At 41.8% G+C, this 72,089-nt stretch overlaps 6 protein-coding genes across 6 annotated transcripts in view; 2 read left to right on the top strand and 4 right to left on the bottom strand.

The window, feature by feature from the left end:
- ptprsb (protein tyrosine phosphatase receptor type Sb) overlaps positions 1–15,120 on the bottom strand; it is a 70,729-nt gene extending 55,609 nt beyond the window's left edge. The window contains exons 1-2 of the mRNA XM_079285081.1: positions 14,865–15,120; positions 1,121–1,337 (exon numbers count right to left, since the gene is read on the bottom strand). Of these exons, the coding sequence (XP_079141207.1) occupies positions 1,121–1,268 (148 nt within the window). The 5' untranslated portion in view covers positions 1,269–1,337; positions 14,865–15,120. The remainder of the gene's footprint in view (positions 1–1,120; positions 1,338–14,864) is intronic.
- A 2,656-nt stretch (positions 15,121–17,776) lies between these two features.
- Positions 17,777–21,289, bottom strand: fem1a (fem-1 homolog a). Its single transcript, XM_079285459.1, has one exon. It carries the CDS (start codon positions 21,165–21,167, stop codon positions 19,314–19,316), a length of 1,854 nt encoding a protein of 617 aa, XP_079141585.1. The 5' UTR covers positions 21,168–21,289; the 3' UTR covers positions 17,777–19,313.
- Positions 21,290–21,946: 657 nt separating this feature from the next.
- Positions 21,947–30,285, bottom strand: LOC306788889 (uncharacterized protein). The gene is made up of 11 exons (XM_079284572.1): positions 30,028–30,285; positions 28,546–28,634; positions 28,157–28,306; positions 27,737–27,870; positions 27,424–27,560; positions 27,172–27,265; positions 26,467–26,584; positions 25,992–26,215; positions 25,675–25,846; positions 25,436–25,563; positions 21,947–25,281 (listed from the first exon to the last, which is right to left on the bottom strand). The coding sequence occupies exons 2-11, from the start codon at positions 28,631–28,633 to the stop codon at positions 24,964–24,966; spliced, it is 1,563 nt and encodes a 520-aa protein (XP_079140698.1). The 5' UTR covers position 28,634; positions 30,028–30,285; the 3' UTR covers positions 21,947–24,963.
- A 3,069-nt stretch (positions 30,286–33,354) lies between these two features.
- Positions 33,355–34,779, bottom strand: LOC306789678 (C2 calcium-dependent domain-containing protein 4C-like; the record flags this gene model as incomplete). Its single annotated transcript, XM_079285752.1, is given in 3 exon segments — positions 33,355–33,906; positions 34,038–34,572; positions 34,574–34,779. Coding segments are annotated over 3 exon segments (1,293 nt in total).
- A 17,410-nt stretch (positions 34,780–52,189) lies between these two features.
- On the top strand, positions 52,190–55,960 carry LOC306789510 (phospholipid hydroperoxide glutathione peroxidase-like). The gene is made up of 7 exons (XM_079285485.1): positions 52,190–52,271; positions 53,130–53,224; positions 53,408–53,552; positions 53,646–53,797; positions 54,888–54,912; positions 55,043–55,102; positions 55,374–55,960. The coding sequence occupies exons 1-7, from the start codon at positions 52,206–52,208 to the stop codon at positions 55,404–55,406; spliced, it is 576 nt and encodes a 191-aa protein (XP_079141611.1). The 5' UTR covers positions 52,190–52,205; the 3' UTR covers positions 55,407–55,960.
- Positions 55,961–56,897: 937 nt separating this feature from the next.
- On the top strand, positions 56,898–70,059 carry LOC306789452 (phosphatidylinositol 4-phosphate 5-kinase type-1 gamma-like). Its single transcript, XM_079285407.1, has 17 exons — positions 56,898–57,030; positions 59,790–59,818; positions 59,996–60,085; positions 60,244–60,374; positions 60,485–60,602; positions 61,858–62,010; positions 62,508–62,807; positions 63,031–63,239; positions 63,330–63,413; positions 64,515–64,563; positions 64,753–64,837; positions 65,001–65,174; positions 65,898–66,054; positions 66,178–66,246; positions 66,335–66,836; positions 68,476–68,562; positions 68,711–70,059. The coding sequence occupies exons 1-17, from the start codon at positions 56,937–56,939 to the stop codon at positions 68,711–68,713; spliced, it is 2,334 nt and encodes a 777-aa protein (XP_079141533.1). The 5' UTR covers positions 56,898–56,936; the 3' UTR covers positions 68,714–70,059.
- The last annotated feature ends 2,030 nt before the right edge of the window (positions 70,060–72,089 follow it).

Raw genomic sequence — 72,089 nt, 5'->3', positions numbered from 1 at the left:
AAACAGTATATCATTTCTGTAATGAATTCATTAATTTTCAAAAAGGCGGCAGAGATTTTGAGCCATCTAGTCTAAGGAGATATAAATCTCACCTTTCAGGACTACGGTACTGTCTGTTTTCCTTAAGGAGGCCCTATTGGGTGGAAACAATAATTCAGAAAAGATAAGAAAAGTTGTGATACCTTTGGGTAATTTTGTTCCGTCTCAGTGTGACTTTACAGTCAACACAGCCTAACAGTGTAGTTTATTGTACACCTGTGAACGAGGATGTTCCCGTTCTGTGTGTGCAAAATCATAAAAAATGTGATAAACTTTGCAGGAGAAACAGTAAAGAATAGTGAAGATTTGCGAAACAAATTGCTGATGGAAGAAAAAAAAACATGTTTATTTAAATTTTTATTTATTAGAGAACGCTAGGGAGATATGGGAGAGAGCTTTTTTACAGCACTATCCGTTCTGCAGAGACACACTGTCTGTAGGTGGTCCAAAGGCAGAGATCTTCAACTGAAAGTTATTTGTTGTGTCATCCTACCTCTTCACTGAATATAAAAATATTTGCGATATTACGTCGGTCTTCTCAAAAGATCATGGCCTCAGATTGCTTACACGAATGGAAAATGAAAAATAGATCCCCATTCCTAACAGCGAGAAGTGCTGTCCCCATCTTTAGCCTGCATCCTCTTCCTGAGTGTGTGTGTGTGTGTGTGTGTGTGTGTGTGGGTGTATGTGTGTGGACTACCGAGGCAGGTAATCTGTGTAAATGTTGCAATCAACGAGATGATGAGGAACATGCTCATGTGACCTACAGGGTTATCAAAGCATATTAACAACGCCACAGACCAGAGCTGATGGCCTGGCAGGCTTGGTTTCACTCCTTTGACACACGCACAGGAGGTGCGACACGTTCACATGTCTTCACACCTTTTGTTCATCGCATTTACTGCTGACAATATACCAGCTGCCATTCAGCTACGAAAGAGAAAGAAAGGTTGCCTACAGCTAGCAAGGTAATGTGTTATCACTGCAAATTACTGACATAGCTAACTAGACAGACAGACAGACAGACAGACAGACAGACAGACAGACAGACAGACAGACAGATAGATAAAGGTAGTCATACCTGGTGCTCCACACACACTGCTCAAAGGGCTGGTTAACAGGATAATCAAGGGCAGCAGCAGACCCCTCAGGAGAGAGGGGCAAATGCGGAGCCCCAGGTTAGGCCTCCTGGTCTGGACTAGAACTCCACCCGTCCCGGACGGAGGCATGGCACCACCGTGGGTTGGTTGGAGATGACGGAGATACAGGTTGGGCTTCACTCAACAAGGGTGGGCACTCTGCAGACACATGCAAAAAAAAACAACAACAACAACATGAAGGTCAGCTGAAACCAATGAAAGGCATGTCTCCTCCACCTCTGATTCATCGTGCCGCCTTTGGAGCGGCAGCTGAAATGTCAGCGCATCATGAGGGGAGAGGGAAAGCATCCAATAATTCATGAGAAGAGAGAACATCCTCATGAAGAAAATTAAAGACAAATTCATGCTAATGCAGGATTAGGTCTTTTGATTTAGCCAGAGCACTTGATTTGGGATTAACAGCTCAAGCAGGCCAAGCTCTGACTGAACTAATACCAGAACAATGGAGGCACTGCTCAGCAACTAAGACAAGAAACAGACTCAAATAGTTCTCTGCATACTGCCTCTGTATTAATAAGAATCCCTTTTCTAGTGAGCCGTGAAATGAGCCGCAATGGTACATTTTTAAGAGGGTTTTTTTGTCCTCAGATGTCCTAATAATTTCATTTAACTTTAGCTTTGGCCTAATTCCTTTTTAGCGTTCAGTATTTTACTGTTCTGGTGGCATGTAAAAGAGTTAATGCAATAATAATACATCTACAGACCAAGAAGGCAAAGCACTTAAACAGAGAGGATTGAGGGGTCGGTAGGAATGCGGCAAAATTCAATGAAACCAAATGTATCAGAAAGTGCTGGTTTAATAGATGTTGCCCCTCTTGTTAAGCCCCTAGCCTTGGGGGGGGGGGGGGGGATCTCTGTGAGTATTTTGCTCTCTTTCCTCACATAACACATACAATGACGCACATTTGGAAGTCTGAACATAATTCAGCTCTGTCTGCGTACAGAGATTTAGACAAGCTATGCAGAAGCTCCCTGTCTGGGATTCAATAACTCCTTAGTCCGATCGAGCTCTGCCGACCCCCACCCCTCTGCCCGATGTGTCAGAACGCAGGTGGGGAAGCCAAATCAGAAGGGAGCCTTTGTTAACCTGTCAAATATCTACACAAATTCACGTCTCCCCTCAAGTACAGAGCACAGGATAACATATATGCTCTCGGGGGAGACACAATATGTAGTCACAGGTGACAGGCCACATTGTGATCGGCACATAAATATGTGCAAACACCCGTGAGCGCACTTTCACCCTGACATCCCGATACAGGGGCAGAAATGGAGTAGTAGTGGCGATGGGGCCGACCCTTCCTTTACGACACCCTTTACTAAATGAAAGAGGCATATCTGGTGAGATACATATTCAAAGACTCCTTCTAGCCACTTATTGAGCTAATGACCTGCTCAAACACATTACTGTCTGCCGGCTCCGACACTAAAAATAGCTCATCTGAAAACATGGCCGCCTATCTGATAGGGGCTCGTTTTCGCACCGCTTTGCCCTCGTCTTATCAAGCGCCTCGTAATAGACGTTGAATAGAAAAGCTTTCAGCGTCCCCTTTTTTTCAATTGAACAATCTGATTAGAAAAATCAGATCAGGGCTCATTCAAGCACCATTGGCAGCATGTTAAGTAAATTCTCCTCTTACGGAAACTCAATTTGCCGCTTTTAATCTAACTAGGAGGACTGCTCAGCGTGGGGCAGCTGAAACGTTAGGTACGCCTCGTATGTTGCTCGTGTGTCTGCTTCCTTTGTCCTGTGTGCTGGATTTGCTGGGGCCTTCATACGTCTGTGAACTCAGTCTAACCCCATCATTCTCAGTTCATCCACCCCTCCCCGTTGTCTATCACCTGCTGACAAAGCCCTCTCTACTCTACCTCTACCATAGACGCTCACCCGATACGTAATCCTTAATCTTACCCTCCCGCATTAGTCGCCATATTCCTAAAATCTCCTCTTCTCCCATCTACTTTCATCCGCTTCCTCCCCTCTCCTCTCCTCTCTCCTCCTCGACTCCCTCGTTGGTAACCTCTTCTGTCTGGATGCCATCTCCTCCCTGGCACCTTGTCATTCGTCTTCTCTTTCTATACACACTCTAACCCCCTGCTTGTATCCAAATCCTCTTCCTTTCCCCGAGCTGCCCCATAGCCGGCTGCTCCAGCTGTTGTTGGTCCATTGACACAACAAAAGGGCTTCGAGCATCCCACAGCTGTGAATGTTGAAGGAGCGAGCCAAAAGAGATACAGACGCAGCAGCAGACCAGGCCGGTCTGGGCACGTCTGCGCTTGTGCTAATGGTATTTAACGCTTTCCGGCCACGGTCCACCGCTCCGCAAATGTAAATAGACAACGGCCTTGCCCTCTTGCTTGTCGCAGAAGTAGAATTAAAAGGCGTAACCATTGTGAGCATGAATATTCTCATGACTCAGACCTACCTACTGCCTCTACAGCCCCCTCACGGATATGACAACCTGCTCTCCCCGATCATCTGGCTCAGCATCCGAAGGCAGCAGGCGTTGGTCTTATTGCCTTTTCAGCGTGACAACACAGATGGTCAGCCAGACAGAGAGATTGATGGGGGTACGTGTGCTATTTATTGCGGGGAGGCTGATAATGACACCATAGCTCAGGTGGTGAAATGTACACCGGTTATTGTGCTCCATCAGGCTGATGAAATAACAATGTTTAGGTGGCATCCAACCTGCCCCTGCTCCGCTGGGTCCCTTGGAAGATGACATGTTTTGTTTTTCTCACCTCTCCCAACCCCCCTCCCCCCTTTACCCACGATGCCTTTCACCACAAGTGGGTTGAGATGGTCTCACAGGGCCTGTCTCCATGACGACGAGTTACGATGGAAAGACCAGATCTGTTTCCTGCTATCAGTGAGAGTACACCTGATAGGAGGCTTGTGTTCTTTTTATGTCTTTAAGCTTTAATACTGATCCAGTGCTGTGAGCAAATGTGTGTTACGGTGCTTGGGGGACCCGGCAGAAGAAAAAGAGTTCGGAAAACATTTTTTATTTATATTTAAAGGAAACACAATGGGAGGAAAAACTGAATCCAGCCTATGGCTGTGCAGTGCACCACAGAGGTGTTTAGGGTTTGACCAATACAATTACATCCACTGTGATTTGTCCTCTTTCCTCTTTTTACCAATGATTCTGAACTTCTAGCATACACATATATATTTTTGTATTCAATTATGTCTGGCTTTGTGAGCCAGCTTGGAGAGGAAAAAGTTTGTTGTAGGGGCCGTAGATTGCAAGAGGACACAAGGAAGGGCTGGGACTGATATTACCTCACGTTTCCTATGACCCTGGAACCTGTAGGCACACTACTCTCACAAAAAGCATGCACACCCACACACACACACACACACACACACACACACACACACACACACACAAACATGGCAGATGGCAAAGCATCGTGGGGGAGATTGGCACTCACTCTCTCACAAGTCCCTTCTCACTCTCTTAAACACACAGCCCACAGACACACAAATATACACACACACACACACACACGTTGAGGATCAGAGGCACAGGATGGAGCACGGCTTACTGCAGGCATGAGCTGCACCGCCCCGGTTACATTTTTAGCAGTGGAAATGAACTATTTGAGGCTCCTCTCTAACAAGAAAACACACCTGTCACTCAAATACTGCGATTCTTTGCCCAGAATATAAATGAATCAGGAGACTTGGGCGCTTGAACTAAATCTATATCAGTCATAATGCTGCAGGATGCTGAAATTAAACGATGGTCCCCGACACAGTAAACATCCAAACAATGTTATCACAGGAAGCATCGACAAATAGCAATACGATTCCCAAGCGGAGGCAACATCACGGATCTGAAGCTATAATCAAGGTTGCTGCTGGATTTTCACACTGCTGAGAGCAAATATGACTTAAACAGCAATCTCACAGCAATCCTGCAGGTACGAAAAGAAAGCCCATCTATTTCATTGTTATGCGTTTCATGATCAAGCAGTATACCGCTAACACAATTTCTCATTCATCAATTATTCTAGCAATGTATTCATTCAAGGATATGTATCCTCATCATCAGTAATTATTTCGTTTGACTGATTGATTTCTGGATTCTTTTTCAGTTCATGTCACTTTAAATGTAATCATTTGGGGGGTTTGACTGTTGGTCAAAAAGGCCATTTTAAGACATTACTCTGAACTGTGGTGAATTGAGATTTGCAATTCTCCTCACTGCATTATTAATTACTGAACTAAATTATGAATAAAATGACTAATTACACACTAAATCATTAGCTAACACAAAAAATAATAGCTTCGTTGATTACAAAAATGAATAGTAAAGTTGACATACCAAGTAATACCAATAATAAATTCCGTTCTCAGGTGTGTTTGCTTTTAGCTGACTCTTGTGTTATTTGTTTTTAGTACTGTTTAATCTACTGCTTGATTTTGCGTTGTATTTTGATGCTGCGGTCTCGGCCAGGTCTCTCTTGCAAAACAGGTTTCCAACCTCAATGAGACTTATTAATTAAAGGTTAAATCAATGAATACATAAAGAAGAAGAATATTTGTTTTATCTATTTATCTAACAAAATATGTTTTTATTTTCATGTTTGAAATAGAGGGAAAATACTTTATGGGTTTGATGACATCATATTCATTTATTCATTTGTATTCATTATTTCTTTCAGTCATAGATCGAAGTATGAGGTAAATAAGTATGAGGTAAGAGTACAGACTTACTTTCGGCCTACTTGTGTGGGTTATTTGTATAAATGAAGGTTTTAAAATCCCTTTTCTTTGAGGAGCTGTGCATTTTCCATTTCCTTTCTTTGATGAAAGTGTATGTAGATATTCAGGTATCGTGGAGTGTGTGTGTCTCTGTTTCAGAGCTTTCAAATCTCTCTCATATGTCCCCTGTGTCTTCAGTGGGACGTTTGTTTTCATACTTTATGATGTGATCTTCAGACAACCAGCATGATTTTCTTATTATCATGAAATAATGATATCCGAGTGATGAAAATAGCTTTCCTGGAATAATGTGAAAACAGAATTGAAATATTGTATCCACCCACGTCCTCTCTCTGGCTTTCTGTGGCAGGGAGCATGAGTTTTGCTTAAGGCCAATATTTAATTAACTGACCGCCTGCTGCTAACAGGGTATAGAGGATACGACACTAGAATGGCCCATTACTGCTGATGTAAGATGTCAAATTTTCTTAACTCTAAACTTTGATTTTCTTCATTTTGGCCACATTTACAGCAACATCCTCGCTGTCTGACCCTTCTGTCTAATCCTACCAAGAAGTAAAGGAGCTATTAGCCTTTCACACTGCACACCAATAGCATCACACACCAGCGATACCAGTATTTCTGACCATTTCTGCGGTTAGATCGCTCAAAGCCCCTAAAACCTTCTGGATGTGCTTCAGTTTTTGTTAATCACAACCCCATTTCACAGCCAAGAAAACATGGATTTGTGATTGACGAACAAAGGGACGGCTGGTGAGACAAGCGTGACTGAAATCGTCCCCCTCCCCAATCCTAATGTGCAAAAAAAGAACCAAACTAAGTTTCTCTTTGACTTCAATCTCTGCATGTCTAGGACATCGCAAAGCTGCCGCAGCCCAACAATAGTGCTGCAAATGTGCACCCACGCATCTTAAAGGGGCTCCACGGTCAAATAAACCAACGCAGCTAGCAAGAGGCATCCAGTAATGGATGCATTGGCCTCGTGTGAGCCCAGCAACAGATGGACTGGCTCCCGCGAAGCAGGAAATGTATTACCCAAATGGTATAAAAGTACATATAGGGCAGATTATCAAAGGGGATGAGACCAGAGGGAATCTAGTGAAAGTGTTTATGGGCGTGAAGTGAAGTGAAAGTCACAGTTAATGTTGATGAAGAGTCAGCTTCAGTAAATCTTTATATTTCCTTTAAATTTGATATTGTAATATCATTAAATATGGCCATATTATTATTAGAACATATTGTACTATGTTGGCTTAAGTTACATTAATTTACAGTACATTATTCTCCAACCATTGTTGCAACAACGAATGGTCCTTTAATTAATCTCCAATGTAACGCCACCTGTTTTTTGAGGTGTTACTTTCACGTACCAACCGCTTCTGCGTACTTTAGAAACATTTGAACTAAATGTAAAAACAATTTTGAAAAGGGATAAGAAAAGCATATTATATATTGCTATAAATACTTTCAAATCTTAAAGAGATTGCTTTGAAAACACAAGCTAAATCTGCCTGGTACTCAGTTCCAAAAACAGCTGAATGTTGTTTATAATATTTATATTTCTTTAACAAAGGTGAGAAAGGTATGAAGTTATGTAGCAGTCAGTGTGAATGTGCCCACAATCTATATGTCCCAAATTTGGTTCAAACGGGAGCTATGCGTCACACTGCTGGGTGAAATCCTCACAGCTTCTGTTACGACAATTTTCATGCTTTGAAATAAGTTGAAGGATTACTTTCTCCTCCGTGAGCTGAGTCAATTTTTCAACCCCTTAAGCTCATAAACCTCTTTCAAACCCGCTTGAGGTAATGCCAAAAATGCAATGTCATCCAGCGAAGACATGGCTGGGTTTGTTTTGTTCCTTACAAAGAATCGACAATTTGCAGATACAGTTTCACCCGACAGGTGAAGGTTTCCCCCTGACAACAGCGGCATCGCCACATATAAACACCTACGCAACGTTCACACCAACTGAAACAACGACTCAGAGCTCCCAAACACCCAAACATATTTGGAAATTTCTTCTCTCTCTCTCCCTGTTGCTTGCTCCTCGGAGGCAGCCGATCTCTTGTGCAGCGACTCATTACGCAGGCTGATGGTTGAGTCCTTGTCAACTCACCGTCCAATTAGCATATCTAAGGCTGGCACAGACTCTTATCCTGGCGGGAGAGAGAACTGTATTTACATACTGATGTCCACATAGTTATGCACTTGCATGTACATCCCTAATTGTTACACAGCTCTGACACATGAGAGAAGAGGCATTGTGTAAAGGACACGATTGCAGGGCCGCTCCCCAATTCAAATGTGAGCCCCACCTTTGCGTCTTTGCATACATCTAATGTCTGTCTGTCTGTCTGTCTATTTCACCATCATTTCTCAATAAAATGAATGATTAAAATTCCATGGAGCAGTGCACACACGCGCGCACGCGCGCGCACACACACACACACACACACACACACACACACACACACACACAGGAAAGCCGGTGTGTCTTGTCAGCCACAGACACCTCAGCCAATTAGTGAGCTTCTCCTGGAGCAGGATAAGGCTCCATGACAACAGAGAATACCTTCATCTTCCTGGACGTCTTTGTCATCATCCCTATCCATCAACATATTTCAATTGCGCTTCATTAATGAGACATGCCAGCCATTTTTACCCTCCCTTTTCCTGCTGTTTAGCAAAAGCTACAGATCAGTCAGGAGACAAAGATGGGCGGTGTAAAGCAGATTTCGGGGCTTGTTGATAAGCTCGTCTTCAGAGTGATAACGGGAGCCTTGAGTGCTCTGTAAATGGATTTAAAATGGTGCGTCCTTTAATTGATTTATAAAATAAATAGCATCATTTTGCATTCGCACAACAGACATTTGAAATACCAACGTACGACAGGCACATTACTGCCCCGTGCACTGTTGCCCACTCGCGCGCATCAATCTTGGAGTAACGCTTTATTCATTCTTTGTTTGTGTGAAATATCTCCAGCCCCTTTGGGAGGTGCTTATTCATTTTCCGGAGACACACTGCTGTGTTTGCCCATGATCCAATTTTCTCCTGTGTATTTGTGCAGCCATGGTATCACCTGTCTGGATTGGTCACATGATATGTCGTCAGCTGAGAGCTCATTAACTCACAACTGCAACACACTACTGAGATCACCTATAGACATAACACACATCTCACACCACTCACTGTTTGGTATATGGTGCAAAAATAAAATAAAAGTTGATTACCGACAACTTAAATGATCATGAAGCTGAAGAATTCACTGCTGAATAGAAATGACATGATTTCATGTGTGTGCTGGTGAACACATCCCATTTAGGTGCTACAAAACAGACCAGCCTTCGCAGCTCTGTCACTAACCAGCCATTGTAGGAGAAAATCAGCAGTATAACTGAACTGAACTGGACTTGAACTAAAAACAAGTTACGTAACGTGTTATTGTGAATTCCAAGGAGTTATCTGGAAATGATTCTGTCTCTGTTAGTTTTCGGGAAATGACAGATAAAGTGTGATTAATCTCTCAAAAGGACCAAAACAACCCCTTACATAGAGTTGTTTTCTGTGAGAATGAAATAGAACCCACCCAGATTAGAAGTCCAGATGCGTCCTGTTTGGATTGAACAGACAGGTTTGACTGATGAACCACAGCTAAAAGAAGGCGAGTATTTGGTCTATAAAAGTGTTCCTCGGACAGTTAGATGTTGAATCTGTTTCCATATGCCAAATCGTATGTTCGAATGTGCATTAAACAAATTCCCGCTGGATTGCAAACTCCGATTCGTCCTGTCTCCGTCCTCATTTACGCTTCAACACCATCGCATGACTTCCTGATGGAGATGAGATTTGTGACGCCAAATGAATTTCTCCTTGAGGGACGATAAAGTTGTGAACAGCATAGAAAACCGGAGTAATGGGGTCGAAAAACTGCATTTGTCCTCCGTCTGATTCCAGCAATCAGACGGAGGACAAATGCAGTTTTTCGACCCCATTACTCCGGAGAGTGCGTCTCGGTAAGTGAAGAGATGAAATGCTTGTCAACGGTAACAGACTTGCGCACGGATGCTCTCCACCAATGACTAGCCATTACTCTCACCTCCGTCAAAGAAATACTTCATCCAACCTGGCATCCTTCAGTGCCGCGGAGACAGAGTAATCATGAAATGTCACAAACAAATGTGAGGCTGCATGTCAACCAGTCCCCACTATACCCACACACACACACACACACACACACACACTCACACTCACACACACACACACACACACACACACACACACACACACACACACACACACACACACACACACACATGTCACAGACTGAGGGATGAAAGAGGCTAATCTTCTAGCGTTTACGTTTTCTGTCTGTGCTGTACGTTTCCTGGACGTTGTCCCTTTTCCATCCTGCTTGGTAAAGGTCTTCAGCAGAACTGTTGCACTGATGCAATAAAGATGTTCTTTCACTAACTGGCATATGGAGGCGTGCCAAAACCTTCTCTTTTCCTGCTTCTGCAGAGCTGACCACAACATATGGTGCACTTGGATTCGGATAGGCAGGCAGAGGCAGCAGGTCTATTTGTTCGAACATTTGAAAATGTAAACTGGATTGTAAGACATGTTTAAACAAGACCACAGCCATTCTAGCGGCTCTGTGAGGCTGTACTGAGCAGAAACGCTAACATCAGCATGCTCACAATGATCGATGCTAACATGCTGATGTCAAGCACGTATAATGTTAGTTGAGTGCATATGCCTGCTAACACGTGCTAATTAGCTGATGATGGCGCTAGATGAAAAGTTAAGGTGTCAGCAAAGTGATTCATCCTGAGGAGGAAATTAATGTCTGTTAAAAAAATGAATGGCAATCCATCCAATAGGACAACACACTAACTGGCATTGCCCTAGAAAAAATGAAAATAAATCATCTGTTGTCTTTTGCCACACAACATACAACACAGTGATGTAATAATCTGTACCTGATAATAAGATGATAACAACACGTATTAGACACAGAGATACAATGTTACTGTCTACATTATTATTCATCCCACTCAATAATGCAACTCGCAATTAAATTCTTATTTCATATTTCGCCAGATCTGAAAAGAAAATGTTGGCACCCATCCAGCCCAAATTAATTCATCCAGCTCTCTCTGCATGGAGGACTTTTTCACTCCAAGAGTTGAAAACACTCTTGAGGTCTTGTCAAGCGCTTGAGGCAAGGTGCATATTCCAGGATTTGAACATTTATTGGCAGCTAACTGTACACTTCCAAAGTAGACGCTGCCCGCTCTTTCTCCAAGTTCTGATTAGGCAGTTTGTCTTCTGCTTTGTCAGCCATCTTGTCAGTCAGCCCTCCCCGCTCCTAATGACTCCTGTCAGTCAGGGATGTAACTGTCAAACCGAGTCAATGGCTGCTCTTCCCACTCCTCATCATTGGATAATGAGCCGTGTACATAAACACATTTAGCCATTTTCAGTGCAAATGTCAGCAGAACAACTTGCTCTCAAAACATGTTCCCTGTCACGCAATAAGCAGAAACTTTTCTGCAGAGACAGAGACTCTGTCACATTTAAGCAGAAAAAGACGACAGTGAAACGTTGTTCAGGCGGAGCAGAAGGAGTTAGCTGTTGAAGTAGAGCGAGGAGGGCTGACGGAGGACAGCGAGGCAGCAGCAACGAGGGAGATGATGCCCTCTTTTGCATAAGGGAGGAGAGGAGGATGGGGGAGGGGAGAGAAGGAAGGTGAAGATGTCTTCAGATGTGGCAGTTGTGATGAAAAGAGAGGCGAACGACTGGAGACAAGGGGTGGAGAAGAGAGGAAGAGTGTGTGTGTGTGGGGGGGGTTGCATTATTCATCCCTGCTGACCCATCAGAATCTCTGATTCATGTGGAGAAGGGCATCAGTCAAGTCACAACCTATCTCTTTGCCTTCGCTCATGTGCACACACGATGAGCGCACACGTCATTGCAAATGATCTGCTGGTTAAAAGGAATAATTATTGAGAGCATCAACAACAAACTGAGATTGGTCTTCGCACAACAAGGTTATAGCGGAGTTTCTCTCTGTTCTAGTATTATGTTTCAATGAATAAAGGACCTGTCTACATCACACCAGTCAAAGTTAGGCTCAAATAGGCGGACATATTCCCATAAACAAACATGGGTGTATAGGTCTGGATGATGGATTCCTTAAATCTTTTTGCACATAACTTTGAGAGGTTTTTTTTGTTATTTATCTTAAATTAAATGATGATGAACTGATTGTACAATATATTATCAAACTGTAAGTATAGTAATAGTGTGTTTTTTTGCCAGAACTCTGTTGTCTACATTATCTATGTAAAATGTATTTGTCACACACATCGTAATTTAATGATAAAATAAATTGTAAATGGAAGCTGACAAAATAATATATAAATGTTGAATGGTTATTTGATGATGCACAGACTCATTATTTGTTGTGAGTATATCTGCGTTTTTATCATGAAATGTGATATTAATTGGAGCAAGTGTTATATGTGATTGTTGTTAATTTACTGTGTGTGTGTGTGTGTGTGTTCCCATAGCAATCATATATATTAGGGCTGGCGGATATGGTTGAAATCAGTATTATAAGAGATTTGTTCAATGACAATATACATCATTAAAAAGCTTATGTATGTCAGTCACACATAAATGATCAGAGTGATGTTAAGTGCAATGAACGGACAGTAAAGACAAAACCCTTCATAGGAAGTTAAAAACCTTCTTTCGTAACATTCATAAATAAAACACAGTCTGACTTATTCATTTGACCACCTGAATTTTGTAAAACAATAAAACCATATTCTATCTGTCATACATCATAATATGATTCCACAGACATTTAATAATAGTGCTTTGCCCTATGGGGATGATGAGACGACCCTGATTAAAACAAAGGTTAAATTAATAAATCAACTTTTTACTGCACATCCTGGATCCTCCGTTGCTCATCCTAATGTTTCTTTTTTCCACCAATTGAACCTTTGGGTACCGAGCGAGCACCATTTGGAGTAATCCTTTGTTTGTTTTTATTTTTTAAGGGGGTGTTCCCTATCCATATTAAAGGTGGAAAGTATCTTTTTTCTCTTTGGGTTATATGAATAAAATTGACTTGACTTGACATACGTTTGAATATTTTAAATGGGACTCGGATGAAAGCTGTAAAGTGATCAAGAAATATATATTTCAATATTCTTCTTAATATTGTTACAACATCAAACCTATTGCCCAGACCTAATGGGTTCATTCTGCATGCTGCATGCATTGTTTTCAACACTCCCTGAATAAACAAGTAGAGAAGCGGAGCAGACAGAGTCATCACTGTTTGGATGGCTCTGAAAAGGTCAATTAATATCAATGGCGAGACAACAACAAAGTTTCTGTCTGCTTGTAATACAGGTGGCTATGCTCCCAGCATCAAAGTATCCCTCCTTCCAGCCGACTGGTGCAACAAAGCTAGAGGAGAGCTTCTGATAAAACCCATGGATGGGTATAACATTTAACACAAGGGAGGAAAGTAGAGAGGGGAGCAGTTAGGATCATGCTGTTGCAGAGAATCTGGGAATAAGACTTCAATGAGGCCTTTGACGTGAAACCAAAGCTGCTCCACTGGGAGCGCACGTCATCCGGCAGATTCAAGTGTGGACGGATCTTACGGTGACATCTGCTTGGAAGGAGCAAGAAACCATTGAGGCCTATGGTTGAACCCTGTGAAAAGCTATTTCAGGGAGTACATGCCACCACTCATTTCATAAGCTACCGCTCCTTAACAGTGTCGAGATGAATACCTGTGGGGCCGAGCATCCCTCGGCTCACGGAGGAGCGTATTTGATCTGTTTCCCAGAGGCCGAGACAGACAGAGGAAATGTGCTAGATGAATAATTCTGCCTCCATATGACTGAAAATGTGTCAGGATGAATCGATGTATCATTAAATTACACTCTGCCTGCACGCATGAGTGGCTGCTTTAACTGCAAATCCAACTGTGTATAATTATAGACATATGAGAGGTCTATGGACTACAAAAGACCTATCTGTGCAGATGGGCTTGTTTTAAGTAACGCTTGGGAGTAGCAGATGCAGCAGCCACTCTATTGTCTAGAGTCTGGTTAAATAAGTCCATTTGCCTTGCCACCTGGTGCCTTCCATACCAGAAAAATCTCTCTAATATTAGAATAATAGCCCATATTATGGTATTAATATGCCTGTGATAGCCCCCTCAGAAGTGTTAAGCATGACATTATCAAAATGGGATTTCTTCTTCACTGTGGCATCTTTGTAATGCCACGGTGATGATAACAGGACTTAGAGCTTCCTCCTTTTAAATAGCCTTGACAAATCTATAGGATGCAGGTGCTGTGTTTATTATTTTCCACGAGGGTTCCGTTCTACAATGCTATTACATGTTTTTTTTCTTTTTCTTTTTTGAGAGTTAAAAAAAATAGGACTTTACACACAGACTCATTATACCTGCAGAGTGTTTTAACGCGCCATCAGAGAATTGCACTTTAAATGAGTGCGGATGAGGAACAAAGGCTTTGCCAGTCCCGGTCCCTCATGCTGCCCAGCCGACAATAAGGAAGGGGGGGGGGGGGGGGGGGGGGGGGGGGGGGGGGCACGCGCACTCACAGTGTTGTCGCCAACCAGCCTGCTCTGCACAACACCTCGGTCTGATTGTCACCCAAAAGTCTCAAGTGATGCTGAGATGACAGAGGAACAAAATAAATACATGAATAAAACGCAAAGAAGCCCCTGAGGTAGACTAACGGGGGACTTTCCCCCCGGCATGGATACACACGTATTACTTTTCAAAAAGGCTGAAAACAATCCTTGTGGGTGGGGTGCACGGTGGCAAACATTCAACTGTGTCAAAGAAGAAGGATGCTGGTTACCTTGGTAGGTAGTGCTCCGTCTTCTCTACTGTCTGGTGGATTCATGTGGGTGGATTTGCAGCTGGAAGCTTCCACGGAAACAGCACGGATGAATGTAATCCAGAGGCAGCAGAGCTCCGCTCGGAGAAAGGTCTGCCTTTGTGGGGGGCTGATGCATGCACACGCATCGCCGGCGTCTCCCTTCACTGTCCTGGCTGTCGACCGACCTCTCGGGAACGCAGCGGGGTCACGGGCTGCTCCTCAGCCCTTCTTTTCGGGAGAGCATAGCCGGTCGGGCGGCCTCAGATACTGCTGGTTGATGTCATTGATACTCCCTGCCTTCTTCCTTAATGCCCTCCTCCTTCCCTTCCCTTCCCTCTCCTCTCCTCCCCCTCCCCGCTCTCTCTCTCTCTCTCTCTCTCAAACACACACTGGAGCTCTCCCCCTCCCTCCAACACATGACGTGATGCAGGCAAGATCTCCAATAGCAACCGTACCCCCCATCACCCCTATTACCCCCGTTCCCGCCCCTCCCCCGCCCCCCCAACTCTGGCTGGACCGCTGACTGGTGCAAAAGCAGTGGCTGCTGAGGTTGGTCCTGTGTATCGGTGACAGATTTTTCCACTGTGCTCCACAGGGGCCAAAATGAAGATAAGCACCTTGAAACCCCTAGATTCCCATAATATAGTATCTAATTATAGCTGCTGGCAGGAAGTCAGAGTCAGAGCCCAGTAACGGCTCCTCCACAGCAAAACTCCCTCACTAAATTACAGTTGGACACTTTAAAATATCACTGTGGGGCATTATGGGGATGTATTAAAAACACCATGAGGTAGCTACAAGAACATTGTATGAGATAATTTGTTGTTGAGGACGGATGCTATAGGAGTTAATAACCTTACAGGTATTTGTTGTGCTCAGTACACGTATTAGGTTCACCTTGTTAAAACTAATGAGGTCCAATACAACAGCCCTGCAATAAACCAAACTTTCATAATTGTTATAATATTCAGTTTTTGTTGAAGCTGTTTTGGAGAAGTGTTGATTCCACTTCATGGTAGTTTTGTTAAATTGCACTGCGTTATAGCCTGCTTAGAGTTGTTTCTATATGCACCCCAAATACGTGCAATCAATCAAATTCCCCAATAAACAAAAACCTTTTTGGCAACGAGCAAAAAAAAAGCATCGCATAGAAACGGCTGCAGGCAAAGCCTCCAACGAAGGATGACCTGTACAACTGTAACAAAGAAACAGATATTATGCCGTTTCCTTTTGCTTTATACAAATGTTAAATACTGCAGACATGGGCCACGTTTGCCTGATGTAACCCTCCATGAACGGCCGGCCCCTGAAAGATCGAGTTCTGCTACAATTATTGTATCAACACGACTATTTAGCTTGAAAACATCTCTAAAAACAATGAATGAGGCTGTTGTTTTTTTTAAGATTTACTCTTATTTAGGTCACACGACGAGACAGAAACAACTGCCTCGAGGTCAAAATCGGAGGTGTTGGAGGTTGGCATGAAGGAGGCTTTGTTCTCACGTATTCGCTGATCCCCGTGCAGCGCTTTGCAAACAGACTCAAGAGTACACGTCTGCCTGGATTTCTGTTCCTCCACATACAAATGCATACTCAGCCCCGCCTAATAGCTTGGTAAAAAACACTCCCAACAACTCATTCGCTCACGGACTGTTTGCCAAAGTGTGAGAAAGAGAAGAACGACTGTCATCACTTCGGCTTGTATTTGGAAGCTGCAGTGTTTGAGTCCATGGTGCGGTCTTGGAGGGACAAAGGCTGATTGACTTTCTTTGTTGCTAGTGACATCTAGTGGGAGGTTACTATGTGACGGTGCATTCACTTGATATTGGAAACTATCCCTGAAGATTCCTTCCCGGGATTTTTGTATGTTCCAACATTAACAATTGTGGCTGACTGTGACCTCTTGACATCATAGGTCTATGTCTAAATGATTACCACAATCCCCTGGCAGCCTTTGCAGAAAGGTCAGAGGTCAGGTCAGCGATACAGTGCTCCTGGTTGTATGATCTTGTTCAGCAGGGTAGACACATGTTGTCCCAGTGACATCAACCCCTCTTGAACAGCTGTTTCTTTACTCGCTCTGCTAACATGACACCTGTCACATGTAGCACATCATCAATATTTAGGTGGAGCTATTCTTTCCAATCCCCATCTTTAAAAGAAATGAGCTCATATTGCTTCCGTTTCCTGTCAGAATAATGTCGTCTCTGTTGTCTGTGCGCCGTCTCTGCCAGTCACCCGGTGACCTGCCCGACTGTATAGCGTTACAGTATTCCCATTTCCAGAGTTTAAGCTCGGGCAAAAGATCCCTAAAATTAGCAGGGTAAGTGCCCCGTCTCCAACGCTGGCCCGCAGCAGTGACGTTAATTGCACTCTATTTATACCGTAAGAGTGCAGGACTCAGAAAGATCAAGTTTCTGTTGTGCTTCATTTCAGTGCCCTCAAGTTTATGTGAGCAGTGGAAAGCCCATATTTGGTATGAATAGCTGAATGAAGTGGGCACTGATTATTCTTTTTAAATAGTCTGCTTATATAACACTTTGTGTGCATTTTCCACTTTCGAAATAAGCTAATTTGATGTCCTTGGCTGGCTGGCAGGGTTTTTTAAGTCTTTTATGCAACTATTTCAATCCATCTAAATATGTAATGATGCTCTTCATGCAAATGTTGCCATTCTAAGCAACGGCACTCAAGCTAAAGAACTAGTGACGAACCAGAGCAGAGGAATATAAATCATTTTCAATTTTAAGATAGTGCCGAGTTTTTAAATCACAAAACGATCCCCAAAAAAACAATGTTCCACATGTAGAAGAGACACAGCAAAACCTGAGATCACACACACACAGAATATGTTGCGATCCTGAATTTTATTCAAGTATCTCCAACTCACTTTGTTCTCGAGTTATCATCGGTTAAACGAATCAGTTGAGAAAGAGAAAGGCAGAGGCAGTTCACAGCCTGAATGCAAGTTGTCCATTTAGGATTTAGAGCCTCTCAGTGTGCTTTCAACTTGGCGGTGCTTAGCACACACAGACAAATAAAACATTCATGACAACACAAGATCAACAAAAGAGAAAGACTATTAACAGTAAGACTAAGATGCAGGAATGGCCTTCCATTTCTGTGCACTGCATCTGAGGTTAAAGGGAAAATTCACTACAAAAAGAGAATTGACACTTGATCACGGACCGTTTCCCCCATTGATACAAACCAGGGGCTTCAGCTCTGTCCTTCTCTTCACAATATGTCCAAGTGCTGATGCTGCTTCTTTGCGTGAGTGAAGTGGATATCTCTGGAGGATGTTGGCGTCACCCAGAACAGAGGGATGTACAGGCACACTTCAGGCTCTAGTTTGAAATTGTTCATTCGGACATACGCAGAAATGTTAAGAAAACATTCGTAAAGGACATAAATTAAATAGTAATAAAGAGAAACCAATTCACTGTCAACGAAGCAGCCCACAGGTTTGAGCCAGTCATGTTAAGATAAGCGTGTCAAATTGAAGCATAATCCCGTGTAAATTCTGTTCATGTAGTGAATTTCTGCTTGAAAAACAGTGCCTCTGATTGGAATATCACAAACTGCATATAGGTAATGTGTGCGTGGAGACTGCAGAGTGTTGGCCAAACAACAGTACTCAAAGGGATACCGCTCAAGTTCCCGATCTTCGTCATCCAAGTCTCCACTTTACTTCTGCTTATAGTTAGGAAGAGAATTAGTTGCTTTTCCCTTTGCCACCAGTACAGTCTGTAACAGAACATGGCTCCATGGCTGACATTTGGCACAGTAAATTCACAAACCTTCCCGTATCAAAGAAACACTACAGATGGTGGACAGTGAAGTAGAGTCGGCTAAGAATGACCAGCAAGCACGTTTGGGGTGGTTGAGTTTGTTCAAACTTTGTTCACTTCCTTTCTTAATGAATTTGCAAAACAACAAGTGAGCTACCATAGTCACTCTTCATTTACATGCATGTTATCTGGCTAGTTGGTTCAGATGCTTCCAGTTATACTAAAACTCATCTTTCATACAGCCCAGCCCCCAAACACACGCACGCACCATCATACTGTAAGTCTCCTTTAAACAGGGACAGAAGAAAAAAGGGAAAATGCATTAAAGTCTACATCAAGTCCCAACCGGCTCTGAACAGCAGTAGAAATCAACAATCCCTTTCTATGTGACTTAATGCTAGAATGAGGCAACAACTGACCAGATCTCAGCCAGAGAGATTTTAGCTGGATGTTTATTGCTGTATGGCGAGGTCTGACACACGGTTGGCAGCAAAGCAAAGGCCAAAAAGGAGACAAAGATGATGAGAATGGTGTGGAGATGCAGGTTTGTGACAGCTCACACTAAGGTACGGGGGACAACAGGAAGTGTAGTGCAGGAGGGGGGGGGGGGGGGGTCGTCAGGGGACAGTGGTGGACGTCAGTGCAGTTCAATGAAAGCCTCCATCTCCTCAGAGATCAGTCCCCTGTAGGGCAGTCTGTGCTTCGCAATTGCACGCGCCGCCAGGCACTGAAGGGTGACATGGTTCAGTGGGCAGAGGGCCGGGTGCCCGCTGCTCTGCTCGTCCAGCAGCTCGTAGGCCGTCTTCCTCTGTGCATTCGTGGCGTCGAAGTGAGCCCCGGCCTTCATAAGTAGTGTCATAATCTCTGGACAACCGTTGTTACTGGCGACGTGCAGAGGCGTATTGTTTTCGCTGTCGCGCGAGTCCACGTCGGCGCCACACTCCAGGAGAAGAGCCGCCACCGCCTGGGAGGGGAAGCGGCCGACAGGGTAGCGGCCGACAGACGTGGTGTCCTTGTCCACGGCCATGTGGAGGGGAGTGAAGCCGCTCCGACCTCGAGGGTTCAGCTTCAGCAGACGGTACACCGTGTGCTTCTTCTGGTGCTCCTGCTCGGGGCTGCAGTCCAGCTTCTCCAGGAGAAAGATCAGGTGCAGGATGATGGAGAGAGCTTTGGTGAACTGAGGAGCCTCGGGAGGGTTGTCCCTCTGCGCCACAGCTCTCTCTACCTCCTTCACACTTTTCCCCAGCACAGTCATCAGATCGTGAAAGGTGACGCGTGTCGACAGGGTGCCTTTGGCCCGGTCTTGAAGAACAAAAGAGAAAAGCTCCGCAAAAGACAGGAAACTGGAGGCCGTCATGGGACTGAGGGGGTCCAGGTTGCTCTGCTGCATGTCTAAAGCATATTTCCAAAGGCTGATGCAGCGTTCGAAGTTGCCCGAGTCAGCATACACAGCTCCCCTGTAACGGATGTAATAAGAGGTGTCTGGGTGGGACGGCCCCAGGATGCGCTCTCGAACCAACAAAGCCTGCATCCTCATTTCATCAGGGTCTGTGATCAGAGCTTCCAGTTCCTCTGCAGTGCTCACCTCCTGTGCACAGCCATAGGCAGGGATCGGAGGACCAGGCGGAGGCTTGGCCAGGGATCCGGCTGTGTCCGCTGGTTGCCTCAGCACCATCGCCCTTCTCCAGTACCTCATCGCCCCCAAGAGATCCCGCTTCTTGTCCACAAAAGTGGCCCCGAGGAGTTCAAGTGCATCGATGTGTTCCGCCCTGGAGGTGCGAGGCTGGTGGGCGAGATACTCCACGATGTTGGTGTGGCCCGTGACACTTGCAGCGAGGAGTGGGGTCATCCCGTATCCGTCCCTCTCCATGAGAGCGTTGCACTTCAGCAGCATCTTCATGATGTCCAGACTACCCGACTCCGCACAGTCGTGCAGGGCGGTGTTTCCCTTCACGCTCTTGCGGTTGACATCAGCACCACGGTCCAGCAGGAACTTGGCGATCTCCTTGTGGCCCTTGTAACAGGAGATCATGAGGCAGGTGTGGCCGTGGCGGTTGGCTACCGCCATGTCGGCTCTGTGCTCCACCAGGTAGCGGACGATCTCCAGGTGGCCGTCAAAGCAGGCAGCTCGGAGCGGCGTTGAGTTAGTTAGCGTTGCGTTGTTCACGGAGGCGCCCTGTTTCAGCAGCGTCTTGACCACCGGGAGGTGACCGGCTGCCGAGGCTGCCCACAGCGGCGGAGCCCCCTCGATGGTCTCGCCATCAAAGTTAACCGCCCCCCCGAGTTCGACATTTGCTTTACAGTGTTCAAGGAGGTAGTCTACAACCTCTAGATGTCCGTATCGAGAGGCTATCAACAGAGGGGTGCCTCCCTGCGTTTTCTCCTCGGCTAAAGCCTCCAGCTCCTCTGGAGTTTTGTTGCTCAGCAACTTCTGGAGAAGTTTCAGCTTACCATCTCTGGCGGCGTTGAAAACCGCCGTCGGTATGTCCATTTTACAGGCTCTGTGCTGCCGCGCTGGGCACCGACCCCATAACCGCTCGTTTATGGACACAGTCGTGTTAAAAAGCAGAGCGCTGAACTCTTAGTTCGGACTCGGTTTGTAGCTCGCATCTTTCTGCCATTTTGAGGGTGCTGTCAAGATGGCGTGTGTGTTGTTTGACAGGTCTATGTTTACGGTTGAAGCGAGGCATTGTGGGCGGAGTAGTTTTGATGGAACGCCTCCTTGGTAGAGCGTTGGGCTTTTGCACGTTGAAGAGAACTACATTTCCCACGCACCACGTGACTTGAGTTGACCTACCAGCTGATGGGTTCGTTTGTTATGGTTGTTCGGAGAGAGAGAGAGAGAGAGAGAGAGAGAGAGAGAGAGAGAGAGAGAGAGAGAGAGAGAGAGAGAGAGAGAGAGAGAGAGAGAGAGAGAGAGAGAGAGAGAGAGAGAGAGAGCGAGAGAGAGAGAGAGATGTTTCCATGATGACAAAGGCAGCATCAGGCCTCTTCAGTCATGTCACATTAATAAAGTGAATAACAAGATGAACCATACTCCTACGTTTGGTGCAGTGTTTTTGCAAATAGTAATATGGAAGTAATTCGTTTTCCTTGATGGCACTGTGCAATTCAAATAGCATCCAGATAACTATTATATCGGTAGAACCCTGTTGTTAAAAAGGGGACGAGATACATATAACAAATAAAGTACACAGTAAATTTGTCGGAGTAAATTTTACTCAAATTGAATAAAATTTTACTCAATAAAATACAACATTTGGTCCCAGTCTATATAGAGTAAAATCTACTCTTGCCTCAGAGTTAATGATTCAGAGTATTTTTTACTCTATTCAGTGTTTGTATTTAACTCTAGATGATGATAATTTACTCTATGTAGCATAAAATGAAAACAACTCTACTGCCATTTTACTCAACTTAGAACTATTCCACTCCACATAGAACTACATTCCACTCCACATAGAACTACATTCCACTCCATATAGAACTACATTCCACTCCACATAGAACTACATTCCACTCCATATAGAACTACATTCCACTCCATATAGAACTATATTCCACTCCATATAGAACTACATTCCACTCCATATAGAACTATATTCCACTCCATATAGAACTATATTCCACTCCATATAGAACTAAATTACACTCCATAGAGAACTAAATTATGATTAAAACCTGAGAGAACTTACTCTGGAAGGTTATCATTAAACCCAACAAGTTAAATAAATCAGATATCAGTATTTACCAAAGCACAATTTATTATTTTGTATTACAAATGTGCAATGTATCCATACATATTTTACAGAATACATTTTGGACCTTTGGAACACTTTGGCCTTTTCACTATGACATCATAGGAAACAGTATGGCACAATAAACAAACTTGCATCATCACACCTGTATGACATTTGTACATCAAATGCTTTATAACAGAAAATCTCTTTCACATCAACTACATGAGGTCCGTCTTTTGTGCACACAACTTTATATGCATTAAAATGCTCATCAAGACACACTGTTTGCAGGGCAAATGTAACAAACAATAACCTCTCATCTTTCAGAACTACATGGTGGATTTTGTGAAAAACTGGCATCTCACAATGAACCTTCAGACAAACGACTAAACCCGTCCGATACATATTTCCATGGTGTTTGGCCCATCTAATATTTAAAACCTTGGTGTCAATTGGTACCTGAATAGTCTCAGCTATCTCATAGCCCCAGTCTAGCACATTTAAAGCTACCATATTACCTGGACCAATTATCACTTCATTGGGATCAAATGTCTGCCACCTGTATGCTATTTGATTTTGGTGTTTCTTGGCCAAAGTTTTAGTGATATTTTTGAAGCTTTTTAATTGTTTCTTAAAGAAATGATGCTTTGCTTCATAGCGCATGCACCAACTATGCAAAAGTGGTCCAATTTTAAGAATACACATAGGGTAATGCACCATAAAATGATGTTTTGGTAGCAGCCTTTTGTTTGGAAACAAATGCTTGAACAACCTGTGGTGTTCCACGATTAAGTGTTTCAAAAAAATAGTAATACCCTTTGATAACTTTGGTGAAAATACAATGTTTACAATTTGAAGCAAAAGCAGTAGCAAATACCAGTGTTGATCATTTGGACAAACCAAGTCTCCAAAGATAAGTGGTAGATTGCGAAGTAAACACCAGGATTGGATTGCATTCAACCCCAAGTCATTTGAGTCCTCCCTTAACTTAACTGTAGGAGGTTTGTTGTTTTGCTCCATATAGCCATAGTTAAAACTCCTAATTCTACAGTCTATTTCTTTTAATGTTGTGTACTTATCTTTCAAGTGCAGTAATAGAAGTTTCATTTCATATTGTGCCACTCCCTCCAAGATATCGTGCATAATATCGACAGAGAAGTTTTCACATGTATTGAAATATTGCAAGGAATTTAGAATGCAAGAACGTTTAACGCCCATCACATAGGGAAGAGTGGGATTTGTCTCCATCATTTGGCAATGTTCCGCATGAAGTGCGCGAGTTCGCAAAACTATCTTGGGTGAATCTTCATTAAACTCAGTCTGAAAGTCTTCTTTCTCAGCAAGACAGAAGCGGCAACAATATCTGGCACTGAATGATTCAACAAAACCAAACAAACTGTGAAGACCAAGGTTGTCACCTGTAACTTGGACAATAGTTCCATACACTGGCTGATCATACAAGGGGACCCGAATTCCATCCTTCTCAAGTATTTTAATATCCTGCATAAGTGGATCAAGTATTTTAGAAAAGCCATATGTTTTAACATCTTGGGCATGAAATAAAGCGACCAAATGAATATTAAGCAGATTTGAGTTGTACTTGGGAGAAAAATTCCGCAAGGTGAAATAGAGTGCACCTAATTTATGTATTCCCCGTTTTGAGCCTAAAGGATTTGCAGTTTCAAAATCATCATAAAAAAGCTGAATCAGAATGGCATGCTTCTGTTTTGAAAATAGATCATGACTCTTGAAAAGATCTCCATCGCACAAGTCATGAAGATTTTCTCCTGAACTTGAAGTCTGCATCATCTCTTTTATGTTAGGATGTTGATAAATAAATTGTAAAGTTTTCAAAATAGGGATGTAAACTAATTTATCAGTGACAACAACCTGATCATAAGTTCCAGTGGTGCGATTGCGTAGGGTATCAAATCTTGTACCAAGAACATATTCAACTAAGTCTACCCTTCCCCACTTCTCTGTAAAATACTGCCTTCTTTTACTCTCAGAATTTAATACACCATAGGGATTTTCCATTTTTTCGAAACACTGATCAATTTTGCTCTCAATGTCGCTTTTGATAGGCTCCTGTAAAGATAGACACTTCTTCACAGATTCTTTTGCTTGATTATGGATATCGTCAACAATCTCTTCCATCGAAATTACCAAAGAGTTAACAGTTGTTTCACTTACGCCTGCCACTTTAAGTTCGGCTACTGTTGCAGCGCAGCTGTCTACAAGACTCCTTTTGAGAAGGACTGAGTCAGAAGGTGAACTTCTTGCTGGCAAGTCATCAAAATTACTTGCTGCTAAATCTTCAGATGTAGATGGGCCTTCACCAGGATCAGAACAAGGTTCATGTGCTTTATTTAGATGCTTTCGAAACCCAGAAAAAGTGCCATAAACTAGTGAACAACCAGCCTGACCACATTTAAGACGAAGGGTCTTTCCTGAACAAAGTCCGTGGATCAACTTCAAGTGTTTTGTCAGGGAATTGGTGTTTGCCTGGGGGATTTTGCAAATAAAACAAAACATCTTCGTATCAACTCAATGCAGCATCCGAGCCCTCAACTCTGCAACCCTTGGATTCACCTTAGTGGTATCAACATCGATTTCAAAGATCGTGGTTTGCAAGAAGTTGTACACATTTACCAGATCCTGGTTGTACGAAGTACCAAAGACAAAATGAGCTTTGAAAAGCTCATCAAAACAGGCAAGTGTGTCTGGTGACTTACAAGGTATTGCATGCTTGTCAATCACAATGAAGTATTTGTGAATCAGACTCTTCTGGGTCCCCACAGCTAGCAGGTATGGTTGAAGGCTTTCCACGATGCCGTCCAGATGCCCCTGGATGCTCATCCCAGTCTGTGACAGAAAAAATAATGAATTAGTCAGCTATAAAATTAGTCAGTTTAAGGAAATGTCTTAATTGACCATAATCTTAAAAAGAGGATTGAAAGGTTTAGAAAAGGGGACAGAACAGTGACGATTTTCCAGTTTAATTGAACTGTAACCTCACCTTAATGAATTTCACAAGACGGTCACTGGCTTGTCTGGCTGAGAGTTTTCCTGGTCTCTTGCGGCCATGTGGTGATGGTGGTAGAAGGTGGACAAGAACCAAAATGGATGACATGTCACTGTCCCATCCTGGAAGTAAAAATTCATAAACAAGCATTTACTACAAGCGAACAGTCAATCCATTTTTCATTCAAAAACTATTCTCTCTTCCATAACTATGATCCTTAACTTTTAGCATACCATTTTCCACGTCTGTTGTGCATTCAGCATTTTGAACCAGGTCTTGAAGATCGGCTGTCTGTGTGAGGCCACGGCTTTGTTCGAGGACTTTCTGTTTGTAGATAGTAGGCCATCTCTCCAGGAACTTTGTAGTAGCAGCATCCCCAAACATCAGACCAAAGTCTTGGTCAATCTGCAGACAAGATAGAATTGGTCAAAACAGAACAGTAAACATTATGGTGTAGCACCATGGTCATGACAGATCTTACAACCCTACCCAGGCTATTGTAGAACAGAAATAATATTGTCATGACAGTGGCAGTAGAACGTTCACATACCAGTCCTGCCATGTCCAGGAATCTTGGAAACGCTGTGAATAGTTCAGAGGACTTCACTGGGTCATGAACCATGTCTTGGCGATAGGTAAAGGTCTGCTTCATCTTCTCCTTCACAGTTGCTTCATCAGCTGTATGCTTCATAAGCGCAATGGCCTCGCAGCACAGGCTTTCTGTGGTTAGCCCGTTTTCCACTCTGAATGAGTCTCTTTCTGCTTTTGGACCACCTGTAATAGTGGTGGCACTTTTATCAATTACTGGGTTAGTATATGATATTATGTCCTAAGATATAAGAAATAAGGCTTGGAAAACTCTGCAAGGATGGCCATGCAGGCACTTACGTCTCCAGAAGAAAAATAGGATATATATATATATATATATATATATATATATATATATATATATATATATATATATATATATATACATTATATGATTATTCCCTCATCATGCATTATGAATTAGACTTCACACATACCAGTTAGTGTTTGTGACTGACTGCAGGTCTTCTTTTTTCCCTCCGATGCTTCCTTCTGAACAAATTTCAGTCTCCATGCCAGATACCCACTCCCATCTTCTGCATTGTAATAATGCTCCTAAAGTAAAAAGGGTTATTCAGTTTGATTGAACAAGTTGAAATAGTTTAATCTTTCCCCAAAAACTATCATATTTCCTAGTATTGTGATGAGGCCTTTCTTTCTAATGACAGTTATTTTGAAAAACAGAGGTTATTGTATTACACGGTTAGTGTTGTGTCTTGTTAATGGGCTAACCCTTGCGGTGCGAAAGTAAACTGAGCTTTAACACCGCCAGAGTTCAACTTACGGGGAAGGCAGAGATGGTGGCCATTAGGGCTGTCACCTTTTCCAAAAATAACACTCGAACAAATATGAAATGACACGCAATACGTTAGAGCGCCCTCTGTTGGGTGACAAAGTAAACTACGTTAAACAGTCAGCTGTGGATATAGACTGTACATTTTTTATTCAAATGAGTCATTAGAGTTTGAATGTTAATTACATTCAAACAAATGTTCAAAAAGTGACAGCCCTTGTTGCCATGCAGTAATGTTTACAGATCTTTATTTGAAATAAAAACACTACCCATCTGTAAAACAGCAGTTGAAATATTTACATTCCAAGCAAGTGAAAAGTAAATAAGTTAGACGTTTTAATGTACTTACATAGCCTAACTTGCTCCTAGGATCGGCCAGGTATGGGTACAAGGTAGTGATGCCCCTTGCGTAGTCCTCTTTAACGCGCCTTGAAGGACTTGTCCTACACACAAACACACAGACTTTACTATATGTGCTCCAATCAAAAGTATTGATGTGTAAATTCCACCTGCTAAAAGAGGGGTGTTGTACTGTGTCAATTCAAGACACACATGTGTATTAGGAGTGCAGGTATGTAATAATAACAACATGACAACATACCCATGTTCACTTGTCATATGTGCGACCAATATCTTGACCATATCACGTCTTCTGGCATCCGTTAGGCTTTTTGTTCGGGCATACTCATTCATGATCCTCTCTCCTCCAGGTTTGTTCTTCAGGATGTCTTCAATCATCTAAGTGGGAAGAACAAAAATGAACACAATGAAACGTTTAAAACAATAATGACATCAAGTATTATCAAACAGAATGGCCACAATTTTACAACTTCAGTTATTCAGCCATTTACCATTCAACCTTGGCATTTTTTTTAAACCTTCAGAAAGGATGCAAGGGAAACTGCAGAGCTTACCTGAGCTAGATGACTTCCCTCATCTCTTTGTCTTGTAGCAGGACTATGCTGCAATATAGTGGTGTCGTCCGAGTCCCTCTCATTGTCTCCACTGAAGCTTGCAAAGGAGGAGCATGAAGGGGAGCTCAAAGAATCTAGAAATCATATTAACATTGAACTAATGTGATTAACAATGTGACTATAAGACAATATAAGTGCACACATCCATTATTAGAGGAATGCAAATATTTCACATTGTATCATGCCCACAACAGTTCCAGAAATTGTGGAAAGGGTGAGCAGAGATGATTTCAAAATATCTAAATAAGATTTTAAAAAACCCCAACTCAGATATATTAAATTGTCTTGCATATTCAAAACATGTTAGATTGACCAAGCCGTACAGATAAATATGAAGTTATAAGCTAATAAGTAACTAACCCTCAAGATTTGGGTCTTGGGGTAGACAAATCTCCAGCACACCAATGTCTTGTTTCTTTAGTAGAAACTCAAACACCTCCTCATCAACTTCGGTCTTTGATTCATCATAGACTTTTAAGTCCAAGGTTGGAAGGTCAAATTTCTTGGCAACTGTGAAGACAAAATACCAAGGGACAAGCTTAGTGATGAATCGGTTGTGTATTTGCAGAAAAACATAACAGACAGCAATCAGAAGGCCATCTTCACTTGAACATTGTAATCCCAAAACTGACAGTGTTCCATGCAGACCTTTGCTATTCCAGGGAAAAGACTTTCAGGTATGCAAAACATAGAGTGACATCCCAAGTGTATTGTTCCACAGGTTAGTGTGTGCAATATTTTTCACTCACCACAATCCAAAAATGATTTGAAGGTTAGTTGCCCCTCATAACAAATGTACTTCTGACGATCTCTGTACTTCACTCTTACAGCTTGCATCCTTCATGACAAAAACAATTAAATTAGTTTCATTATCAGAAACAGCTGACTGCCAACATTAGTAATACCACAGTAAGCCAACATTAGAAAGACATGATGCATGGACTAATAGTAGGTCTCCACAAGGGTAAACTATTTCATTATAAAAACGAGGGACATTTTAAGCACGTCTTTATTACGCTGTACTAAAGGGACCTGTTCATTCGCTTGAATCGCCAATTCGCGTCACTCCAGTCTCATAGTGGCTGTGCATAGACTTTGTATGTAATCTACTGCGTTTGGCGTGAACACATCATCAGAAATGTAACCAGTTGTCTCATCTTGAACAATGTCTACTTCACCTGGTTGTCTCCGACTTGGCCGTCTCTAGCATGCCACAGTGCAACAGATCAATCAGCTTATGCTGCGGAATTCTACCCGCACTTCGCGAGTGGCCCGTGCCAATGTCAAGCCCAGCTAGTTTTAGCAGTCAACAGAGTGAAGTGCATTTTTTCAAAGTATAACACACATGTTGCATCGACCAGGGTGCTGATGAACTGCAGCGAAACACAGTCCATCAACACAGCTCTTTTCAGAGTCAAATACACGTGTTGGCGGCAACAAACGCAGCTAGAAACAGTCCAACAGTCATTAACAGCTCTTTTCAGAGTCAAATACACGTGTTAGCGCAAACAAACGCAGCCGGAAACAGTTGCTTAAAACAGTCGTTAACAGCTCTTTTCAGAGTCAAATACACGTGTTAGCGCAAACAAACGCAGCCGGAAACAGTTGCTTAAAACAGTCGTTAACAGCTCTTTTCAGAGTAAAATACACGTGTTAGCGCCCACAAACGCAGCTAGAAACAGTCCGTTTAAAACGGTTTTTAACAGCTCTTTTCAGAGTAAAATACACAGGTTAGCGCCAACAAATGCAGCTTAAAACGGTCGTTAACAGCTCCTTTCTGAGTAAAATACACGTGTTGACGCCAACAAACTGCAAATTCTACATAGCCATTTTCACAGTAAAATGTACCTGTTGCACCAACTAACTGCAGCAAAAGACAGCCCCTCTACACAGAATAAAACACACATGCACCTGCTCAGTGAAGTCCGCTGGCTACTGATGATAGCTAATACTACTTTATTGAGACTTTAATCCAGGTGTGTCGACGTTAATATGTCCATAAACCACCAAATATTTTGCGAATTGATGTTAATGCGTTAGAAGCTAACGTTTGACTGTGACTAAGTTATGTGAAAACGTTAGAAGCTACCGTTAGCATCTGCTAACGCGAACAATCAGAAGCTACGGCTCATATCTGACAATGCAAATAGTGAAGTAACGTTAGGTTAGCTGCAATGTTGCTACACAATGTACCTTACACACATGAAGTTAACCAAAACGAATGACCTTACCTGACATGTTATTTCAAATGCCGTCTTCTGTTCCTCACTTCAGCCCTTCCGTTCCATAAAACGTCAGCTCATTCCAGTGTAGCGAGAGGTGTCATGGCGGCAGAAACGAAACTTAAGGAACCGTTGTGGGCGTGGTCACGCTGTTTTACTCCAATAGATTTTATTCTGAATATTTACTCACACTCTACTGGCTACTGGAAGTAATTACACTCCAAAATGATTAAATATGACTCCTTCAGTGGAAAATAATTGTAACTCCGGAAAAATTACTCTCCCGTTTTTCCTGTGTAAGTATACGGAAATAAGCTGGAAACAGTATATGACTGATCTGAACATCTTGAAGAGATCACGTTACTCGATCCATGAGCAAAGCCAATGGCCAGAATATTGATTGAACATTGACATGCTCGATGCTGTGCATGAGCAATGGCCAGTGGAATGTTGGTATTGACTTTTTCTTCAGCATCCCTCCACAGTACGAAAGATAATCCACTTACTTTCACATTCATAAATGCAGTGTGGCATATCGCAGCTGTTGATGAGAGTTGAGCAGTGAAGTAGGATTACAATACGCTATGAATTCATTCAATAAGTTCACTTCTGGGGATTTGAAAAACGGAGCAATTACATGACACCTCTGCTTGCTGACAGCATCACAAAGATCAGGATGGCAGTCATTGTTAGTTTTTTTTCGGGAACCCAAAATCATCCTTGAACAAATTTACAATTTGTGTTATTTTCATAGAACATAGAATGTATTCTTAAAACTAATTTGAATAGGTAGATGGATTAAAACAATGTAACAGTGGTCGTGTACAAAGGAACTTCAACATCAAAGAAGAGTCAATTCTTTAGTTGGCCGTCTAATAACGTGATATTGATCTTTTCACGGCATACATTCCTTTGTCAAAAAGCAGACATGTACTCTTTCGTTGGCATGAGTGATTTGTGAATTTGAAAGTGGGTTGCATGATCTCAACTTTGGTAAAGCCTCTTCAACCCCTCAACTTAGGTAAAGTTAGAAAGATATTGACAGACTCGGACTTCCCGGTTCAATAAATCGTTAACGAAACGTTGCTAAAACACAAACGATACCTCCCTGTAACCGCAGTGAGGTAGACGACAAGCTACAACCTTCATTTAATTAAAACGGGCCGGTTTACGGACTCCTCCGAGCTGCACAATCGGCATTGGTCTCAATGAGCGGCTGGCTGCAAGACTCGTGCGCAGGGACCGTCTATTGATATGTGAAGTGATTTTGGTCATGCTACACTTTTCAACAGTAAAGCTGTTGATTATTATTTTTCATAAATATTCACAAAAATGTATAAAAATCATATCTTTTCAAAAGAACACTTGTAGTACAACAAAGAGGAGCCCATTGGTGTGTGAAGTGGTTTTGGTTACATTACATTGCATGACAGTGAAGTTAATGAATATTGTTGTCGTAGGTATTTTCGGCATTGCACTTTGTATAGACGGTCCCTGACATTTTAGTTTAATTAAATCTGTCGCCCACCATCTGTCATTAGATTTGGATTGTAAAATGTGCTTGCTTCTGATTGGTGCACGGAAATATGCAACATCTGTTCTAGATGAACATCTGCCCACTTCCAATCGCTAAGAAGAGAGCAGAGACAAACAGAACAGAAAGAACTGTTTCATGTAAAATCATCAAAACTGTTGCCAGGAAAAAGTTTCCCGAGACTTTAATATCATTGAAGAAAAATAAGTTGATTATAGGCTGATGTTTTGCTTGATTCAGAGAATATTAGATAATCCGTCTTTAAAAATGTGCCTCACCAATTCTACAAAGGGAAAAATAATTACATCATTTCTCTTCACCAGTTTTAATATTTGTTTTTTCATCTAAATTTGTGGCAAATACATTTTCTTTAATCTCACAGACGAGTGTGTCCCACATGGATGCTTGTTGTGACTTATTTCGGTGCTTTATAAGCAAATGGAGCTGGCTGGGGGAGATGTTTCTCAGAGCCTTGACATTTCTTTATGAAATGTATTTTTCTTTCCTTTTCAGAGTCAGAGGAGCGCCTGTCCCCATGTTTACGGGCAGAATGAAGAAAACACACCGGGTCATCAATCAATTAAAAGTTGCCAAAAAAATCGTTTTCATCCTTTAAATTTGACAATATTGCTCGGGCACTGCGAGGCGTCAATCTGATGTTTCACCAGTAGAGGAGGCATAAGATCCACACTTGGCTTCTGCTCTTCATTGCTCAGTCGGACCAGCGCTGCATGTCTGGCAGATGTATTAGTGCGACTCTAGGGGATGTTTTGTATTTCTCCTCCCTCAGCTCAAATGCATTTCCATTTATCAACCCATATTGAATACATAAATCAAGATGTAGCCTCTGTCTACAGATGAATTATAGAGCAGAAGAGTGCGTGCCAACATTTGTTTCAGGAGCTAGGAGTTTAGCTCCTGCCATGCTTAATAACTATTTGAACATCACTGGAGGACAGCCTGAAAAGGGGAACATGTTTTTTAAAATGAAACAGGGAGTTTGAATGCACAGAGAGACAATATTGCGTGCCAAGATCCAGCATTAAAAGCCTCACAAATAACACCCTGTGTTTCTCAGAGGACCCAGATTGCAAAAAAATGGAAAGCTCGGGGTAGCAAAGCAGGGTTTATAATCTTATGGCTTGCTCTTCGTCCTGCTGAATTGTTAGAGGACACAATCACTGAGACAAAGCTGGAGGGTAAAAAAAAAAACACCAGTGAGAGTTTCGTATTTTTATTCATACGTTCAAAAAGCATGTCACATATATTAACATTACATCCACTGGCAATTCAAATCTAATTTTTAAATATAAATTCTTTCAAGTACACAGAGGCATTATTAGTTTCCACACGAACGTGCAAAACCCACATGTAATATTCCTACATTATTACAAAAACTACAGCTCCAGCCTTAACAAGATCATCATTGCATCACAGCTGCGACACTGAGCCACATCACAATGCGCACGAGAGAAGGCAACACTTTTTGTAACGCAATACTTCAAGAGAAATACACAAACAAGGACAACGACTCCACTGTTCACATTGCTATTACACTGGTAAGCATGTTAATAATTCTGGTTTCCACTTGTTTTACATGGGCATGAGGCTTGATGGCAACTTGATAAAGTGGGACTTTTAATCCTACAGAGGCTTCGTTTTGTTTTTTGTCCATTGATTTACATAACACAGTGTGCAAGATACTATTCCCTTGTCATCAGCATGCGTTCACCTGCCCAGCACTTGTCAGATCTGCTCAGTGGGAGAAAAAGGGCCATCAAGAGAGCAAGTCTTGACAGCGACTAGTGGCCTCCCAGCAGCTCACTTAGCAGCACCTCCCTTTCTCCTAGAAGCACGTTTCTCCTCAGACTGGTTCCTTTGTTCACTACCTTTATTTTAATGGCCAGACTCTTTACTTGTGTCTGGGCCAGCGCATCAAAAAAAAAGTCTTCGTTGAATACTGGATTCCTGCTGTTCTTGATGATGGTGCTCCTCTGTTTCTGCTGCTTGCCAGGGTTCAGGTAGAGTGCTACACAACAGTTGATGCTTTTGATGTCAGTCTGCCTGTCATAAAGGGCCTCGGCCGTGAGCACGCGCACCCTCAGCCGAGCGGCCTCTGGGTCGTAGTGGGTGCTCATCCTCAGTGTACCCCCCTTGTGGAGGTTGACGGTGTGCTCACGCTGTCGGACGTCCGACGCCGCGCCCCTTAAGCCGCTGCCTTTACATCCACGGAAGGCGGGAGAGGGAGGGCAGCGCATGTGGCGGCGCTGCATGTTGGGGCTGTTGTCAGCTGAGCTGCATTCATCAGTGGAGAGAGAACTGTGGCGTGCCAGGGAGCGCTTGGCACGAGACACCTTGAGGGAGGGACAGAGGAAAAAAGCAACAGTTTAACACACAGAAGGAATCCTCAAGGTGAATCACACGAGAAAAGCGTGTTTTTAGCAGCCAATCCGTTTACACTGGCACTCAGAGAAACAGTGCTCACCTTGGCTTGTGTTTCCTGGGTTATGGAGCGTAGGAGGGAGGCAGAGCGGGACAACAGAGGGGAGGTGAAGGGGGACGATTCTGCTGAGGAGCAGGTGTCGCTCTCTCCGCCGCTGAAATAGCGGTATGGGTTGGGGTCAGCTGGGGCCAGTAGAGTCCCCCCCTGGGAGCGTCTCTGGGAGTTCGGGGAGGTGAGAGGGCTGCTGGGGTCGCTGTGGAACAAGCTCTCCTTGCGGCGGGTATGAGGAGACTCCACCAGGGTGGAAAAGCCATATGAGGTCTGAGCCTTGGGGACATACGGCAGAGACATCGCAGTCTGTGAATGGGGGTCAGCATTGGTGTTGACACTGTCCCTGTCCACAGATCCGGCACCCGGCTCATCAACACTCTCTATTTGGATGATGTGACGGTTGGCTGACTTCTGGAGATTGCGTGTGTCCCCTCCCACGCGGGAAAAGAGGCGAGGGCTGCAGGGGTTCTTGCTGCTCCGAGCTCTGGGGCTCTGGCTGCAGATGGCATGGTCAGAAACAGAGGTATAGTGTGGAGAAATGCTGAGGTTTTGGGGATAGAGACTCTTCTGGAGGGCAGCAAATAAGTTTAGGGGGGATGAAGAAATCAGGGATCTTTTCTGGAGTAAGGACGTTGACATAAACAGCGACGGGGATGGCCTCTATTGTCTGGGGGGACTGGGTTTTTGTCCCACTGCTCTCCAAGGAGCTACGGAGCTTCTCCAGTAGCCACATGTCCACTCAGACACTTCAGATCACACTTAACTCTGTTAACAGAAAAGTGATGCATAAAGAGGTAAAAGCACATCCAACGATAACAGCAGAATTACCCCTTTTTGTTGATGTCTGCTTGTTTGGTAATGTTGTTGACATAGCCCTAATCTGTGTCTTTTCTTTCGACTTCAGTTGAAAAAAATCCCTTCAACCATTCAGCATTCATTTAAAGACCACACGTTTCTCCAAAGAGCACTTTAATTATATGTGAAATCAATGCAAAACATATTGAGATAAAAATAAATAATTATATAATCTCCTCTAAACGATGCACGAATACTATTTAGATTTGCATCATCTCAAACAAATTCAACGTTTAAAAAAAAAAATCTAACTACAATTATTCTTAATTAAAATTAAAATCACTTAATTGCTCAATGAAATACTTCAATGAAATGAGCCAAGGCAAATCTGAAAATAAACTTTTTTTTCCTCAAAAAAACCCCACGTTAACACACAATGCGTCTCGCATCTAATATGAAATATACCAACCTGTTGCCTGTAGAACTCTTGTCCTTCGAAAAAATGATCGCCGGCTGCGCTCGTCTGCAGCGTCTCCAAAGCACTCTGTGCGTAAAAGGTCTTTTCCCGTTAGTTGAAGTGTGATCCAAAACGCTTGCCAGCGGGAAAAGTCTGTGAGAGCAGGCACTCTCGCTTTATATTACGGAGGTCTCTGACTCCTGAGCCAATGAGAAGGTTGTGAAAGCTTGCCATGATATTTACCTGAAAACTATACCCTACGCAGGCACAGGGGGGGGGGGGGGGGGGGGGGGGGCGGACTCATTTGGAGGGTGTTGTTTCACCACATTCAAAGTGTTGCAAATGATGTGTTTTTCATATCTCACGTCTCAGTGATTTTTAAAGAGAGCGTCACGGTGATTTTTAATTGGTGTTCACGTGACATAGTCTCTCGTGTATTGTTATCGCCTTATAACATGGAGCGAACAGACAGACACCTCTGTTGTATTTCCTGCTGGCAAAGTCATGATGATGATGTTGAGGGACAATATGCTGTTTTTATGTCTGCCATCAACTCATTTAATAATTATAGTGGAATACAAAGCTTTGGTCTTTACACTAAGAGGACTTTGTAGCTATAGGCAGTGGACAAAATAAAGTAAACACAAGAAACTGCAGAAGTTTAATCACAATAAATCTGTTACCATTATGCCTCTGTTTAAAAACCTTTCCATGCTGCAGTTCACTCATAGCTCTGGCTCTGCCAAATAAGCCTATAAAGCAATACAGCTTGTCAGAATTGGAACAAAGAAAATAACTCACATCATGCCTGCTGTGACGTCCCTAGACTTGCTTCCAGTTCGTTTTGGGACAGTTTCTTAAACTCCCAGTGTTTGTCCATACATCTTCTCACAGTCCCTCGTTGAGCCGTGGCATTCACAGACTCTCAGCTGCTTGCTGCTTAAAACTCTGACAGAGACCTGCTGTGAAGCTGCCGGCTGACTCTGGAACAGTGTCCTTGTTCATCTGAGGGCAGCAGCATCTAACTTTGTAAGATGTGCTTTTATCTCCTATGTGTGTGTGAAAGAAGACTTGACAGTCACTAATCCCATCAGTAGCATGCCCAAACGTACCGTTCCTGGACGGCACGCTCTGATCACAAAAACTGCTAAATTACAGAATGTGGTTGCCGGGGAAGACTAAAAAGAAGCATGATTACACACATTTGTGACACTTTCCTAAAAAACATGATTTCCATTGATTAATGCAATGTCAGCTCAAAAAGATGCACAATAAGGACATACAGCCTGAGCAAAATAAAGGTAATATGGATTGATGAATTGTCTTTGTCTCCTGTCTGGACCAGTTTCTGTCCAGAGAAAGACAAAGAATTCAACCCACAGTGTGTTTTACCAGGTGTTAAACGTGGTGGTGGATCTGTCATGGTATGAGCAGCCATCTCGTAGGAGTCATTTGGACCAGTCAATATTCTGCAGGTTTTTAAAAACAACCCACTAATGTGAGGCCACTTTGCAGGACCCATTGTGCCATGCTGCAGATACTGTCCCTCCATGATATGTTTCAAAATGAATATACCCCACATCTTGCTGCATTGATAATATTTGTGTAATTTGTTGTTTTCATTATTTTGTCCACAGCAGAAATACAGTATTTGTGTGTCTGCACATTACTATATGATAGGAGAACTATATATTAATATATAACTGTATATTTTCACACACGGTTAAAAGACGGATCTGCACTCTTTAGTTTGGCTCTAAACGCTGGTATTTGCATGTTTATTTCTCCTTGCGGTTCGTCTGATCTGCTTGGCTGGATGCACACAAGCTCCCTGAGAATATGCTCTCTGTGATGTATATATATATATGTGTATATATATATATATATATATATATATATATATATATATATATATATATATATATATATATATACATATATATACTACCTCTCATAAGTGTGTGAACCTGGAAGACAAAGAGTGTAATTACTGTCAGCGGTGGTTCTACAAAGACCTAAATGAAGGTTCTAAATACGTATGCAAATTAGATCCATTCATTCTATTTCTCGAAAACTAGATTGCAGTCAATTATAGATTAGTGACGAGCCATTAGATTAGTGCATCAGGGCTAGGATTCATCCAGTGGTCTGGCCATTATTTAGACATTGGACCAGTCAACTATTTACTGATTCCATAGAGAAATGCGTACCCCTTTTGCCCCTGAACCAACTACGCTAATTTACTATTTCATCATTAAAAAACTATAGCTAGTAGCCATTTGAGCCTGTAATGCTTATTACACACCATTAAAAAAATGCGTGGGTCTAAATAAAGTGACAAATTTGTTATTTTTAAGATCAATAACACCAGTGAATATATATTATATATATATATATATGTATATATATATATATATAGAAAATATATTAAATAACAACAGGGATCATGGAATGTGTAAAAAAATAAAGAAGGAGCTACACCACTTCAGTGTTATTATTGAACAAGTCACTGTATCATTTTCCTTATTTATTATTCCTTATTAGGTTTCACAACAAATTGTGTGTAAATGTATAAACTTGATGATTCCAGTCAATTGAGCTGATGTTTTTAATTATTTCAGGAAACATTGTGCAAAATAATCTCTCACACATAAACACATTAGATCCACACCAAATTACACACACACACACACACACACACACACACACACACACACACACACACACACACACACACGCACACACGCACGCACACACACACACACACACACACACGCACACACACGCACACACACACACACACACACAGCAACCATGTGGCTGTCAGCTTTTAGTGGACCATGGCTGGTGTGCTTCTGTGTATAATGAGGCCTTTCTCACTTTACATCTGATTTGTCCCATAACCTCTCACACTCTGCAGTAGGCTGCCCACAGCACTTACAGTAACGCTCCACACACACAGCCATGCATGTCACAGCTGATCGAGTAATCTACAGTCACGTTTGACATTTGAAAAAAATGTGGGCAAACTGTCATTTTTCTCTGCAGTTATACCTGCCAAATATTCTAGTTGACTGGTTTTAGGAAAACGCACAAAAAATGAGAAGTTACTTTTCGGAAGATATAATACGAACAATATGAGGATGCATTGTGTTGTTTTACCGTCTGCAACAACAAATATTGGTTAGATTGCAATGGGATTTGTTACAGCCATCCATAGTGTTCAGAGGAGGAATGCGAATAACTTCTCCTCTGGGGCCACCAGGAGGCTGACATTTGAGTAAAATACAGCGACAACCATCGAATGGATTGACTTTAAAGTTGGTGGACACATTCCCTTCCCCCTCCTGATAAATTACAATCACTTTGGTGATCTCTCTTCACTTTTCATCAAACGACATCAAGTCAAAATGAAACTTTTTAAATGTTAAATGCTGACATGCTATACTAAGATGTTGAACATGGTAAACATTAAAGCTACCCAACATTAACATGTTAGCAATGTCCTGAGCATGTTAGAATCCTCACAGAGCTGCTGGCATTGGTGTAGACGCTTATGTTCTTATTACAATGCCACATGCTGTCATGCCTTGTATTGTTTTCACCTTGTGTGTTTCATCAAAACGTGGTCCTGGACACTATCCCTAACCACCACAGAAGCAGTGTTAAGTACTTTGCCAAATGTAGGAACTTTGGCCACTTGACGCCACCTGGCCCGATTTGTAATCACGGCTGTTGTGATCCCTTCGCCAGATGGTTTAAATCTACAGAGATTTCTGTACCTCAACATGTTTTATTCGTTGTTTTCCTGCTGCAGCTGCTTCATTTTCAACAGTTAGTCACTCTGACCTGGAAGGTTCCTAATTGAGTGTATTGATCCAGAGAAGTCCAAACCCCATGATTTAAATGAGTTAAATACATTTTGTCCTCCCCTTTCACAGCTCAAAAGAGTAAATCCGTTTCTTTCTTGATGAATGACTGAGTACATTTAACATTCAACACCTTTATGGCAGCAATCTGAGAGGAATTCAAGTTGCTCTGGAGGCAAAGAGTGTCTACTGGTGGAGGCTTTTTATTTTATGAACTGTTAAATGAGGTGTGGTCTTTAACTAATCAGCTGTGTTTGTCATGTCGCATAACATTTCCTCCACGTGGGAGATTCAAATAGAAATCTGTGAGTTACAGGCACAGTGTGACTATGATCTCTGATCCGTTCTACATCTAAAAATACTCATTGTCTCGATACAAAGCTGTACTATCTTAAAGTGACATTACTGTTCAATGTTTTACAATTTGAACATGCTTATCGACAGTATAATCACTCACTCACTCACATTTCACACCTCTGGCATTACCGGCAGAAATATGAAAACCAAGACAAAAATACATGACCATGTGGTTTATTAAGTCAAAGCTCAGTTATTTTTTATTGTTATGTCTTATTAGAACAAAGATAGTCTTCAGTATGAACAGAACACGGGTACAACAGCAGCATGGCCTTCATTAGGGTGTTTTCACCACTGGATGTTCTTTGGCTGTCATTATTATCGACCTTTTGGGCAAAAAATTGATCCCATCACACAGAGAAAATAGCAGCTCCATCTCTTAACATTAGCTAATTGGAGCGAAAGAACCATTTGAGTTCGGTAGCCAATATTGCTGGCTGAATTCTTCTCTGAGAAACTGAAAACTTCAAATAAATGTAAAGGTATTCCTGCTGCTCTATGTATTTGAGAACATGACCATTGGGTGTGGAGTTAGAAAGTGAGCTGACCAGACCTCTGCTGACTTGCTTGAGGTAAACAGGTTGAGGCTACATTAGCTGCTACTAGCATAACACACCTCAACCAGTGATCACCTGTTGCTGTTGCGTTGCGTTGTGGGTAATGTTGGTGCCAGGTTCTGAAAAGGAAGAAGAATGCATGAAATAAAAAAGACAATTTGTTTGGTTCTGTATTTTTGTATTGATCAACTTATCTGTCCATCTTCAGCCCAACAATGTAGGATTGAAATGCTAAATATGTGTCACACGCTTTTTTCAAAACATCACATTTCCTTTTGATTGCTTTTTTTTAGAACAGATAGTAGATAATAGCCCATCATGAAGTCAAAATCTGTCTGTCTGAGTCGTGGCCTCGACTAAAGCTTTGATGAGAGGATGGGAGTGAGTTGAGTCGTGTTCATACAGGAAGATCAGGTTGAGTTTGGAAAAAATCCAAACCGTAACCATCGCCGCAGTTCAATATTCACTACATGTGAAGAATATTCTGATGGATATTACCTAACGCACAATATATCCAGACTGCACTGCACAAAATAAATAAATTATGCCTTAAATATGAGCTGTTTTATTCATTGTGATTCATCCTCTATTTATAGTTGACTATGCCTATAACTCTAATCACATAACCAAAAAAATATATTTGAAAGCATTTTATTTCGAACTGAACATTAAAATGAAATGCACCTTTCTTTGTTTCTGCTGATGTCACTTGCTGCACATGTGGAGGATCTTGCTTGTAAGTGTCTCAGTGAGAAGAGACTGTTTAGTAACTGTTTAATGACATCGTGACGGTTCATTCTGCTGCCACACTGATATCCTCTTTATGGCTCGGAGACAACCGACCCAGCTAGTCACGGGCGCCAGGCACCAAGGTAAACAAACACCGAGCACACAGCTAATGAGAGATTGGATCCCGCGTTGCTTCGGACTTATGATGATAAATTAGTTCGAGGATTAACACATATACAGACCATCAGACCAGAAGCCATGAGTGTACATAGCAGAAGTAAACACGACAAACAGAAAAAAAGAGGAGACAGATGGAGAGGGGGTGAAGACGATACAAGATGGAGTATTTACAAAGGGAAGACTGGACCTGTACCATCTGTAAAAGAGCTGCCTACAGGAGAAGGGAATATGAACAACAGAAACATACAAAAAGGAGTTCGTAATTTACTTTAATGTATCGCTCTGAACACTCTGAGCACAGTTAATGCATAAAGCAGATGTTCCCAGCTCAGTTCTAATCATTCAAATCCTCTCAAGGCACAGCTTGCAGCAACAGCTTCTTCCCTAATTTGAATGAAATTGCACATTCAGTGTGAAAACACACATAAAAAGAACCTTCCTGAAGTTCAAATTCTGACAATATAACGGTTATTTAAGACACAAACTGTGACTTACACAAACGTTCGAAAATATTCAGAATTACCTTGCATGGCTTCACATCTTCACTGAAAGTAACAAAGTGGAAATATTGATGAAAGTACGGTAAATAAATACAGAACCCAGTAGCAGACACACATCCCTTTATATAAAGCCTATAGCGCAGGAACTCTGAGCGTCCTATGTGTGTGCGGGACGTCATACATACAGTTTCCCCTTTTCTTTCCCATTCACCCTCATCCACAGTCCTGGCTGCAACCAGTCATGATCAACAAGACCACCAAAAACCAAATCACCATCATTCAGTCACAACAGAAACCTGCTCACCAACAGACATTAAAGTCTCCCCCACTGTGCAGGAAATAACACATCAGCACACTCTATTCATAAAACATCATATGCCTACAGCTTATATGAGATCACACATATGGGGCAATCAAGTATGCCACATGCTGAATGACATTCCAGGGGTCCTGTGCAATAGACCTGTGCTATTTCAACTACATCCACCGGATACAAGAATAACAACTGATGCTCTGATGTGTGTCAGTGCAGGTTTATTAAAGGAAGATCTGTGCATTGTTAAATGATGTCTATAACAGCCTCATCATCAATATGAGGACGTAATAATGACATTCAAACAGGGTATACCGTCACAGTTAGAGGTGAAATTATATATCTATCAGTTGTATCTTAGGCCAAGCTTGGCATTTATCAGTGAAACAAAATGCAGAGTCAAATAAATGTCCGTCAAATTACAAGAAACACCAACCCATAGGCTAAAAACAATATATCTTTTTAAATAGTTAATACTATCTTGTCGATTTTCCTCTCCTGTCACTCAGTTGTCTTGTACTTTCAATAAATGTCAAAAATAATTTCATTTGATTTGTGCAGCTTTCCATCTTTCAGTTACTCTTTGGATAGTCGCGCCTGTGTGTGTGTGTGTGTGTTTGTGTTTTGAAAGCGCGTTTTCTCCATCCCTTAATTGTCTTTGCGTGGCATTTTGACAAGTGGGTGACAGTCAAATCTGTCAAAATGATGAGTCCTTACACAATATGTTGGCAGTGAACAGCGTCTCTCCGACAGGCAGAGAGGACAGAAGTGACGACCAAATGGTACACTGTACATTCGTGACAAGAAGATAAACACAACAGCCCGAGTTCATCACCAATACAAATACATCGATGAATGAATCATGGCAGACGATGATTGGCTCAGGAAAAAAATCGATTAGTTCCATAATCAACAGATGTCAATACTTTATCAAACCTATGAGTAAGTAAAAGACGTCAGATAGTTCGAAGATTACATGAAAGTCATCACACTGAATTTAGTTTGAACATATAAGACAACTAAAAATGGTCGGATTGTAACTCGATGACATGCCGTCTGTGGTTACAATGTTTTTTTGGCTGTTTGCTGTTGTCAGGGAAAGACTTTGTCGTGGCTATTGCCTATTTTTAATTGTCTCTCTGCTGCAGAAAAAACATCCTGCTGCCTCTGAGTTGGTTGCTCAGCGTCAACACAAAGCCAGAGGGGAGAAGAAGGAAATGGCGGGAGTGAAGTACTCTGGTAATAGGATGAATGAAATGAAACGAGGAACCTTTAGGCTCCTTTATGCAGTCTCCCTCTTGAGTCAATATGCCCGATGTTTTGTCTGCCTTTTATGAAAGGCAGCATGTGGATGACTCATTGGCCTGCTTCACCGTGAAAGCTAGAATGATTGCTGGTATTTATTGTCGAGTGAGAGGTAAAAGGTATAACCGCAGGACTGGAGACATACGGTGCTGCTCTCCACAAATTCTTTTAAAATCTATAATAAGAAAGTCGTGACCATGGATGTCATTTGGTTAAGATAATATGGCAACAAGTTATTCATAACCTGAGTATTAATTCCCAGCATTTCATAATTTTGATCTGTCACTTTTTTATTCATAAAAATGTTGCAATCCCCACATACTGTTCACAATGACGACAGTGGAAATTTAAATGAAATTAGAATGAAATAACAGTCTGACATTTTTCCGTATTTAAGCCTATCATTCAAGGATGAACTCTTTTCGCTGCAGTACAAGAACACCTCTGTTTCTGTATTTCCATGTCTTCTGATGCTAACTTTTTGGGACAGCTTCAGTCTCGGTCGGTGTCTCTGCACCACATCATGTTCTAGCCATCAAATGCAAACTCAAAACCCCTTTTACAGGATTCTCATTTTACAACAAGTCAGTCGGAAACATTGAAAAGTCAGATGGAGACAGTGTTCTCAACCAATTAATGGAGTTAATATTAGCCTAATTAGCAGCATATAGCTAGAACTGATCAAATCTGGCACAGACAGATAATTACTGCCAATCTGAAGGGATGACTCGTTAACTACATAACGTGTTGTGTGCAGAGCGAGAAGGGAGCATTTGACAGACAGGTGTAGCAACAGTAAGTAAAGGGGCATGGTCAATACTTGAATTGTCCTCTCACCATTGAGAGACATCATATCATGTCTGATGTGAAGAAGCCTGCATGTTAAAATACCTTCTGGACTGTCTTGACGTGCCGCGTCAAAAGAGAGTGGTCGTCTTGTTACAGTGTGTGTGATGTAATGGTGAGAATGTGACACCTCTCTTATGCATGAAGACCCAACAGAGGTGAAAAGCGTTGAATTCAGAACGATTATTTGTGACTTGAAAACAACCGTACACACTTTTTTTGAACAGTCTTTCATATAAACTTTATTGTTACATTTCTTGTCCCACCCAAAGGTGTTTAACAATGGCAGAGTGGCGAGCTTGTTTGAAATGGAGGAGGACCTAAGTTGGTGAGACAATAACAGGCCACGCTCAGCACGGGTTTATTTATATTGTTAACACTCCCACAAACTACAGTTGGAGACTCACCAGCCTCCAGCTATAGCTGGATACAGGTGCCAACAAACTGGGATGTCAATACAAATCCAATGTTCTCTAATATGAATCCAACATATATAATGAATGCTTAATTACAGTTTTGAAGCATGTAAGAAAGCTTGGCAATTCAACAGTGCGATTCAAAGGACCTGCTACTGTGTCATTCTTGTTGTTATGCAAACGATCGGGTCATGAGCCAATAAAGGATGGACTTCAATGTTGAAAGCCACCCACATAACTCCCTCAGTCCTCATCACAAAAAAAAGATGCTTGATAAAATACACATGATCACATATACAAGTACATACACATGCCTTCATGTTCAGATAAGATAATCAAAAGGGGAAATATTGTCTAACCCCGAGATGAAGGGTGGGAGACTCTTTTTCTCTCTCTCTGTTGCTAAAGCAACAAGGAAATGTCACGCCCATATACAGCCTACTGAACTGAAACCGAAGGGGGAAGAGAGGAAGATCATATTTGCATCCACTATATATCTACAGTATCGGTTCATACCTAACATCTCCACCTGTCAAAGAGCTCCATCTGTCAGCACTCGTTCATTATCTAATGTAAATTGTGGACACTTATAGAAAGAAAAGTTTGATGAGCAAACGTTTGATTAGCACTGTTCTCCAAACATTTCGAGGTCTTGTATTTGTTCACTGTGATGAAACTCACTGCCAAACAATTATCCCTTCAATCACATTTTATTAATAGCATGGAAATATCAGCCTCCTTACTTGTTTATGCTTCGTAGCCACAGGGGTGTGCAATTACTCATGTCTCATGGTGTATGGGTCTAATAGCTTCCACAGCGGTCCTCATTTCAGTCTAAGCATGATGAAAAGTCTCAGAAACATCTTTAGCGTTATCACAATAAAGGTATGAGGATAACATTATATATGTTGGCTCATTGTGATCCCTGAAATGGAGAATTATGATTCTGTGTGAACTTCAAACAAATGGGCTTCAATGTCTCTTTGTGATAACAATGATGCTGCAACAGCAAAGGGGGAAAAGAACAGATACGTTTTACTCTAGAGATGTGCATTTATCTTTAAATATGTCAAGAATAAAACACAAACCTAAAAAAATGTGTTTCTGAATATTTTATTATTATATTTATTATTATTTGAATACAAAACCGGCATTTCATTTTGTCAATGCACAGCAAATGGGTTTTTTTAGTGAGCTTCCTTCATAATTATGCATCCTCGACCACTGCGGTACAATATATGGGCAGACTATACGCACTGTTTCACGTTTCTTGCTTTACACTTTCTATCAGAGTGAGCACATGGACATCTTTTCAACATAAAGAAGCTTGATGACCTCTAAGCCATGAAATGATAAGGCACAGGTGGTTATGTGCTGAAATGTCTCAAGGGTCGCTTTGATATTTACCAAGTTAATTCCTGTAGGAATGTCTATAAAGGTCTTCGAAGATTGCAAAGAGGTGGAATTTACTGAGAGTGCTTTCAGGCACATCATGGACATTGAGGCAGTTCCTTGCACAAAGGCTAATTTAGCATTTTTTATTTTTGTGCACGTGTTGTGTGTGCAGGTGAGAATGAGGAACCATTACAGATAAACGAATTCGCTTGAGGGAAAGACTGGATTACACAGCAGGGTGTGGACCACAAAGAGAGAAAGCGCGGGGGGGGGGGGTGGGGGGGAAGAAAGAAAAGTGGAAGAGATGAAAAAGACGACGGGGCAATAATAAGGGAAGCAAAAGAAAAGTAAAATACTGACATGAAAGCGAAAAGGCTTCTTTCAAAGACAGCTGCAGGCGTCAGTCTTGCTGTGAGGTGATCAGAGGTCTCATGCTAGCCCCCGTGTGATATTGGTGATGCACTCATCCCCCTTTTGAAAGCACATCTAGAGAGGAGGTGCAGTGCAGCGATAACCAGCAGCATTACACGTCTTAATGGTGCTAAAATGGCATGAATCATAACAAGTACATTTCCAACTGAGGCACCTTTGTCATTGTTTATCTGTCATGACTCACATTCTCTTTTTGAACCGGTAATACTGTATCTGCTCACACAACGAACACCTTTGTGAGTAGCCACATTCATCATTTCATTGACTTCTGGAAAATACATACAGCCCCCTGTCCTTTGAAGTCAATTTTCTCCAACAAGCTGTGGTGGAGGTACTATTCTGCTGCAGCTTGTTCTGGACATTTTGTGAAAGTGAATAGTGGAGCCCGCAGACTGATCTGATGATCAGGTGAGAGCTAAAAATGCCAGCCGCCGTTCACTTTTGCCAAAGGTGTCGTTATGAGAATCAAGCTCAGCTCATTTGGCTCGCTCCACAGCAGCGCAATTACTTGCCTGCTTGAAATTTTTGTCAAAAACCTCCACAGGACCACAGATCTTCTTAAAAAGGCATACATTTGAGATTTCACTGTCCTGTCCAACGGCTCTTTTTCATAACAGCTGAAAAGTGACTGTCGTTATCGTGAAATGATCTGGTTTTGCCTGGCCTCCAGAAAGGCCATAGCTGTCGCTCAGGTTTGAGCAGAGGGCCTCCAGAAGTACTCCAGCCGCTTGACTTCACTGCTTGACATTCTCAAATGAATTAAAATACATCACTCAAGATGTTTGTCACAACAAACGCCATGATGAAGAATCATTTATTCAGAAGTATTTGCAAATGAACTAATATTCTAACAAGTTATTATTGCTTTGAGATGTACCTTGTTTATCCACACACACTTTTCAAACCTTGTCGAAATCTACAGCTCCTCATATCTGATTCTTTGTTTTCATAGGATTCAAATGAATAGTTTGACATTTTGGAAAATAAGCTTGTTGTTGAGAGTTAGGTGAGAGGATCGATACGACTCTCATGTCTGTGCACTTACGCTGGAGCTACAGAGGCAGGAGGTGATTTGCCAGCTCAGCATAAAAGAGTGGAACAAGCTTATAATACGCCTATACCAGCACCTCTAACGTTCCAGCTCCACAGTTATCAGAGACATAACAATTGCTTTTCTCTTGTCTCTGTCATTTAAATGATCGTACCACTGATTTTAGGATTTTAAGTACAACATATACCAAGAACATCAAGTTGGCATTAACCTTTCTCAAAGTTAGATTATCGCCGTGACAAAACACGCTGCAGGATTTTAATATCAATATGCATTATAACACAGTGGCAACAGAACTTTGAAACATATTGATGCAGACTTGATGTTCACTGTGATGGACAAAGGAAACCATTTCTGTATGGAGTCGGCTGTGCTCGGTTTCAACAAAATGCAATCCCACTCAAGTCTTGAACAAGATTCTCCCAATGATTTTTCTCAGAGTACTTCAATTTATATTTTACCTCTTACTCAAGAGTCCCTGTCCCTGCTGCTCTCAACACCAGCTACTCACGATCATGTTAGATGGTTAATGAGCTGCGCCAGCTTTCCTGCAGACATCCAGCACTTTCAGTTACAGATGAAGAGTTCAGTTCTCTTTTCAGAACTCAAAATCTTTTGTCTGATGCTGAATAGTTTTCTTTTTTACTGTGTTTGTGCCAACTCCAGGCATGCTGCGTCTGAATGCAGCACAGATTTATAAAGTTCTGCACTGACACAGAGACCTACCATCGTCACCAAGTAAATCCTGGGAAAGTATTTGAAGGTTTTTGACCTCGATAAACGAGGTCTTTCTCTAGCTACTGACCCGTCTGGTCCAATAATTACCCCAGGAAAAGTCCTGGCGGTTCTACAGTTTGTACATTTTCCACCCCGTTCGTTCACGGTGTAGATGGTAGATGTGTTACGTCCACCACTTTCTCATTTCTGCAAGATTTCTATACATTCGGGTGATAATTGCAGTGTGATAGACATATATCCTTGCAGTCTTGTGAAAACCAGGCATCAGCAAAAACATCAGCTTTTCATGGGCTGAGAGAAACAGCCCTGTTTGTAGCTTAACAATGTTTTCTAGACAATCCGATGGGCTTTTAAATGGATTATGTAGCTTAAGAAGTAATTTACTCAACTCATGAAGGAATACTTAATCATTCGGTTTAACTGAAAAATTGGAAATGACTAAAGCGATGTAACTTACACATCTAAACATTAGTTATGTAAGAGGGTGCGGTGATGATTTTAGATAAGTGTTTGGGAAACAACATCTTTGGAAATATAATGTTTAAAGTTATCGAACTAAGCTCAAATATAAAGTTTGATTTATCTAAGGCTCAAATGGTAACAAGCAGGTCAGGCAGCAGCTAAAACGTATTCGTATTAATATGATCTTGGGGATGGATTTGAGGGATACGTTGTATGCATGCATGTAGGGATGTCGTGAGCTGCCAATTGCCTGTCAGCATAACACTGAGGCTTTGAACACACCGAGCGCCTGCCTGGTCTTACTCGTGTTACTCAAGGAAGATAGAGGGATAGGAAGGGTGATCTGGACTATTGAGATGCAGTCATGGGAAACAGACTGCAGAATCTGTTGCCTTGCCAACCATGCCCCTCAGAGTGTGAGGGTTAAATGTAAAAGATTCTCTGCCAATGCAAATATAGGTTGCCATCTGTTTTCATTACACTCCTTTTGTTTCATACTGTAAACACATGCAACAGTGTGGTGTAGCTGTTCAGATCAGTGGTGCTCTTCAGCATGATCCTGATTTGATTTGTAACATGTAAACCATCCATATGCCTCTCAAGGCGTCGGGCTACGATAGCAGGCATATGTAGGCTCCTCATTTAGCACATCTGTTATAACCAACACTGCAGGTAAAATATAACATCTAAAATATGTTTGGATGTAGGAACGTCAGTGTTGATTCTATACGTCACTTTCAACAACGACAGTAAAAATCTGAACATTTAATTCAAAATATTTCATAAAAATGTATCTGTATACAAGTGATCTGCACTTCGAAATGAAGTGCTACTCTGAAGTGCTAACATAATCAACAGAACATAATCAGCAGAACGTAGAGTACGTCACAGAGCATATTGTCGTGAAATGAAACAATCTTCTTTTAACCGCTGGGCCAACCCAGGTGATGTCAATTTAAACTCTGCTTGTAAAGAAAACTTTTGAGAAATTGCTGAAGTTTTGTGGTCAACTTAATTTCTGCCTCTGACTATTAATCTCCAGCGGAGACCGACAGAGAAATGGCGAAGACTTAGAAGACAGCCAACTTGTTGCTTAGTAACAGTGAGAAATAACCCTAACTTTTCTTGAAGCATCTGATCTTATCTCCCGTGGTGCGCATATCTCCATACGTGCGTGTATGTGTTGGGGGGGGGGGGGGGGGGGGGAGGAGTCAGGTTTAGCAGAGGTTGTTGCTAGGCAACTGTTTTTTTCCCCTTTTAATATGAAACTTGTTCATTTTTCCGTGTTTTCCATCTGTTCCTATTCATTAGAGCCCGCTTGTCCACAAATACAATTTCTCATCATTTAGGGCGGGTTAGCTGGCTCTCTGGTGTATGACCCAGCATAACTCTTTGATGAAAAAAAAGGAAAAACAATAAACAATAAAGCTGCTCTCTGCTGTTCGGAACAGGTCCCAACATCCATTGCAGCAGGATAAATGTGCAGCAATTTATCAGTAATACAGATGGTAATACAGAGGTAACCATGTCCTGTATGCAGACTTTCATATCAACCATACTCTCACAAAATCATGAAAACTCTCATCTTTTATTTTTTTTTACTTTTTTGTCTAAATATACAATAATAGTTAGTAGTACATTGTAGTCATTTTTTTAGCAGACACTTTTATCAAAAGCGACTTACAATTTTAATTCTATCACATTGCTACACCGTAGGCACAGCTGCGGGAGCAATTTTGGGGTTAAGTGTCTCGCTCTAGGACACATCGACATGCCACAGTCACCCAGTACATATATGTCCTAATTTTGCTTTTCCTTACACATGCTTCTGGTGTGCATGAAGTGATGTTTGCATATTTGACATTTAACAGCTGTTAAAGTGTTAAATAAATTGAGTCTGCACACATGTGCATTTATGTGTGTGTGCAACAGGTGCACATACATTTGAAATTATTTCAGGGTTTCACGATGTAGTAGAATCAAAAAGAGTTGATCTGCACAGTTCATATGGGTAAGTAAAATGACAAGAATTCAGTAAAATTTCAGAAGAGCAAAGTGGGAAAAAAACACATGCACAACAAAAATCTACAGTATTATTTATTATACATATGCTTTGACAGTGGAGGGAGGACAACTAATTACAGCGTGTACCTCTTACTCCTCCACAAAACAGAAAACACACCCACACCGCATTGATTTTATGGATGTCTTGTACGATAGAACCCCTTTCATTTCAGTTTAATTGGCTGTACGTGAGGTGTTTAATTAGGGGCTTTGAACTGGACGTTTCAGGAGGAAACCTGTGGCCATTTCTCTGTTTTGTCAAACCTTATTAAAAGCCTCTTTTATCAACAGCGATAAGTCCATGGACTTTATAGTTTCCTTGACATGATCTGATACTTTGCACTTTATAAATACATGAAAATGTTGTCAATAAACTTGCCTTACTGAAGTAGGCCAACTGATAACCTGTTGGTTTTACACTTTTGAATGGTTCCTTTGTGTGTTAGGTCCCATTCTCCAATATTCAGTTTCAGCAGGGAACACATTCAATTAAAGAAGCATAATGCTGTTTCATAAGGACTTTAATTGTGGCACCAGTCTGACGTCACATCCCTGGAGTCTATTTCAAAGCAACGTCAACATCAAGCAACATCAATCTTTTCTATAGTTAGATAGTGCCCTCTGTTGGAAAAAGAATAAAACTACAGCTTTGATGAGATAGGGATGGGGATACAGTAAAAATACAGTGAATTTATAGTTTCCTAACTTGGACACATCAGTACTTGACAGTATTTTCAACCTGTAGACAGAAATTAAGATGAATATAAAAAAGGAAAAACCAAGCATCATTCTTGCATGTGTATTCCCGGTGAGTAACTTATTCTAAACTGTTTATGTACTCTTAAAGAAATGTACTGACCCACAAGGGTATGCAGCAACAAATGTTGGCAGTACTCTTCCTGTATTTTTCATATATTTAATTTACCCAAATCCTGGTAGATAGATAGAGAGAGTAAACACATTCAATACGGTCTCACTGTGCGTCCCTTCCTTGAAGTTTCTCTTCCTCCACCAGGTCTGTTTAAATCAGCCCTAAACTCCCTTTCCTATGGACTCCAAATCTCAAGGATGTTTGGTTAGGGTTACCTTCAATATGAATACATTTCCCACATTATTCTATGTAAATAGTTGTGTTTATTGGAAATAAAAACACTCAGTGTCACTTAAACCTTAACTCTTCATTGGCACACACGTTTATCTGCATGGTTTGTGAAGAGCATGATAGATCAGATGAGTCACACGCCCGCTCTCTGTTGCTGTCTCAAGTTTCCAAGGGAGCTGCCTCTTTTGCACAAACATATTGAGGCAAGATGTCACATTCCCCAAGTATTTCTATGATTGCTCCCCAGTGAGTGGGTGAGCACGAACATCACACTCAGGCTGCTAGAAGAAGGAAGTCGTTCTGTCAGTGTCCTCTCATTGTCCTGTTGCTTAAACATCTTCTTTTTTTTAAGAGAAAAAAGGGGATATATTTTCCCTCAGGAGTTGAGGAGACCATCAACAGAGCTAAAAGAGAGTTGAACTGCAATCATTAGGACAGAAATATATTGTTGTTCTGTAACTTCTGGATGTGTAAATAAGCAACTGTTTGCGAACTAATTAACCCCACAATCTGTCAATGTTGGCTGTCAATAAAAGTCAGTCAGTGGGCGTGGTTAAATATCACGTGATAAGGGTCATCACTGTCGCTGCAATGAGGCTGTGCAGACCGATAGTGTTGTTAGGTCTGTTAGGGAGCAGAGGACTACAGAGAAGTATGGTGAGTGTGTAGAGCACGATAATATATGTCTATCTCTTAATGTGTGCCGCGGTAAAATAAATAAATCTATCTGCTTCTGCCTGTATGACGAACAACAACATGTAGGTCGGGTAAAGCGTTTCTAATTTTAAATGTGGTGTAACGATCAAATGCGTCCGATGGTGACCAAGCCGCTGACACTAGCTTCGTGTTAAAGACAAATTCCCGAGGCGTAATGCCTGCCTTTGGATGTCAGTTTAAGGCTCACGTACGGATGTAACGTTAGCTAATGGTTTACCCCTCCAGCTGGTCTCAGTTCAACTCAAATATCGCGTTTTATTCAATTATGAAAGCGTGACTGCAAGCTGGCTGTGCTGCAGCGCTAGCTCTGAAAACGGGAAGAGATGAAGATTCCGTTCAAGTTGTTTATAATCCTCGTTCGTCTTCAAGTCAGTTGATTTAAATTAACATCAGATTAAGAGAAGCTCATTTTATGTGTTTTATGTTCATTTTCCACGTTTTAATGCATAGACGTAAACGTAGCTATTGCCCTACGTCAACTTTAATTTATTTTTGTTTTTAGAGTGCTGTCTTTGTACTCTTCAGTAAGCTAGTCGTGCATATAGGTTACTAACATGCAGGTTTTAATGTTAAACCTGTTGTATATGTCAATTCAAGGGTGGGGACATTATTCACGACATTAAATGAATTGTCTTGACTTTGTTCCTTGACGTGTTCTTGTGTATTTCTCAGGCCTGAGCTTTTTGCCCTTTGGTTTGCCTTCATGGACTTTAGCGCCGACAAACCTTTATCTTCCGCCGTCTTACTCAACCACACTCTCACCTACATACCATTCACTTTGTTTCCTTCTCTATGCAGTGTGCTCAGGCGATGGACTGGCAGAGTGCAAAGTCAATCTACGAGTTCAACGCCATTGATATTGATGGCAATGAGGTGTCTCTTGAGAAATACAGGTAAAAAATATATACATTATAATTCCATGCATCCTTGTGGTATATTTAAAGGATGTTGTATTAAATTAAGAACAGCAGTATAGAGTGGAATATTTGTTTGCAGTTGCCATGTTTATACTTCACAAACACGCAGTCGTCTCTAGAATTGTTTTCCCAGTTTAACCTCTTGTTTTTCCCGACCAGAGGTTATGTGTGCATCATTGTAAATGTCGCCTCTAAATGAGGAAAGACCAAGGTAAACTACACTCAGCTAGCGGGAATGCACGCCTCCTATGCTGAGCAAGGTTTACGCATCATGGGCTTTCCATGCAACCAGTTTGGAGGACAGGTAACGAGGCTAAACTGATAACACAGATTTATATTCATAACTTTAAATTTAAAATGTTCTAACTTTACTTTTTTTTTTGTTGGTGTGATCAAGGAGCCAGGGACTGATGCAGAGATTAAGGAATTCGCCAAAGCTTACAACGCTGAGTTTGACCTCTTCCATAAGATTGATGTGAATGGAGACGGGGCTCACCCTCTGTGGAAGTGGATGAAGGCGCAGCCCAAAGGCAAGGGACTCTTGGGAAAGTAAGTTTCTTCTATTTTTCTGTTCTCTTCACAAAAAGTCTCAAGACATTATGTAGGCAAAATGAGTAACCGCCTTTAGCGTGACATGCATGTAACACTGAGGTGATTAGAATAACATCTTAGACCCTTAGTCTAGTTTGTTTTCAGCACATTATTGTGACCATTATGTGTTAGTTCCCATTTGATGCGCTCCGTCAGTGTAACATATACAGTTATGTGTGAGAAGTTGCATTTCTGTTTTTAAAAAGTGTGCGCTGTGTGTCTATCTTCATGGTGTCCAGCAACACAGCTGAAGATGCAAAGATTACAGCCGTGGTCTATAATTGATAGTTATGGCCATAATTCCTGTTGTCATTTTCTCCTAAATGTCGTCTCGGTATGTGAGGACTTGCATCACGTCTTTAGCTTCTGTATCTGTGAAACAGAATATCAGTGCTGTACAGTTACAAGGGGGATTTAAATACATTCCTTCACATTTGATCGTGGAAATATGGGCGGGCTTAGAATGTAGCTTTTAATGTAGCTACTAAAGGAGGTGTGTGTGTGTGTGGCACACGTTGTCAAAACGTTGATGGATGGATGGGTGGGTGTCATGACATTATTGGTTGGTACTACGTAAGCACACGGATGATTTAAATATTTATTTTTCACAATAATTTAGTGTTTAAATTTCTACATTTGCCCTGAAATGGGAACACTGTCATACACATCCGGTTCAGTTTCTATTACTTCATCGCACTACTTTCTTCCTCTTTCGTGTCTCACTTGCTTTGGGTGGGGTAAAGTTGAAGAGATGATTCTCTCATGGTCATCTGATTACAGCATTGAACTGTGAGCTAGTGTTGAAAGGGGCATTTAAATCGGTCCAGTGCTTACATGCTACTGTACCAAAACCAATTGTGTTGTAAATAAAGTCCCCTTAATAAGCTAAGTCTGAACAAACGGCATTCGTCTGCATCTCTTTTCGTCTTGATACCGTATGAAGTTAATCTATAAACTGGTCACCATTGTAACTAACTTGAATTGAAGCTGTGATCCATGAAGGTTGAAACAGCAGTTTTTAATGTAATATTTGTTTCCCTCTCTACAGTAGCATCAAATGGAACTTCACAAAGGTAATTTTCTCGTGGGCACTGTCCCTTTCTAAGAAGCATCTTCTGTCAAAATTTGCCTCAACTGCATGAAAAATACAGTACAAATATGAGAACTAAAAAGCTAATATTGTAATGCCTTATTCCTCAACAGTTTCTGATTAATAGAGAAGGAGAAGTGGTGAAGAGATACGGGCCAACGGATGATCCCAGTGTAAGTTGCATGCTGTGAATGCATCAATGTTCTCATGATGGTGGCGCTCACAATAGTTCTACTTTCATTTAATTAGAGCTTTGTTAATCTCAGCCTATTGGAGTTTATTCACAGTTTGTTGCATTGTGCTTCAATGTTTATGGATTATAAGGGTATGGGAACTGGTAATTAATAATCCATTGTTCAGATTTTAGCTTTTTTATCCATATGTATAGTGAACGTCTGTCAATGGTCCTGCAATGGTAACATTTTGACTTATTTCTCTTTGCAGGTGGTGGAGAAGGACCTGCCTAAGTACCTGTAATACTGTCGCCTATGTTTGTTTGACTCCTGACCTCTCCTATGGACTTCAGGGTATGTGTGTGTGTGTGTCTGGACCAGTGACGGCCTGTCTGTAAACCCAACACTGGGAAGGGCAGGCCTGATGATCCCCAGCGTGCAACTAACCCCCAGAACACACCCATGCCAGACCCATTCGACCATATGAGAGGACAGTCATTAGTTATGCAAAGTCGAGACCCCTCGCATCTTACGGCAGACTCAGCCGTTCCTCTTTCCAATACAAATACCATGTAATCCTTCCTTAATGTTAAGTGACAAGTTTGTTCATGTGTCAATGTCTATTTAATGTAAGGACATAAGATGCCATATATTTATTAGATTTCTGAAAAGCTACTGATATTATTTGCACTTAACTTACTGAAGGTTCCATTCTTGTATCTGTAGGCCGTGACTTGTCATGTGATGAAATTGGAAAATAAAATGCTGTCCAGGACATTAAATTGTCAATTTACATGCACCTATTAAAATCATGAATTTGCTCACGTGCTCGCTTCAAGACTGGTTACTTAATAAGTGTGTGGGGGGAAAAACCAATTTGTTGAGATAGTTTGAAGCGACTGCAAGGTTTTGCTCTAACTGTAAACTAGGTTTTAATTAGTGTTGGTAGTAATGCTTTCTCTTGTTTCCGTCCTCAGTAAAGCTTTATTGTGCCAAATACAAGTAAATCGCCTCATTGCGTTTTTTTGGGTTGAAATGTAGAATTGTCTAAATGCACAATTTTTATATAATGTACAGTCCTACGTCTTTATTTTATGGGTCTGTTATACAAGTATCTTACTAAATTCCCAGAAAGTTTCCTTGATATAACTAATTGTAGGGGAAACGGATATTTCCTCAAAATACCAGATGCATTAGAACAAAAGTAAATAAGTTCATGTATTATTGGAAGCTCTGTATTTTTAGTGGTAAACTTTCTCTTATGTGGTGTGCACTAAAAAAAGATGGTCATGCTAGTAATTAATAGGATTCAATTCATGATAAGTTTACCAAAACAACTTGACAAAAGCGTCTCATTAACTTTGTGGTAGTGAGTATTTTTTATTTATAAAAAATAATTTAAAAAATGTTATATATTTTATTTTATTGTCAACTTTCATATGTTCTCATTTTTTTTGAGAATAAGATTCCCTGCTGGGAGTCGTGCCCATTAAAAGCAGAGCCTTATTAAATGTACCTACAATTTAAAATGTCAACATTTGCTTACCTCTTTACGGAGGTATCTTGTATCCAACTGACGTTGTCGGTTTTGGGAAGATGATGCTGTGGCGGCTCACGCATCAGCCGTTGCGTGAGAACGATGACGCGCAGCGATGCTCACACCGCGTCCCTGCGGTTACCACAATACTCTGCGACATGCATCGTGGAAAACGATGTAATTGTAGCAGCGAACACTAAAGCGGGTGAAATGACAGGATTTCTGCATTGTTTCGAAGCGCACACCGCCTCATCTTGTGCTCACTGAGGAAGGATATCGTCGGGAACAGTCCGGGAGATGGACGGGAGGACTGCGGAAACCAGGGGTGACGGGAGGACGAGTGAGGAAGCTGCCGCCAGCCTCTGTCTGCAGCTCGACCTGGGGGACACCGGTTCGTATGTCTCTCATTTAGCGTCCTTGTCGGTCAAATAGCCCCCTCGCTTTGGTGGTCCACCGACCGGCGAGAGCAGGTGCACTGGTGGTAGAAGTTGGGCAGCATCCAGTCAATTAATCATATCTGATAATAGATCTTTCACTATTTCCCTGTACAGAGAATAAATATATTCTTTTGCCACGGAGACAGATCCAGAAAAAAATAGTCCCGAGAGGAACATAAGATGAATAATAAATTGCTTGGTTAGATAACAGTGTCAAGATTCAAGTCACCGCTGCTCTGTTGTGAACGGCCCATGGTGTCAGTGGCTCGCTGCACGCTGGCACAAACACAAGGTGCACATTAGGGATGTGTACACTACACATGGTGCCATCAGACCTCGAGACCAGCTACTGGATCGTCCCTGAATGAGTGGAGCTATTTATAAACACACATACAGTAGTCATGTGTGAGTCACCAGCAGCTATACCTTTTGTATGACATCGGCAGACACTGTCTTTTTGCTCTTCTCCTCACCCTCTTGTCTGTCTTCATAATTCATTCCACATCCCTTGCCTCCTCTTCCTAGCTAAATCTGAAGAGTGCTTTACATAATCTGATATGGAATTATAACATAAACCACGCACGGATCCCTTGTGGGTATCAATTTACAGCATCGCTGTGGATGTCATGGCTGAAAATACGACACAACATTGCATGACAGGTTTGTGATATTTCTGTGCAAATGTTGATGAAGGAAAGCAGACGTGATCCTGATCAGTTTATCAGGTCCAACATGCATGTGTGCGCAGTTACGTTGGATGTTTGTGCACACATGATTATTATTAAATCCACCAGATGATACTTGTGTGCAGAGAGCCTCGAGGCAGAAATCTACTCCTGTGTATAGTGTCACATTAATGTCACAGCAACAGGCCACCACTTTCTCAGTTGATAAGAGAGATCTAATCTTCTTTATGACACACACACACACACTCACACACACACACACACACACACACACACACACACACACACACACACACACACACACACACACACACACACACACACACACAGGCCGTAAGGCATTTGTTTCTTAACATGGTGTTTCATTGCAAAAACATCTAAATGAGCTTTCAGTGAATGCAGTTTAACACGAACATGTCCATAACAAGCCATCTTACAGGTAGCCGGTTTTGCACATAGTCATCAGAAATGCTACAGTGTGCTCGTCCTGTTGTTTTGCATGCAGCTCAGTGACACATTATTCTGGCCTGACCCTAATCCCACAGAGACTCTTTGTGTGTGCTCCTTCTCATTGTTCTGCCTGACAGGCTTTGATGGAATGTTAATCTGCAGGTTACAGGTGTGGCCAGCCACGTGTGTGTTGTCACTGCGTAGGCACTGGGCAGGAAACAAGAAAATGAATGGAGTTATGGGGACACACTTATTCTTGTTTGTGCAGTTGCATGCTGCATGCTGAATTTGTTCTTTTTGTCCAGTCCAATTTGTATACCCTTTTCGTAACTTTGTTCCATGTGCCAACAACGACTGAAATTTACAACCATTCATGGTGCGCAGGGGATTAATTCTGATGACGTTGGTGATCACCTAACTTTTATAACTTTTATAAAATCTGTTGCATGTTAGTTTGGATTTTTAAGAATTCACGTTTTATGATTCTTTCATTTTGTTTGCACGTGCTGACCTAAAACAACAAATCATTACGTTATGTATGGCACTATTATTGTGCTCTGCCGTGCTTTAGTGATGGCAAACTCTGCTACAGTGGGTGCACTTTAACATGGCTTACAGATTCATTATCCGGGCTCTGTCAGCTGCACTTCCTTAATCTTCAACCTCACATGACCTGCAATTTAGCTCGATGATGTAAACCATTTAGTTTGTATTTGAAGTACTATGAACTGTCTCTTCCTTCCTTCCTTGCTCTCTCTGCTGCGTCTTTCATACACAGTCACATTACATACAGGGAACCAGTCTCGTCCTTCATGTAAGTGGGAAAGAGGCTTCCTAATCCTCATGTGTGATTGGCCCACAATGTGATCCGGAGATTTTAGCCAATGACAGAACTCAGATTAGGGAGGAAGTCAATCCAACAGAGATTGTACCTTCCCGGTGCAAATCTCACTGATCCATGGATAGAAAACACTGACCGCTCTCTGCAGTGGTGGTTTTGGGTTTGCCAGGAATTTTGCTGGATGTCTTTCTGGATTAGAAAACAATTGGTTACCTGTTGGCACTGAACTCCTCTGCTGGTGAGTTGACCGCCAACTGATTTGAAACAAGGTTAATTAAGTTCAATTTGATTGAAAAGTTGCCAAATTCTCTCTTAGCTGTATCCGGTGCAATAAATGTGTTGTGCATTTTTCTTTTTAAATAAACAACATAACTAAACGAGTAGCCTGAGCTGAGGGGTGTGGATGTTTGGTTGTTAATAAAATAACCGCTCCAAGCTTTTTCCTTTTGCCATGGACTATTATATATTGAAAATGTCCTTTTCTGTGCACTTGAAGGTATTTACAACAACGTATGCCCTCATGAAAGGTTGAGTTTATTGTGCTCTATGTCATGTACTCCTCATGATGCCCTAAATCTATTTGGATAACAATCATAAAACCCAGTGGAGTCTGATGCCAAAGTTGACATTCTCTGTTAAATTATTATTTGCTGAATCAGGCTAAATATTTTTGCACTGATGTGGACATTTCTCAAACTATGTCTCCCGCTCATTCTGTCTCTGTCTCTGTCCACAGATTCAGCCAAGAAGGCGCAGATAACAGAGGTGAGAGGCTACTTCACGCTACACACCCGTCTGTCTCTGTTGCTTTCTTCTCTTTCCCTTCTCTCATCTGCATTCGTTTGCTGCATTGTTCAATCCTTCACCTGTGACTGTGCACAATAAATGCGGAACCTATAACACGTATACATTTGCATTCCCCTTTTTCTCTCCTTGTAACAGATGCCGTCCCCATTCGGAGTCGGCCTTGCCAATGAGAAAAAGATTGGCCATAGGAGGGTAGATGCCTCTGGAGAGACAACATATAAGAAGGTCGCCCCTCCTCTTCATCTGTCTCCTTGTTTTTCTTGATCTTTTGCCTTAAATACTTTTTGTAGGTTTGCTTGGCGTCACGATTTCACCAACTACGTTCCACCCACACCCGAAGGCAACACTACTCTGTTGTTCTTTTCTCTCTTCTCTGCCTCCAGACTACCTCCTCTGCCTTGCAAGGGTCCATCCAGCTGGGTATTGGATACACTGTAGGCAACCTCAGCTCCAAGCCCGAGAGAGATGTGTTGATGCAGGACTTTTACGTGGTGGAAAGCATCTTCTTCCCCAGGTGCGTTTGTATGAGCGTGTGTTTATGTGAGGGCGAGTGTGTGGTAAGCATCTAATCAACCTTTCTGTCTACTTTAATTCGTCCTGTCTGCGCCATCTTGCTCCTTACAGTGAAGGCAGTAACCTCACTCCAGCCCACCACTACCCAGACTTTAGGTTTAAGACCTACGCCCCTGTGGCCTTCCGCTACTTCCGAGAGCTGTTTGGGATCCGACCAGATGACTACCTGGTGAGATATTTGTTTTTTCTGATGACTGGTGCTGCATTGTCCGTGTTTTTAATGTCTTAATGAGCTGTGGACCTGAAATGTTTTCTGTTATGCAGAGCATCAGCAGTGAAGTTAATATTTACACCTCATAATGATTTGCCTTTCCAATGGTGATATTATTGAACTGCTCAACTGGCCAGTTCGTGACATTAGATAGTTGGGTTAGAGCCATACCGACGCAGTGTAGGTGGGTATTATATCATTCCGAAAGTAATTTCTATTACAATGTCCTTGTCTACACAAAAAGGAATATCGAATAATATTTCATACTTTTTGTTGTGCATTGCATGTTTATTGGAATAAAATACACACACTCACTTATTTTGCATGCAAGAGTGCGCACATTCAGTATTTACACACACATTAGCTGCACGTTACCTGTGCCAGAGGGAGATTAGCAGATTAAAGCTTTCTTTTTTTTAACAGAGTATGACAGAGTACCGGTAGTTTGTGTTTGCATGTGTTGCTGGTGGAGGGGTGGAGTACCAGTATAATTGCATGGTTTTGACTGTCTCAGAAAGTGAAATTGCTCTGTTCAGTTAACTATATATATATATATAAGCAGTGGACACTTTCTCTTACTTCTCAACTCAAGTCTCCAGATTGTAACCAGCTTCTTTAGAACTGGGTTGATTGTTATTGCTTCAGGTTTAACACAATTCTTGCTGGTGCAATGGTGTGCAGCGTGAGCAAGAAGTGGGCGAAAGTAACATTTCCACAGTTAAATGAGTAACTTCACTGTAGATACTAACACTGCAGTAAGGTGTAAAAAGACAGTTGACACTCCTAGACGTGTAATTGTTTGCACTCACACCCATCACGCCTTTTTGTACTTTACACACTTGCCCTTTGAAACAAAGTTCCTTTTTTGCTGCAGTTGAGCAATGCCATGTGAGTGGGTGGATGTATTAGTCTTTTGCTTTGATTATTTGGAAGCTCTATTGGCTCCAACATTAACAGTGCTACGCAGCCCTGCAGTACCCATGAAGTGTTAAAGCTAGGATGAAATTACAAACTCTCGTTAATCAAACACCTGACATGAAATTACATTTTCAAAGACCTTTACCAAAAGGACAACGGTTCCTTTAAAACAGGCAGAGTAAGCTTGGAAATTGATAAAGTCTGCTTTTAAGACTTTATGTAGAGACACTTTTTTTCAGTGTCTCCAGGGTTAGTGATTTAAATCTCTCTTCCTCTGTGTCTGTGCTCTTCTTAGTATTCCATATGTAATGAGCCACTGATCGAGTTGACAAACCCAGGAGCTAGTGGCTCCATATTCTATGTGACCCGCGATGACGAGTTCATCATCAAAACTGTTCAGCACAAAGAGGCAGAGTTTCTTCAGAAACTCCTTCCGGGGTACTATATGGTAAGTCAAGCCGAGCCCCTCCCTCATCAGAATCAATTCAATCGCCGTTTTCAAATTGTTTTCCATTTTCAACATGTAGTGTAGACACATTTGTGGCCTAAGCAGAGTGTGTAATAGTGTGTGTATTCTGAGATGTTGGTGGGTGGGATGTTTGTGTACATGTGGAAATGCTTAAGAGCTACGCAGCACCTGAAACTTCTAGTCTGATCTTAATCCTCTTTATCCTACCCCCCTGTTGTTGTCCCCGGTCAGCAGATGCCTTTGTAATAGATATAAGGGCAGAGTTTGTACCGGACCGAGACCTGGGCTAAGTCCTCCTTAATAGGTTAAGCATGCAACCAGTGGACACACACAAGAGTTGGCTGAGGCTTGTGGAAGGATCACGCTGTCCTCCAGGTGCATGGTACTGAGGCTGAAACACAATAAACTAAATGCCTTATTCATTTAATTCTCCCTGTCTCTTCCCCTATGTCTGCTGCACGAACCCACATCTCCAGAACTTGAACCAGAACCCCCGTACTTTGCTGCCAAAGTTTTTTGGCCTCTACTGCGTCCAGTGCGGGGGCAAGAACATCAGAGTTGTTGTGATGAACAATATTTTACCACGCTCTGTACGCATGCACCTCAAGTTTGATCTGAAGGGCTCCACGTACAAGAGGCGAGCGTCCAAGAAGGAAAGAGAAAAGTCCAAACCCACTTTTAAAGACCTGGACTTTCTGAATGACGTTCCTGAAGGCCTCACTCTGGACCAGGACACACACAGCGCTCTCGTCAAAACTCTGCAGAGAGACTGTCTGGTGAGAAAAGAAGAGCGGGGAGATTGATGAGTAGTACTTTGTGAAAGTAGATTAACGCTGGGCATTTTATTTGAACAAAGCAGCACAACACATTAACTCTTTGTTTGCTCAGTAGTTGAAGAATAGATGAAGAGAGGGCAGAGAAACAATGTTGTAAGCAACATTTGAAGCTTGAAAAATATAACATGTCATTTTGGAATATCATGTGTGTGTTTCATGTCAGGTTCTGGAAAGTTTCAAGATTATGGACTACAGTTTGCTGCTGGGGGTCCACAACAAAACACAAGCCAAGCGAGAGCACCAGTCTCAGGGTTCACCTCCGGGAGGTGGGGACGAAAAGAGGCGTGCAGCTCAGAAAGCCTTGTATTCCACTGCCATGGAGTCTATACAGGGAGGCTCCACATGCAGGGACACACTGGACCACGATGACACGTTAGTCACCATTCATAACCTTTGACCTGTTTGCCCTCATCGTCACATTACATTTACAAACGGTGTTCATGTTCTCCTATCTGCCTGTAGTATGGGTGGTATTCCAGCGGTGGGCAGTAAAGGAGAGCGCCTCCTGCTCTTCATTGGAATCATTGACATCCTGCAGTCCTACAGGTAGGCATGAAAACAAAAAAAACATCAGAAGTTAAAGGTGCCATGTAAATACAGGCAGGGGTGGGAGTAGTTGCTTTGTCTGTACACGCATTACACTTTACTTTCTATTGCAAGATAGTTTCCGACTGGGAAAGAATCCTGTGAACGCCCCTGCAGGTCGGAACAACAACTTAAAAACAGCTGACGTGTTGTTTACACATCTGCTTTGTAGTGTCTATGTTGTTACCACATTATGACTTAAAGCTCAAAACCACACTGAAGTCGACATGAATTGTTTCGAATGTCATATGCGTGAAATTTACAAGGTTGTTTTCAAAACTCAGAACTGAAAAGCGATGCTTGTTTTCCAGCATAAAGAAAGCTTTCAGAGTTTCCCACAGTGTCCGATGTCTTCACCCTGAACCTCTACTGCCTCCTCAGTCTGATGTACTGTGTACGGTTGCTCTCGTAATCAGTCTGCCCTTCATCGGGTTTTTCAGGACACCTTAAATGAGGATTGCTCTCTGGCTTCAAAGTCAGGAAATGATTAGTTTTAGGCAGACAGTAATCCAGGCATTATGTGTCTGCAAGGAATATTAAAAGATGGAGTGAGATCATAAGGGAAAAAACCAATCCCAGACTTATCAGACTGTTTTTAATCAAATACTAATGAGGAGACACATAACAGCTATTCAAGTGGTAATCCTTTAAGACTTCAGTCTTGGTTGATTTAGAATTGTTATTCGATTGAAAACAAAGAATTGAGCTTTGAGTTTAGCAGTCGAGAGTCTTTGGCTGCATGCAAAACTCAATACCAACAAATATTGTGCAAAGGAGGGAATGTCGCCACAGACACCTAGTTCGTAATACTACAAATATTGCAATACTTTCATCAGTGGGACATATAGGCTCAATCACCATTGTGTTACCTCGAGCAGCAAAATACAATTACTTACTTTAAGTGTTGACATCAGAAATGTGTGTGGTGCCGAGCATAGAACCCAGTCTTTTAAAACAGATCTTGTTATTGCACACATCGTGAGTGGGGCTGGAGCTGCCATGGTAACCACAGTAAGTCGCGGACTGAGTTTAACTGAATAATTCAATTGTCTTGTCTGACAGAATGATCAAGAAACTGGAGCACTCTTGGAAGTCCCTCATCCATGACGGGGTGTGTAGCTTTCACATAACTCTTTATGGAATGTAATAGTCTGTATCCAAGCAAGACAAAACCTCACCAAATGGTATTTGTTTTACCGCATTTTGTCACTGTGTCTTTCATGTAATAAGTGTAGCACATTGATGGCATTATGTATGAATCATGAAAACTACCGGTAAGTCTTTTTTTATTGTCCCACAGGACACGGTGTCCGTTCACAGACCGAGTTTCTATGCTGAGAGGTTCTACAAATTCTGTAACACCATCGTCTTCAAGAAGAGCAGCTGTGAGTTTACAAATGTGCAGGAGCCATAGACTACTGTCGTGGGTTATGTTTGATGACAACAATGCCAATAAGGCATAACTATTTAGTTTCCCTCCGTATTAATGACAGGAACGCTTTACTTTTTGGAATGAGAGCAAATGTAAACGATCCCTTGCTGTTACAGCGTTGCGGTCGTCTCCATCTAAGAGAGGACGAGGGGCTTTCTCCATGTCCAAGTCCAGTGCGGGAACGGGTTCGAGTGAGAGGCGTCCCTCTGTGAGTGATGAGAGACAGGACAACCTGGACAACTTGGAGAACCTACGAGGAGATCGCAGCTTCCCCATGCTGGAGGACAATGGTAGTTCGCTTCGAGTAAACTTGTACTTGTCCAGGATAATAAACAGACACGGTAAACACAGGGGTCATTAAAGGATGCCGGTTTCCTTTCAAAGTGAAAACGGGATGCTTACCAAACATCTAAACCCAGTATAAGATTGATAGCCCTCTGCCCTCATCAAAGCTAGTGAGGAAAAGCACTTTATAAAACGAACAGTCAACGTGTGAGTGCCGGTTTTCCCTTCTTACGTCGTGTCTTTCTGAACTTGGCACAAAAAAAGGTTTCACTTGTCTGCCACTGAGCTCCATTTTCTCTTTAAATTAAATCAGGCGAGCCTTTAATGAGCCCTGTGGAGAAATGCAGGTGCAGCAGCAGTATAGTAACAACAGAATCAAAGTAAAGGTCAGACCCTTAACAAATCAAGACTAGATACGTGTTGATAGATGCTGTAGAAAAGTGTAATGTTAGGTGTCGGAGCATGCATTATTTGCTGCCCACACCCAACAGAATGTGACCGTGTGAATACAACTTGTGCAAGCGATCCACAGCCTTGTAAATGTCCTGCTGAATATAAAAGCCCCGGTCACATGTACGGCTTTGAGTGCAGTACACAATTAGATGGCAGTGAACTTCAATGAAGGTTCAAAGGACTTTGTGGTACAAGCACACGTACAGTTGATTCATTTCATAGTATATTTTCATTTCTCATATTGAATGATCATCTTGGTTGATTATGCCTCTCAGGAGGAGAGCCACCCTGCACTCCTCCTTCCTTTGAAGATGCTACCACAGCTTCTATCGCCACCACTCTCTCCTCTAACAACTCCTTACCCACAACCCCCTTCGATACACCAGAGCACCCACGCTACCGGAGACAAATGCTTTCCCCAAGTGTGGCCAGGTGAGAATAATCCCATGAATATACAATGATGCATCTATAATGACGATATTTCGTGGGGGGAAAAAGTACTGTGCGCGCTGTCCCCACTGATTTCACACCCTTTATTGTCATGTGTACTTTCAGGGTACAGAGAGAGGTAGTTGAGATTCATGGGGAGAAGCAGGACACAATTACAGTGGAGGTGGAGCTCAGGTACTCGTGCATAAAACAATACCATCGTGCAGCGTTCATAGCAGCCTGTGTAACAGTATTTTAACATTGCTCTTTGTGTTTCCTACAGTAAAATCCCAAAGAGCACTGAGCTCACACAGATGACAGAGATGACCAGCCATCTGTCACCTGATCACCAGCTCCATGCCACTGCCTCATCCACCCCTTCCTTTGTGTCTTCCTCCTCCGCTGCTCCATCAGCTAGCCAGTCATCCTCCACGCTTGCTTCATCCATCTGTCCATCCACCAAACCACTCACCTCTCCCACCGCTGCTCAGTCGTCCACTCTTTCTTCTCCAATCTCTCCTTCAGCTGCTCAATCCAAACTTCTCACATCAGCTCCAAACACCTCCACCCTCCCACCTGGCTCAGTGTTTTCTCCCATCTGCCCTGCGTCTTCTCACTCCTCCACCCAGAGCCCCTCTCACCATCTCCCCTCGACCCCTCCCTCCTCCCACCCTCCAAGCCCCCAGGTGCCTCAGCAGGCGCTGCAAACACCGTGCAATCAGCTGTCGGTGTCCAGCAGCCACAACTCTTTGGATGGAGAGGTGCAGGTGTCTGACATCTACTTTGTAAGTCCCCATCAGCTAATGTCAGTGCTTTGTGTTTTTAAATGTTTTCAGATGATATTAAAAAATGTGTCAAGTTGTAAAACAAAAAAGAATGAACTGAAAGTTGCATTATTACGGGATCTGATGTACACATTCTTATGACACTGGTCAGTGAATTGGAGAAAGCTGTCTTTGGTTTGGTTTTGTTGACAGTCCTCTTCCCAGAGAGTAAAGGTAATTTCCCTTCTCTTGTTTTTCTTTGATCTACTGGGTCTCTCGCAGTGGCTCAGTCAGGACAGCGTGATGGAGTTATGATGGTGGGGGGGGGGGGGGGGGGGGTGTCTTGCAGCGTGCACGTACTATGGGGCTGCTCTTGCTGTCCGAAACGCTTTTATCCAAAGCACGAGGCTGCCACTGGTCATAGTTCATGCTTTTGAATAAAACTCTAGGTTTGTCTTTCCTGCACAGCATGATGTTTGTAGATCTATATTCAGCATTCATGCATCATGTCGGTGTCATGCACAGCCCTCCATAATCCTCTCTCTCTGTTTAAATGTGTCTTACATAATATTATTCATTCTCCATTTTCCACTTCCTTTTCTCTCTCTCTCCTCGATCATAACTGCTTCTCTCTTCTCACATCTTTGCTCATAGTTCTCCTCCACTGTCTAACAATTCATTCATTTTTCTTCATTTTTCCTGCGCACACACACTATATGCATTTGTGTGTTCATTTTCATGTGTGTGTGTGTCCATCCATCCACCCATCAGTATGCAGATGGCAGATATTGGGTGTACTCCCCTGTTCTTGGCCGTCGTAAGCTAAACTCTAGCTTGAGTTACAATGTAAGTCACCACCAAAGTAGTTGGAGTCATTTGTCCCCCGCACCATGGCATTGCTGGTCACTGTTCCCTTGGGACTGTCACAAGCACAACTTTATTTAGTGTCAAGGATTGCAAAAAAAGACATTGCATATTAATAACTCCAGCTTCTGAAGGGCCAGTACATGCATTTCAATGGAGCATGCATCTTTTTGCAACGGCAATTTAATTATTTGAGGAACTTTGACCTGCAGTTACATAACTGTAGCTATAGCTTGTATTGGCTTTGTGCTAATAGATCCATCGAGCCTTCGCCCTGCAGCACTCAGGTAGATTAATGTTGTCAGTGCTTTGCTAGGATGAGATCTTCCTTTCTGACACTGGAAATCACCTGTTTATTAAGCTGAATTCGTTTTAAAGCCCCTGAAAACATGGTTTCAATTATTGATACATTCGTTTCATATCTTATGTGTAATAACCAAAAGCGTTCTGACTTTGACAGAAAGTTGTGTGTCTATCGAGGATCCCATCTGTCACGATAAGACGCTGATTTGGAAAATGTGATTTTGGGGTCTTTCAAGTAAACCAGAATATCCAGATTATATCATCCCTTAACTGAGACCTGCAGATTTTAGTTAGCAAATTAAACAGGAATCATAAACTGACCTGATTACTCATCTGTGTGCATCTTGGTGACCCCAAAATGCTAAATTGTACCAGGCTGCTGTAAAGCATTGAGTGAGAGGGAGTATCTTCATTGGTTATTCTGTCCCCTGCTCTCCTCTCATTTCTCTCCTCTCTTCTTCTGCTGCCCTCGGCTGCCTGTGTTCGATAACAGCAGACTCAGGAGGACCGGGGCTGGGTGTACTCTCCTCTGCACTACGGCTCGGAGTCCAGAAGGAGCTCAGACGGGGAGAGTGAGACAGTATGTGTACAGTCCACTAATTATTCATCGTCAACTCACAGAACAGAAATGAAGTGGATGAACTGTATTTGTTGCTGTTCTCCTCTCAGCATTCCTCCTACTCATTCTCTTTTTCTCTCCCTCTTTCTTTGTCTCTCTGCTCTCTCAGTAACTCACAGTGGAGACAGCAGTGGTGGGCGGAGCCAGAGGCTGTCCCCATATACAGACGCTGTGAGGTTCTAATAGCAAAGCCACCCGGACGACAATTAATGCTCGTTGCCCAGGCTGCATGTGGGAGCTTGCTTTGCCAACAGAGACTAAAGGAATTAACTTAAAAGCATTAAAGTAAACACCAATACCAGTCATGCATACATTCAAACAAACACACATACATAAAATGTTATGGGGAAAACAAATCAACTCCTGGACAATCTGACTGATATCAAGCAGAGAAATGAAGTTTAATCACATGATAAAATGTGCTGAGTGACACTGTGAATGGCGGCTGTTAAGTCAGGTATTGTTGCAGCCCTGCTGTGGAGGTTTGAGTCACGCTGCACTGTGCCAGCTTTGGCTATGCAATTTGGACATATGTATCATTGATTTCTCTTTTTGATTAACTACTTCACTTTATTCATGCATTCATTTTTCACTAGGGCCATGTCAAAGCTGTATCTCATTTTATTTGAGCACTTTATCAATGTACATGTGGCTGAAATCGTATTTGTCTGGTTATTTTGTCATTAATTATTGTTTGAAACACTCAAACACAGTTCATGTGGTATGTGCTGTGTATGCACAGTGTTGTGGCGGTCCACTTAAGAATCTTCGATCTGACAATGAACGGTTGTGTTCAAAATGCCTTATTGACAAACTCATTTTCATAACTGTTTTTAATATTTTGGTCACTTCTAATTATTTCAAAATAACAAAAAAATATAAACATACAGAGTATTTTATTGTGGGTCAATACCAAATATATAGACCATGTATTCACACCTTTTCAGGATTTAGAACCAAAAGATCAACCGCAAATAAAGGAAAACAAATCAAAACTTTTGTAAATGATAGATAAACTGCGTGTGCTTAAGCACATGCATGTCAGTTTGTACGTGCCCTTGTGTCTCAGTGCGCGCATGTGTTTGCATGCTTATTGATGTGTGATTGGGAGACATGCTGTCCTGCCTATTTGTCAAATTCTCAAAAGCTGTACTTCCATTTGTTGTAATAGGCCATGAAGGTCTGAACCAGCTACGAGCATGTTGGCTGTGTGAAAATATGCAAATAGTCTTCCATGACTGGATTGACCATCAATGGCCAAATTAAACAAACTGAGCTGAACTGAAATAACCTCAGATTTTATCCAGTTTGGTAAGAAAATAAATCTACTGTTGCCGCAGACAGTACCTCCCTTCTTCCATACATGGGGATCAACAAGATGGACATAATTAGACTTCCTGACTGTCGATAAGCACTGCTGTAACATGTGACTGTGTTATTTGAGTCCGCTGACGTTAACCTGCCTGTTTGTAGCTGATCACTGTAAAATAAAATAAAAATGATGTCGTGTAAAATATATATCTATTTTGACTCTCTAATGTTATGAGCATATAGTCCACTAGATGGCCCTACAATGTCTCAGAAAAAAAGTGTAGTTCTTAATGCTGCCCCATCTTGTGTGGAATCTCATACAGTCATGCATACTGTAGCCTTGAGGTACTTGCAAATGTAAGACTTAGTTGCACTGTAAAATGAAATTACACAAAGGCATATGCCAGTATATGACCTGCCATATGCCATACATCTTTTTATTAGACCTAAAATGAAAGCTTATATTTAAAGCTTCATACTTCAAACCCCTACATCACAGTGACATTTAAACACTCGCAAGCGTAATGATATGAAATTGTGATTGCTATAGTGGTGCTGGCATTTTATTTATCTGCAGAGGATTTGCTGCTAAAAATACACTAGAATAAAACAGACAAAGATCAATATGGCTTTAACCACACACACATATATATATATATTAGGGGTGTAACGGTTCACAAAATCCACGGTTGGGTTCGGTACGATACAGTGGAGCCACGGTTCGGTACGTTTCGGTACAGTAGAAAACTATAAATACCAGAGAAATGTACTTGATTTTAAAATATATTTATTCATTACAACTAACATCATGAAGTTATTCTTTGACTTTGAACAATGATGGAACTATACCTGAGTGACCCATCTTCTGGGGTGTCTTCTTAGCAACACATAAGCATAAAAAACAAAAACTGCTCCTTAATGTTATGTAGTATTGTTACTTACATCTTGCAAAAGAGATTTTTAATCTCAATGGGACTACCTGGTTAAATAAAGGTTAAAAAAAAAGAAGATTTTTTATATTTTTTTATTCAAACGTATTGTTCGGTTCGTCATGCGTGAGCCTCGTACCGAACGGTTCAATACGAATACGCGTATTGTTACACCCCTAATATTTATATATATATATTGCAATTGTGTGCGGGTACACATGCATTGCTCTGTGTATGTGTGTCCTTTATGTGTAAGCCAGTGTTGCGAATGTCACTCAGGGTGACAAGTCAGCCATGTCGGGCCATGATGGAATGTGCGATGGACAAGGATCAGCACCCACATGACCAATTGTGCTGGAATCAAATTGTTTCCCTCACCCTGTTTTTCTCCTTCTACCGGTGAAAACACTTTTTGCTCCTTCTCTTGCCTACTCAATATCCTCCCTCATATTCAGCCAGGTGGTTATTCCTTCCCCAGTTCAAAAGTGCCAGTGATCGACAAAGGTAAAGAATTGTTCAAGGATATGTCTAGATATATTCTGATATGTTTCTTACTTGCAAATTGCATTCAAACTTGAAATACAGTATCTTATTAATCCCATAGTTGTCCAGAAACTACTGAAAACACATCAATGAGCCAAACTGTTGTACTATTACTTTATTACGATGAACAGGCAGTGTAGTTTAGTGTAGGGGATACTCACTAAAGCACTACGTATAAATCATCAGCTGGAAATAGTCCCTAAAAATGCACGATCAACTCAACTTTTGAGTAACATTTGCAAAAACCACAGTGGCCAGATGTTTACGGTAATTATTTGGCCTTTGCTATTTTTTTTTTACCTGAAGGGCTTCAGGCTGGGAAAGGTAAACAACAATAACAAGTATGAGAGATGGACTGACACATTGTTGTCTTTTCATGAATTCGGTTTACAATAACAAAAGTATGAAATATCAGCCTTTTTCTCTCAGCCAGAGGTCAGCAAAGTTTTAGAAATTGCTTTTTTTGTGAAGTGATTTACCAAGTAAAGATTAAGGTAAGCAATAACTTCAGTTATGACACCACAGAATTAAAATTCACAACAAATCTGTAATGGATTACAATGTGAAATTAAAAAATGTCATAGTATTGTATGTCCAAAAAAGTCATAGGATAGCGTGAAGAAAAAAGTCAAAGTATAGCATGTCAAAAAAAGTAAAAGAAAGTAAAAAGTAAAAAAGGTATAGTATAGTGTTCTATAAATACAT

This window comes from Melanostigma gelatinosum (genome assembly GCF_949748355.1).
Source record: "Melanostigma gelatinosum genome assembly, chromosome: 15".
Taxonomy (NCBI): domain Eukaryota; kingdom Metazoa; phylum Chordata; class Actinopteri; order Perciformes; family Zoarcidae; genus Melanostigma; species Melanostigma gelatinosum.
Note: the sequence above shows the minus strand (reverse complement) of the source record. Positions and strands in the feature narration are given on the sequence as shown.

Bases quoted from the DNA above. Each gene is read 5' to 3' on its own strand.
- fem1a (XM_079285459.1), bottom strand. From the start codon at position 21,167: ATGGACATACCGACGGCGGTTTTCAACGCCGCCAGAGATGGTAAGCTG.
- LOC306789452 (XM_079285407.1), top strand. From the start codon at position 56,937: ATGGACGGGAGGACTGCGGAAACCAGGGGTGACGGGAGGACGAGTGAG. The intron at 64,838-65,000 runs GTGAGTTTACAA...TTGCTGTTACAG, and splicing joins CGTCTTCAAGAAGAGCAGCT to CGTTGCGGTCGTCTCCATCT. The intron at 66,247-66,334 runs GTACTCGTGCAT...TGTTTCCTACAG, and splicing joins ACAGTGGAGGTGGAGCTCAG to TAAAATCCCAAAGAGCACTG.
- LOC306788889 (XM_079284572.1), bottom strand. From the start codon at position 28,633: ATGCAAGCTGTAAGAGTGAAGTACAGAGATCGTCAGAAGTACATTTGT. The intron at 28,307-28,545 runs GTGAGTGAAAAA...TTGTCTTCACAG, and splicing joins CAAATCATTTTTGGATTGTG to TTGCCAAGAAATTTGACCTT. The intron at 25,282-25,435 runs GTGAGGTTACAG...TTTCTGTCACAG, and splicing joins GTCTTGTGAAATTCATTAAG to ACTGGGATGAGCATCCAGGG.